Source organism: Mus caroli, unplaced genomic scaffold, assembly GCF_978045245.1.
Source record: "Mus caroli unplaced genomic scaffold, Mus_caroli_1 scaffold_14, whole genome shotgun sequence".
Lineage (NCBI taxonomy): Eukaryota > Metazoa > Chordata > Mammalia > Rodentia > Muridae > Mus > Mus caroli.
Window position 1 is genome coordinate 47,703,960 of NW_028227269.1, and position 72,089 is coordinate 47,776,048.

The 72,089-nt window shown below is 37.6% G+C and overlaps 2 long non-coding RNA genes across 3 annotated transcripts; one reads left to right on the forward strand and one right to left on the reverse strand.

Annotated features, from left to right (window-relative positions):
- The first annotated feature begins 23,073 nt into the window (after positions 1 to 23,073).
- LOC147001227 (uncharacterized) lies at positions 23,074 to 36,079 on the forward strand. 2 transcript variants are annotated; one of them, XR_015045120.1, is made up of 3 exons: positions 23,074 to 23,148; positions 35,165 to 35,266; positions 35,663 to 36,079. It is a non-coding gene; the product is annotated as an uncharacterized LOC147001227 (long non-coding RNA). The 2 variants fall into 2 exon arrangements; XR_015045119.1 differs by having other exon boundaries at positions 23,106 to 23,148; positions 35,149 to 35,266.
- Positions 36,080 to 37,666: 1,587 nt separating this feature from the next.
- LOC147001228 (uncharacterized) lies at positions 37,667 to 41,927 on the reverse strand. Its single transcript, XR_015045121.1, has 3 exons — positions 40,929 to 41,927; positions 38,735 to 38,795; positions 37,667 to 37,908 (listed from the first exon to the last, which is right to left on the reverse strand). It is a non-coding gene; the product is annotated as an uncharacterized LOC147001228 (long non-coding RNA).
- Positions 41,928 to 72,089: the final 30,162 nt, after the last annotated feature.

The window sequence follows — 72,089 nt, forward strand, 5'->3', positions numbered from 1 at the left end:
TATGAATCAAATGGATCTGGCAGATATCTACAGAACATTCTATCCTAAAACAAAAGGATATACCTTCTTCTCAGCACCTCATGGTACCTTCTCCAAAATTGACCACATAATTGGTCACAAAACAGGCCTCAACAGATACAAAAATATTGAAATTGTCCCATGCATCCTATCAGATCACCATGGACTAAGGCTGATCTTCAATAACAAAATAAATAATAGAAAGCCAACCTTCACGTGGAAACTGAACAACACTCTTCTCAATGATACCTTGGTCAAGGAAGGAATAAAGAAAGAAATTAAGGACTTTTTAGAGTTCAATGAAAATGAAGCCACAACGTACCCAAACTTATGGGACGCAATGAAAGCATTTTTAAGAGGAAAACTCATAGCTCTGAGTGCCTCCAAAAGGAAACTAGAGAGAGCACACATTAGCAGCTTGACAACACACCTAAAAGCACTAGAACAAAAGGAAGCAAATTCACCCAAGAGGAGTAGACGGCAGGAAATAATCAAACTCAGGGGTGAAATCAACCAAGTGGAAACAAGAAAAACTATTCAAAGAATCAACCAATCAAGGAGCTGGTTCTTTGAGAAAATCAACAAGATAGATAAACCCTTAGCCAGACTCACTAGAGGGCACAGGGAAAGCATCCTAATTAACAAAATCAGAAATGAAAAAGGAGACATAACAACAGATCCTGAAGACATCCAAAACACCATCAGATCCTTCTACCAAAGGCTATACTCAACAAAACTGGAGAACCTGGATGAAATGGACAAGTTCCTAGACAGATACCAGGTACCAGAGCTGAATCAAGATCAGGTTAATGATCTAAACAGCCCTATATCCCCCAAAGAAATAGAAGCAGTCATTAATAGTCTCCCAACTAAAAAAAGCCCAGGACCAGATGGGTTTAGTGCAGAGTTCTATCAGACCTTCAAAGAAGATCTAATCCCAGTTCTTCACAAACTACTCCACAAAATAGAAACAGAAGGTACTCTACCCAACTCATTCTATGAAGCCACAATTACTCTGATACCTAAACCACAAAAAGACCCAACAAAGATAGAAAACTTCAGACCAATATCCCTTATGAATATTGATGCAAAAATACTCAATAAAGTTCTTGCTAACCGAATCCAAGAACACATCAAAACAATCATCCATCCTGACCAAGTAGGTTTCATCCCAGGGATGCAGGGATGGTTCAATATACGGAAATCCATCAACGTACTCCAGTATATAAACAAACTCAAAGACAAAAACCACATGGTCATCTCCTTAGATGCGGAAAAAGCATTTGACAAGATCCAACACCCATTCATGATAAAAGTCTTGGAAAGATCAGGAATTCAAGGCCCATACCTAAACATGATAAAAGCAATCTACAGCAAACCAGTAGCCAACATCAAAGTAAATGGTGAGAAGCTTGAAGCAATCCCTCTAAAATCAGGGACTAGACAAGGCTGTCCACTTTCTCCATACCTATTCAACATTGTACTTGAAGTCCTAGCCAGAGCAATTCGACAACAAAAGGAGATCAAAGGGATACAAATTGGAAAAGATGAAGTCAAAATATCACTTTTTGCAGATGATATGATAGTATATATAAGTGACCCTAAAAATTCCACCAGAGAACTCCTAAGCCTGATAAACAGCTTCGGTGAAGTAGCTGGATATAAAATTAACTCAAACAAATCAATGGCCTTTCTCTACACAAAGAATAAACAGGCTGAGAAAGAAATTAGGGAAACAACACCCTTCTCAATAGTCACAAATAATATAAAATATCTTGGCGTGACTCTGACTAAGGAAGTGAAAGATCTGTATAATAAAAACTTCAAGTCTCTGAAGAAAGAAATTATAGAAGATCTCAGAAGATGGAAAGATCTCCCATGCTCATGGATTGGCAGGATCAACATTATAAAAATGGCTATCTTGCCAAAAGCAATCTACAGATTCAATGCAATCCCCATCAAAATTCCAAATCAATTCTTCAACGAATTAGAAAGTGCAATCTGCAAATTCATCTGGAATAACAAAAAACCTAGGATAGCAAAAACTCTCCTCAAGGATAAAAGAACCTCTGGTGGAATCACCATGCCGGACCTAAAGCTCTACTACAGAGCAATTGTGATAAAAACTGCATGGTACTGGTATAGTGACAGACAAATAGACCAATGGAATAGAATTGAAGACCCAGAAATGAATCCACACACCTATGGTCACTTGATCTTCGACAAGGGAGCTAAAAACATCCAGTGGAAGAAAGACAGCATTTTCAACAAATGGTGCTGGCACAACTGGTTGTTAACATGTAGAAGAATGGGAATCGATCCATTCCTATCTCCTTGTACTAAGGTCAAGTCTAAGTGGATCAAGGAACTTCACATAAAACCAGAGACACTGAAACTTATAGAGGAGAAAGTGGGGAAAAGCCTTGAAGATATGGGCACAGGGGAAAAATTCCTGAATAGAACAGTAATGGCTTGTGCTGTAAGATCGAGAATTGACAAGTGGGACCTCATGAAACTACAAAGCTTCTGCAAGGCTAAAGACACCATCAATAAGACAAAAAAAACCACCAACAGATTGGGAAAGGATCTTCACCTCTCCTAAATCAGATAAGGGACTAATATCCAATATATATAAAGAACTCAGGAAGGTGGACTCCAGAAAGTCAAATAACCCCATTAAAAAATGGGGCTCAGAACTGAACAAAGAATTCTCACCTGAGGAATACCGAATGGCAGAGAAGCACCTGAAAAAATGTTCAACATCCTTAATCATCAGGGAAATGCAAATCAAAACAACCCTGAGATTCCACCTCACACCAGTCAGAATGGCTAAGATCAAAAATTCAGGTGACAGCAGATGCTGGCGAGGATGTGGAGAAAGTGGAACACTCCTCCATTGTTGGTGGGATTGCAAGCTTGTACAACCAGTCTGGAAATCAGTCTGGCGGTTCCTCAGAAAATTGGACATAGTACTACCGGAGGATCCAGCAATACCTCTCCTGGGCATATATCCAGAAGATGTCCCAACCGGTAAAAAGGACACATGCTCCACTATGTTCATAGCAGCCCTATTTATAATAGCCAGAAGCTGGAAAGAACCCAGATGTCCCTCAACAGAGGAATGGATACAGAAATTATGGTACATTTACACAATGGAGTACTACTCAGCTATTAAAAAGAATGAATTTATGAAATTCCTAGCCAAATGGATGGATCTGGAGGGCATCATCTTGAGTGAAGTAACACAATCACAAAAGATCTCACACAATATGTATTCATTGATAAGTGGATATTAGCCCAAACTTAGGATACCCACGATATAAGATACAATTTGATAAATGCATGAAACTCAAGAAGAATGAAGACCAAAGTGTGGACATTGTGCACCTTCTTAGAATTGGGAACAAAACACCCAGGGAAGGAGTTACAGAGACAAAGTTCGTAGCTGTGATGAAAGGATGGACCATTTAGAGACTGCTGTATCCAGGGATCCGTCCCATAATCAGCTTCTAAACGCTGACACCATTGCATACACTAGTAAGATCTTGCTGAAAGGACCCAAATATAGCTGTCTCTTGTGAGACGATGCCGGGGCCTAGCAAACACAGGAGTGGATGTTCACAGTCAGCTATTGGATGTATCACAGGGCTCCCAATGGAGAAGCTAGAGAAAGTACCCAAGGAGCTAAAGGGATCTGCAACCCTATTGTTGGAACAACATGATGTACTAACCAGAACCCTGGAGCTCTTGTCTCTAGCTGCATATGTATCGAAAGATGGCCTAGTCGGCCATCAATGGAAAGAGAGCCCCATTGGACTTGCAAACTTTATATGCCCCAATATAGGGGAATGCCAGGGCCAAAAGAATGGGAATGGGTGGGTAGGGAAGTGGGGGGCGCTATGGGGGACTTTTGGGATAGTATTGGAAATGTAATTGAGGAAAATATGTAATAAAAATATTAAAAAAAAAAATAAATCAAGTTGGCCTCGAACTTGCAGAGATCTGTCTTCCCATCTTTTGATAGCCCAAATTAAAGTTGTGCACTAACACACTCAGCAGCCGCATTATATTTTGGAACACATTTTAATCACAATACGGTTTTTGGACTTATTTTGTACATTTTTTTGATCCTCTCTTGGTTTCTACTTTAGCAAATAATACTTAGAAATCAAGACCTGGGTTGCAGTAATATTCTTTACTAATATGTAATAACTTCTAGACCCTTTCCATCAGCTGAGCTTTGATAAGTGTGTAAGAAATTATGTGTATAAGATATCATATTTACATATTTACATTAAGTTTTAAATTCTTTTCCCTTGTTGTAAAATGTTTATTTAAAGTATTGAATATGTGGAATATTTCTATAATAAAACAACTTGGATAAACTTTGTGGACAATGCTGCTTTGACTCACATTCCATTTGATCCCTTCTACAATGCACATAGATGGCTGATCTTAGTATTATCTGGTTTGAATTTCCTCTCCCTTTAAAAGCACAGCAAAATTTAATACCCTTTGTGCATATTATGTGTACTCTGTTAATCTCTGAAATATTACTTTCACCGGTGTGTGGGTTTTTTTTTTTCCTGACTGGCCCTGAGGATGTTTGTCATTCTTGGAAGGTACAGAGCTGGCTACTATTTGTTCCATTTATATATATATATATATATATATATATATATATATATATATATATATATATATATATATATATGTTTTTTTTTCCCGAGACAGGGTTTCTCTGTGTAGCCCTGGCTGTCCTGGAACTCACTTTGTAGACCAGGCTGGCCTCAAACTCAGAAATCCGCCTGCCTCTGCCTCCCGAGCTGGGATTAAAGGAGTGCACCACCATGCCCAGCTCCCATTAATATTTTCTGATGATAGTGTCTCCTCGTTTTTTTTCTTTCTTTTCCATTTTTTTATTAGATACTGTTGTCCTACAGACCACAGAGGATCTGTTCTTTACTGTTTTTTAGACCTCTTTGTTTCTAATCTGATGTTTGAGTAGATTTTACTCCTGTCGTTGGTTTTATTGATATTCTTTCTACTGGATCTAGTATAGTATTAGTTTCATCTAATTCATCCATTCATATTTAATAATTTCTCTTTATATTATCTACTTTCCTTTTACATTTTTACATCATAGTTATGTTACTCTTTAAAGTCTTGGTCATTGCTAATAGCTTTTTTTCCCCCAAATTTTTATTAGGTATTTTCTTCATATACATTTCAAATGCTATCCTGAAAGTCCCCTATACCCTCCTCATACCCTGCTCCACTACCCACTCACTCCCACTTCTTGGCCCTAGCATTCCCCTGTACTGGGGCATATAAAGTTTGCAAGACCGACGGGCCTCTCTTCCCAGTGATGGCTGACTAGGCCATCTTCTGCTACATGTGCAGCTAGAGACACAAGCTCTGGGGGTACTGGTTATATTGTAGTTCCACCTACAGCTCCTTGGGTACTTTCTCTAGCTCCTCTATTGGGGGCCCTGTGTGCTAATAGCTTTTAAAAAAGAATTTTAGATTTTTAGGACGCGTTAATCTCCTTACTGTTGACATTGGAAGTCTGTTTGAAGTGACATTTTGCTCCTAGAAAATTTAGTATTTGATTGAGGGCTAGGAACTATACATTTTATACTGCTTAGAGTTGAAAAATTTCTCCTTCCTTGAAAATGTGTTGGAATTGTTCATACAAATGGTTAAGTTATTTGTAATTCAGTTTTGTCTACGAATAGCATTTCTTGATGATAGGGTAGATATACAATATCTTCGTTTCAGTTCTGGGTTTGTCCATTCGCTGTTTCCACAGACAATACAGAGTGCAGTGAGGAATCTGCTCTCTGGCTTTTGGAATCGGAACTTCTTAAAGGCCTATGTGAGGACTCAATAGTGCTTAGTGTATAGCTTTCTTTGCTTTTGACTGCATACTCTACAGCATGACATAATGCCAACAACCATCTGAGAGACAGGTTTGAATGTTTATGGGTATGTGGTCTGTTTTTCTTTAGTTTTCCTTACAAGATATCATATAGCTGAGTTGTTAAAAGTGCTTGCCTAATTGCAGAAAACTGGGTGTGATCTCATATACCTTTAATCCTAGCTCCCAGGAAGTGGAGACATTAGGATACAAAGTTTCAAGGTCACTTTGGTTACATTTTAAGTTCAAGACTAGCCCGAGATACAATTCTCTAATGAACAAAAAAAGAAAAACTCACAATTGCAATATTGACATTCTGAGCCTCTGTCTCTATTTTAAAGTTCTGAGGTGTATTTTATCCAACTCTCATGCAAATCGGGCTCAGTGCTTTTCCAAACAGAAATTCAGCTTAAATCTGAACCCTCCTATTTCTTCCTCTTCTCTTAGTGATTGATCATGGTGACATAGAAATTGTTAGAACATGTCTGAAAATATTTTATATTATTCTTCTTGGCTTTTATGAGTGGACAAGTCTTGATTCAGCCTCCATCATACACCCCTTAATTTGTCTGATTTGCCTTGACTGTCCTGCAATTTGTTCTGTAGACCAGGCTGGCCTCAAACTCAAAGATGCACCTAACTTTCCCTCTCATATGCTGGAATTAGAAGTGTGTACAGCCAACAGACAGTTTACCATTTAAAGAATTCAAGCTGAAAATTTTCATTATTTTATTTCTACTGCAATAATAATTTGTTTTAAATTATCTTTCTCTTTAAGTGTCTACATTTTAGTAATTTCCCTTTTAGTTTCTGTTATTTATAATAACCCAAAATGAATAGTATACTATTTAGAGGCTTATTTTCAAGAGATTTTTTTATGAAAGATAAAAAGTCACACGAGTACTGTTAGGTTTGCTGGTCTTTACAGTAGAACTCTTTGTTTAAGTGCCACAGAAAGGCAATATAGGACGTGAGTGGATTATGTTACCTTCCGTATGTTCTTGGCCACTCTGTTCATGTACTCGGTGAGCTTACTTCAGTTTTTGTACTGACAGTAAAATCAGAATTGTTGACCTCAAATTTGATGTATCTATTCCATTTGGAAGTTGTTACACACACTGGAACATTGTTAGATTCAGTGTTTCCTATTCTCTGTCTTCCCCTCTTTGCTGAAACTCTCCATTGCTTTTAGTTTTGCATTGTCAAATTTATTGATATTTAATCTACTTGGAAGCTATATATTTGAACTTTTGTTTTTGCACAAATTGAAGTTCTGAGGTCCCCCCCCTTCTTATTGATATTCAATTATTTTCAAGGAGAGGTGTGCAAAATATTGACTTCTGAAGCCATGCTAGTACTGCAGTGATAAGTGCAGTCTGGGACTCACTGGAACACATATCTCAGATACACTATCTAGATCAGTGATATGAGATTAAAATGATGGGCTCAGAGATTCCAGATGGAGGCCCATAATCATCTCCACAGCCAGTGTGAGCACAGTCTCAAAAATAGGATGAATGTAAGTGGTGATGCTTGAAGGGAAACAGAAGTGTCAGAATTCAGTGATTGCTCGCTCAGAAACTGAGACACCTCAGAGGGCAGTTTTCCAGATCAGGCAATGAAGCTCTGCTGGGCAAGAATCATGGAGCTATGCCAGCAAAAAGGAGATCTTGGAGCTGAGAGACATCTGCAATGGTCTTTTACTATTTTGTGGGTTCTTCTTTATTCCCCACCCCTTATTCTCCCAGTTTCACCCCATATTACTAGATAGGAAAGAAAGAAGGGGGAGAGAGAGAGAGAGAGAGAGAGAGAGAGAGAGAGAGAGAGAGAGAGAGAGAGAGAGAGAGAGAGAGATCTGAATCTAATTTCTCCTTGTTTTTTCTTTGAGTATGACTACTAACAAATTGGAACCCATCTCCCATCCACCACCCAATCCCCAACAATCACCTATGCTGGCTAGCTCTGAGGGCTCTAGCATTTACATTACCTCTGAAACATTCCCAGAATTCCAAATATCACACAATCATAGAAAGAAACTACCTGAAGATGGCAAAACTATGCCTCTGCTAGATCACAAAGAAAATCATTGTCAGCTGCTTTGAAACAGTCCCTTGTCCCCACAACTGGGATTAAAACAAAAATATAATCTTATGATGCTACTGTTTTTTTGTTTTTCTTTTTAAATTTTTATTAGTTATTTTATTTATTTATATTTCAAATGTTATCCCTCTTCCAGGTTTCCCTCTGTAAACCCCCATCCCACTCCTTCCCCTGCTTCTGTGAGGATGCTCCCCCAACCCACCCTTGAAGTTCCCCCTCATAGCCCTAGCATCACCCTACACTTGGGCATCAAGTCTTCACAGGACCAAAGGCCTCCCCTCCCATTGATGCCAGAAAAGGCCATCCTCTGGTACATATGCAGCTTGAGCCATGGGTCTCTCCATGTGTATTCTTTGGCTGGTGGTTTAGTCACTGGGGCCTCTGGGAGGTCTGGTTGTTTGATATTGTTGTTCTTATGGGGTTGCAAATCCCTTCAGCTCCTTCAGTCCTTTCCCTAACTCCTACATTGGGGTCCCTGTATTCAGTCCAATGTTTGGTTGCAAGCATCTGCATCTGTATTTATCAGGCTCTGACAGAGCAGGAAACAGCTATAGCAGGCTCCTGTCAGCAAATACTTCTTAGCATCAGCAGTAGTGTCTGAGTTTGGTGAATGCCTATGGAATGGATCCCCAGGTGGGGCAGTCTCTGGATGGCCTTTCCTTTAGTCTTTGCTCCACTCTATGTCCCTGTATTTCGTTTAAACAGGGACAATTCTGTGTTAATATTTCTGAGATAGGTGGGTGGCCCCATCCCTCAAACTGGGGCCGTGCTTAACCATTGGATATGGTCTCTACAAGTTCCATCTCCTCTTTGTTGGGTAGTTTAGTTAATGCCATCCATGTTGGGTCCTGGGAACCTTTTGCTTTCCTAACATGTTGTGTCTTTCTAGTGTCTATCCCCAGTTTTCCATTCTCCACTGCTACACACCTATGTTCAATTTCCTGACCCTCTGTACTTCTCCCCGTCTCCTCCCACACCTAATCCTGCCCCTCCCCTTTCCCTCTCCTTCCTCTCTCCCTCCTAGGTCTATCAGTCCCTCCCTCTCCCCTGATTATTTTGTTCCCTCTTCTAAGTAGGACTGAAGTATCCACATTTTGATTTCTTCTTGAGCTTCGTTTGGTTTGAGTTGTATATGAAACCAAAATTCCGGAATTGTCACTACAGAAATCTTCTCTTGCTCTCCAAGAGTGAGATCTAGCAGGCAGTCTATTAGTGGGAAGCTATCATAGGCCCATTTGAATTAATACAGAGCTGATGCTCCGAGGAACTATATTTTGTTAAGAGTGAGCCATGGAGACTTCAAAAAGCTGATCTATGCCTGTGTCCATAATGAGTAAAATTTTTACTTTTAAATTTATCCCTCTAAGATACCAATCCTGCTCTGTGGTATCAAAATGTTCTATAGGCAAACATCAATGTAACTGCTTGATGGTGCAACTTCCAAATTTTTATTATTATGTAAAATTTTTAACTTTATGAAACTGTTCAGGAAGATTATTTGAAGTGAAAGACAAGAGCAACTTAAGCAGGACAGATGTTTTAAGATTTTTATTTCAAAAGCCAAAGGAACACCAACCAACTCAAGTATAAAATTCTAAAAGGTGTGTGCCAATTATTTAAGAGACCAAAACACTCCTAAAAAACAAAGCACTATAACATAAGATTTAGAAGGTTCTAGAAGAAGGTCTGTAATTTCAATGTGACTCCTTAATAATAGTACTTTACAGGACAAGTTTACAGCTCCCTTTAGCGATGTGAAGGGAGTTCACAAGCAGTCTTCTAAGAGATGACATTGAATAGATTCATTTTAAGGAGTTTGAGCTCTTTATTTTTATTCATATGTAACGTGTCTCTTTTCATAAAGAAATATAGTTGAAACAAAACATCATGGGGATGTAGGGACCATTATAGCCGTGCAACAAAGCAGGGCGCCTAATGCAAAATGGTGGGAGAGACAGTGTGAGGCTGTGCAAATATACAGTATGAGCTCACATACCATGAGAAGCTAACAGGCGGGGAAAGAAAAGTGGTGGTGGGGTCAGAGCATTTATTCCTGCTTGATAGTGGCATTCCCGCACTGAGAAAGTGAAAGAGCAGCCCCCACACTTCCAGCATGAGTCAGTTTTATGTCTCAAGCTGATTATAAACCATTCAAAGGAGACAGCCTCCCACAGCTGACTTTAGCTGTGATTAGAATAGAGAAAGGATGGTGGTTTACTTGGGCATGCCATATGGCCTTGAAAGCCTCAAAGCCTGATCATCAGGTAAACCTGAAGTTTCTCCAGGACACCCCTCCCACCCCCCAAAATAAGGTAGTTGCCAAGGAAGTTTTCACATATATATTGTGGAAATGAGCTCACTAGTCAAGCCAGCTACATGGAAGTTAGCCATACTTAACAAGAGGCACACATGCAAACATTTTATAAGCTAGGAGGCTTCATATTAATTTAATACCTCCAGGGATCAACTTTTTCTCCTTTGTAAGAGAAATGAATAACAGGTACTGAACTTCAGTTGTGGTTTTCTATATGAATTCCCAGTTTACTCAAATAATTAGACTTTTTATCAAATAATGTAAATTCAGGACTTCTTATCTATAAGGGGAGATTCTTTCCAATTAATGACATAGTCCTTGATGACCACATTCTAAGCAGAGATGCTTTGTAATGGTTGTAATGGAAGGTTTGGGAAGAAAATCCTTTCTCCACTCACACTTGTCAATGTGGAAACCAAATCAAAAGAGCACACAATCCAAAAGTTATAGAGTGACATCTAAAAGAAGATTAAAAAATTTGGAGATGTGGCTCATGTATAGGAGTTGTGTGGCGTAATTTTTCACAGCATCTTCGCAGTGTGGCTTGCAATGGCACACATTTTTAAAGTAAGCAGAATTATTAAGGCTCCAGAGAGGCTTAAGATCCCATACACACCACTAACTTCACAATTCTGACATCTACACAAATATAGCATCACTGTCCATTTTTCCTAACCTTGGAGGTTATGGCAAAATTAAGCTTATTTTCCATGCAAAGTAAAATGCAACAATGGCCACTACTCCATTCCACCTCCCACCTAATGTAAACCAAATAAAGCATATAATTAATACAGGAAGGTAATCCAGGATCCACGTAAGTGGCACTACACATTTCTTAAATGTCCTTCAAACCAAAGGTTTATAATGAGTGAGACAAGAAATTATAATTCACTCTATCAAAAAATCTGAAGAGGGAGGGAATATTTTTGCTATGCACAAGCTGAATCAAGTTAATGAGGCATCTAACATTGCAAAAAGAACGTTGTCTATAAATAAATTCAGTCTGATTGGGATGTATTAGTTGTCTGATAATATTCTGTAGCCTACAGACGCTTTGGGTGGAATGTAGATTTCTCAGAGGAGGCCAGTGAAATTATTCTGGCAAAGTGTCAGGACATTTCCTATAAATGGCATCAAAATAAAATTTCTTTTTAAAATAAGATTTTTAAATTCACTATAATATTTTAAAAATAGCAGTTAGTTTAACACAAAATATGTTCTTCAAACACAAAGCAACCGACCTCAGAATGTATTTTCCTTTGTACAGGTTTTGCCATTGATCCCTCTCTCTTCAAGTACTGCTGAGGGGTATTTCACCTAGATTCTAGGGGTTTAGAAGATGTTATGTCTAGAAATGAGCTGTTCTTATTCTTGAACTAGATCCTATGCGGATGCTATGGCTAATGTTGATGAAAGGGCTGGAATGTTATTAATTTATTACTTAACACTTGATGTTTTTCACCAGCTACCAGATACTTCTGTATAGTGATATGAATGTAAATTTTCCAGCAGATTAAAAGTTCATGTTAACAGAGCTTGTTTTTATCTTTGTTTTTGTTTTTAAATAAAGCCTAGGAATCTAGATGCAGAATATATTTTAACTTGGCTATTTCTCCTGGCACTCTTATATTTACATAATTACCCACCTTATAACTTAGAAGATATGTCTCTTTGAAAATGTTTTGCATATATTTAGTATATATTTACTTTGATTATTTTTATCATAAGCATGGGATGTATGCATCTTCATTGAAAAATAAAAACCTTGAAGAATAAACTATTAAAGGTAAAGTATGACTCCCCTCTTCTGATGCATCATCCTAAAATTTTCCACTAGTAACACATTTTCTTTCTGTGTGTGTGTTCCAAAAATATATCAAAAACTTTTGAAGCAAGAAATATTTTAAGAGTAATAAATTTAGCAGAAAATAAAATATGATCTTTATCTAAAATTTCTTCTTACTCATTTGGGTCGAAAAGTGTGAGTACTCTGAAAAGGGAGTTTGCATTCTAGTTACGACTGTCTCATGTCTTGCTTTTCCTGATTTAGTTCCGTCGCTTCATGTTCTTTCTTTGGCTTCCTTTTGCTGTAGTAATAGTCTTTCTGAATAAAAGTTAATTTATGAGATCTTTCTCCGTCAACACGAAATTAGGAGAAAAATGTGATGACCTATAAATCATTTAATTTTACTGATTGATTTTACACATTTGATTTAAAATTCAAGGAGTCACTGAGAGCAGAGTATGATCTAGTCTAGTCATTCCTATGAAATACAGTGCTAAGCTTACTGTCAATGAGAACTGGAGGGTGACACCTCTTGGTCGGAAGAGTGATCACAGCTAAGCTTCCTTGATGATTAAATAAGATAGCATCTTTGAAATTTCTCGTAGAAGTCAATGTGTTAAAAGCTTGGTCCCTGCTCTGTATTGTAGATTGTAGTGTACTTAGCAATTCTACTTGAAACCAGAAGTGACACCATCCTGCCATTGTACAATTAAAAATAAAGCTCCAAAAATTGTCAAATATCATCCAGTGCCAAAGTCAGTGGCACTTTATGAGCTAGAATCAAAGCCTATGGATCAAAAGAATCACAAGACTTTGTAAGCATGTCAGCAGATTTTAGGGAATCGATAATTATGAATGGCTTTTCATGTATTAAGAAAGAGAATGTATTAGAGAAGACTCAAGACAATTTCACATCTTTGAAGAGATTTGAAGTGTAGTGTGGTACCTTGTAGAGCTATCTCTAATAGCTGACTTGAGAGGCTGATGTAGTAGGACTTACTTTCAGGATGAAGAAGAAATTTGAAATTATGAAGACTGGAAATTTGAGGCGGCTATGTCATGTACAATCTATATTCTCATTTCCTAATATGTAACACAAGAAGCAACAAGCTTTCCTTCCACCCAGGGATTGATGTGAATAAAAGGAGGACTTACATATTAGAAAATACCTATCTTTGATTTCCTTTATAAGCTAGGTGAAAAAGGAAGGCTGGACAATACTTTGATGGCCTTTATAATCTACAGGGGTCATTGATAGTGGCTCATTAATTACGTACCCTAACGAACTCTGAAAATAAAAGAGATAGGTAGTCTACTAGATTGTTTCTTGATTTATGGTAAAAACTAAATATAGTATTATAAATCCTGACTTGAGTGATCATGAACTTTCTCATACCTTCAAATGTTAGGCCCAGAGACCCTTGATGGGAAAAAAAGCAGGACTTGTTGAACAAGATGTCAAACACTGCTGCAATGATACATATCACATCTTCCTGAAAGCCTCCTCCTGAAGAACAGAGCAGTAAATAAATAAATATGTACATGTATGTGTGTGTACGTGTGTGTACGTGTGTGTGTGCATGTTTATGTGTGTGTATGCTTGTCTATACTTTATGAAACTTTGTCCCTTGTGTTTGTAGCACTGAAGTAGCATTTCTTTTCTGGTTGTTGGTTGAGTCACTCCTCCAGGCCATCTACATTTGTCATTCTATTTCTCTCTCAGTCCCAAGCCCTGGCAAATACAGTTGATGATTCTCACACTGTCTTCTTCTTCAATGACAGGAAGTCTTGTACAATTTAGAGTTCAAGTCATTATGTTCTACTCACTTAAATAAGGTTCTGCTTTCTTATTTGAAGGTCTTTAATGTTAATCACATCTGAAAAAAATCTGCACATTATAAGTAGCGCAGTCACAGGTGATGGACATTAAGCTGATGCTGTCTCACTGAGGTCAAACTTACCTTTCTCTTTTGGATATATATTTTTTCAAGTGATTCTAAGATAACATACAAGTTATAGCAGATGAGCGATTTTCTGAACTCACATGTTTTTGCTCTTTGCTGAGCATACGGCAAAGGAGTAAAGCCAAACTCCTAGTCAGGTGGCGGAGCAGATATTTACAGCAGGTGATGCCTCAGAATGCTAATGTTACACAGACCTTTGATTTCAAGTTCTTCTAGAAGTGTGACATTAGAGATTAAAAACCTGAATGAAAAACAGAATGTGGAAGACATAATTGGCCTATCTCAAGAATGCAAAGAAGAAACATTGTATTTTGGCAACTATGTATTTAGTCTACAAACAGTGAGTCCAAACTGGAATGGAAGTCAGTGAAATGAAAAGAATACTTTTCAAAAGGACACATTTATACCAAATCATATGACTGAAAAACTGTGGATGTCCTTAGGAATGGTGTGAAGGCATAGGATTCTGTTGACAATGAAAAAGAATGAATCAGAAGCTCCTGGAAAAAAAATGCGTTGAAAAGTAATTGCTTGAATATGCAATGAAATAGAACGTATTGTAACTTGAGCAATTAGTGTTATTGTATCCCTTCATTACATACACAGGATACCTTGAATTGCTGAGCATTTATTTGAGGACAGCATCCTATTCAGCATAGAAAAGCAACATAAATGTCTTTAAATTTTCTTTCTATACTACTCGACTTTCCTAAAATGACTTTATCAACTGAAGTGTTAATCTATTAAAATGTTAAGTATAGGGTTAAAGAGATGGATTATTGAATAACAAATTTGCCACACAAGTGGTGAACCTTGGTTTGGATTGTAAGAACACACATTGTGCTGGATGTCCTAGCATCCATCTGTAACCCCGGTGCTTTTATGGAAGGCAAAGACAGGAAGATCCCCAGAAGCTTGTGTCATACCTATGGGCTAGCATGAGACCTTGCCTCAAAGAAGGTGGAAACCAAGAGATGACGCCCTTCTGAGGTTATCTTTGCACTTACACACATGCATGTATACCTTCACATGCATCACATAACATGCAGACACATATACAATGCATACAAAGAGGTTTAATGAAAAACCTTAAAAATTTAATGAAGTTAAAAAAAGTTCATGTTCCATATATTTACTCCTAAATAATTTGATATTTAAAGTATCTTTCAGTTAAGATATTGGAAGGTATGTATAAAATGGTTACAATTTAAATTTGTTCAGATTTAAGGTATACCATTTTAAATACATATCCATGATTTAGATTCTGATTATTCTTTTTAAAAGAGTGTGATGTTTTTTCTTTGAACATGACTACTTGTATTAGGTCAACTAAATAGAATGATGTCATGGGTACGTGGTTTATTGCATGAGTAGTGGTGCCCATGGCTTACAAGCCCCGCAGACTCAAGCTGTGCTGTGTGGATCTGGTGACTTCTACAACACTCTCCATTTTAAACCCTTGCACCCCCAAGGACAACTGCTTATTGACAAAAAAAAAAAAAATGTCTTTTGTTTAATTCTTGTTCTAACATTTGTCATTACATCTTTAGTGTCTCAAAGATGATAATGATCTGTCATTTTGCCAGTGTTCCTGGAAGCTTCCTCCATGGTTGCAATGTGAATGAGTTCGGGAATATATTTCTGCCCCTTCAGCGTCAGCAGACCTGATGCTGTGGAGGTGGGGCTGAAAAATGAAGGGGAGAACCCAACCCCTAGTCATTCGGATGTCTGCCTTCCTCTCATCAGGAATTGAGTCCGAGAGCAGGATGAGTTGTGTTTCAGAGCTTTGTGACTTTATCACAGCTTTGCACAGCTGATTGGTTCACAGAGCTGCACTGACTAGACCTTCAGATTCATTTTTCTTTCTTGAGTTACACAAATTTCTTCTCCATTAAAAAAATTAAGTAGGTTTAGGGTTTTTTCTTACATTTTTAAAAGTTGCTTGATGTGCTCCTGTCTCAAATAAATGGTCCATATGTCCTATAGACATTCTGGTTGGATAGTCTGGATGGAAAATCATTGCAGGTCATGTTATATGTCCCTCCATTATTCTCCATGGTGACTATCAAAGCCTAGATTAGGAGAAGTCATTAAAGTAGATTCTGGATATAACTGGTGAGGAGAAAATGGACTGAAACAGTGAGAGGAAATGGATGACATTAGTCCATGACTATACAATACCACAGTCAAGGCATGCTTTAAAGAAGATTTACTTTGCTTATGATTTTGAAGTTCCAATGCAGAGAGCCTGAATCTGCTGTTTGCCCTTTTTGTGCCAAGGCCCTGAATGATATAACATATTGAGACATGAGAAGGGCAAGGGGAGAGGGAAAGAGAAGAGGAGATGGGGAGGGAGAGGGAGAGGGAGAGGGAGAGGGAGAGGGAGAGGGAGAGGGAGAGGGAGAGGGAGAGGGAGAGGGAGAGGGAGAGGGAGAGGGAGAGGGAGAGGGAGAGGGAGAGGGAGAGGGAGAGGGAGAGGGAGAGGGAGAGGGAGAGGGAGAGAGGGAGAGAACATGAATGAACGCGTATGACTCTGATATCTGTCACCTGTCTCTCCTTTGGTCTCTCTCCCTCCTCTTATAAAGATTTGACCCTTAGCTATCCCACCCTAATAAATTTATCTAATTCTACCTACCCCCAAAAGCCTCACCTATAAACAATGTAGCTAAATTTCCACCTTCTTTTTTAAAAATTATTTTATTTGTTTGATGTATGAATGCTCTGCTGTTTGCACACATGCATGCCAGAAAAGGGCATGGAGATCCCTCTATAGATGGTTGTGAGCCACCATGTTGGTGCTAAGAATTGAACTAAGTACCCCTAGAAGAGCAACCAGTGTTCTTAATTGCTGAGCCATGCCTCCAACCCAATTCCCATCTTCTTAATATCTCACAATTGAGATGGATATGTTTTGGGGGAGCAAACTATATAAATCATAATTTATGGAGAAATTTTGACAGAAAGGATGGAAGAATGTAGATGAGGATATCCTAGGTTTTTGATTGTAGCATTAACATTCGTCCACAATGATATCAGGTACACAATGTTCATCTTTACTCCTGTAAGACTGGCTTCTTCAAAATAGGCAGTATACAAGGTACAGTGACACATTCTTGTAATCTGCAACACCCAGGAAGCTGAAACAGGAGGATAATAGGTCAAAAGTCAATCTAGATTACATAGTGAGACTGTCTCAGCAAGTAAAACAAATAAAAACAAGAAGAAAAAAAGAAAGCAACAAGATAATGTGTGACTCTGAATGTTTATACCACTTCCTGATAATTTCTGCTATTGTCAGGGTGAGCTTCACTCATGAGCTTCAGAGGTTTTGGGTTTGTTTGTTTGTTTGTTTTGTTTTTGTTTTTCAACTGGTCCCTGAATTATTTCAGTTTCCTTCTACTTTCTTTTTTTCTGTCTTCTGCTCAAGAAAGAATATACATTATAGGACAATATTTTCAGAGGTATCTCCATCATTGTTTTCTTCTCCCCCTTTTCCTCCATGCTCATGTAGTTTTTCACAGAGTATGGTATGTTAGAAAGATTCTAACCAGAGCGATGGTTTGAGCATCATCACACTTGAGGATAAACTTCTATTAATGTCAGAATCTGCATTTTTAGTTAATCCAGACCAGTTTTTGTTTAATATTGTTTTCCCTTGTCAAGGCCTGCTTTCTTTTATTCCCTACACTTTTTTATTAGATATTATCTTCATTTACATTTCAAATGCTATCCCAAAATTCCCCTATTCCCTGCCCCCGCCCTGCTCGACTACCCACTCACTCCTACTTCTTGGCCCTGGCCTTCTCCTGTACTGGGGCATATAAAGTTTGCTAGACCAAGGGGCCTCTCTTCCCAATGATGGCCGACTAGGCCATCTTCTGCTACATATGCAGCTAGAGACACAAATTCTGGAGGTACTGATTAGTTCATATTGTTGTTCCACCTATAGGGTTGCAGACCCCTTCAGCTCTTGGGTACTTTTTCTAGCTCCTATATTGGGGGCTCTGTGTTCCATCCTATAAATGACTGTGAGCATCCACTTCTGTATTTGCCAGGCACTGAAATTCTTGGGCAAATGGATGTATTTGAAGGCCTGCTTTCTAGTGATTGCACAAACCCCTCCATGGAGCCCAGGATCAACATGGAGAGGAAATACATTTGGAAAAAGAAGGTCATCCAAAGAGAAGTGATCCTAGTGTGGGCCTGAGGATAGTGAGGCACTCAGTATTTAACTCAAGATGTAGGGACTCTTAATAGAGTAATTTGCAAACTACTGAAACTTCTAACTATAACTTCTCCAGGAAAGTTTTTTTTTTCTTCAGTTTATATGGTGCACAGATTGTAACATTAAGTTTTGGTAGTTCTGTTGATTTGATCAACATTAATTAATCTATACCAAGCACATGAGTTTGTACAACAGCTAATAGCATAGGTAAGAGGTGATTTTAAAAAGAATTTTATTAGTTATTTTACTTATTTACATTTCAAATGTTATCCCCCTACCAAGTTTCCCCTCTGCAAACCCCCTATGCCATCCTTTCCCAATCCCCCTGATTCTATTAGGGTGATAGCCACCCACTCACTCCCACCTCAACTACCTAGCATTCCCCTACACTGAGACATCAGGCCTCCACAAGACCAATGGGTTCCTCTCCCAGTGATGTCAGATGAGGCCATGTGCTCTTTATTGATTTTATTTATTTATTTATTGGTTGGTGTTTGGTTGGTGGTTTAGATCCTGAGAGCTCTGGGTGGGAGTCTGATTGGTTGATATTGTTGTTCTTCCTATGGGGTTAGAGAGATGGGTCAGCCATTAAAGGCTAGGCTCACAACCAAGAATATAAGAGGAGATATTTTTAAAAAACTATTTTCAATGTTAATAGATTATTTTCTCATACAATACATGCCAACCACATTTTTCACTCTCTCCATTTCTTCTAGTTCCCTCCCACTTCTCCTCTCCCCCAGATCAAGTGCTCCTCAGTCTCCTTTCAGGAAAGAGCAAGCCTCCAAGACAACAGCCAAATAGTACAATGCAAAATACAAGACAAGGTGACAGCCTTCACAAGGCTGGACAAGGAAACCCAACACAGGTAAACAGTCTCAAAAATCAGGCAAAAGAGTCAGAGATACACATGCTCATACTGTTAGGAGTCTCACAAAACACCAAGCTGACAACCATAGCCTATATGCAGAGGATCTGATGCAGGCCTCATGCTTGCTATTTCAGTCTCCTAGAAGACTGTGAGCCTAGAAGAGTCGTGCTTAGTTGATTTAGTGGACAATATTCTCCTGGTTTTCTACATCTCTTCTTATTCCTACAATCTTTCCACATCATCTTTGTCAGGGGTCCCTGAACCCTGATGAAAGGGATTGAATGGAGGCCTCCAATTTAGACTTTCTTTGTATAATGTCTGGCTGTGGGTCTCTTCTGCACTAGCTGTCATCTGTTGCCAGAGAAAGTGTCTCTGATGACTACTGGAAAAGGTACCAATCTATGAGGATAGCAGAATATAATTAGGGATCATTTCAATGATTAAAAAATATTTTAAGACTAATTTTGTTCTACCATAGGTATCTGTGCTATTCAGTCTCTGATTCCTGGTCATTCAAACAGTAATGGACACAGGCTTCTCATTGAGTAAGCCTTAAAGTAAATTGGATATTGGTTGGCTACTCTTGGAAGTTCTGCATCACTGTTTCTCCAGGACATCTTGTAGGCAGGATAGATTGTAGGTTGAATATTTTGTGGCTAGGTTATTGTCCATGTTTCTCTTTTTGTACCCTGCAGAGTGCCTTCCCCACTAGAGTGTGGGGAGAAGGCTCCAAGCAGGCACCTGCCCAACCTTTATACATTCAATGGACTGTGTGGATGTTATTCTGCAATGGGGTCTCAGTTATCACTTTGTGGAGAGCAACCGTTTGTACCAGCATCAGCCTGGATTCTTTGGGTATCTCAATGGAACCCCTTGGACAACAACTCAACCGAATGCAGCCCAGTCCTAACACTGGAAGACTTGCCTGGCTGTAAAATATTGTCAGCTCAGACTCCATAACTCTCATTATTAGAAGTCATCAATAGGATACCCACCTAGAATCTAGAAAGTTTCCACTGCACTACATTTCCACACCACCAATCCATAAGCCCCTCATTTCAGCCATCTCTCTCTGCATTCTCTACCTCCTTTCTATCTTTTCTACTTCAACTCCCCTATCTCCACCCCTTCCACTTAATCCCTCCTGCTACACTCCCTACTTCACCTGAGTCCCCCAGAAAAATATATTATATTTCAACTTCCCTGGGAGATCCATGCATCTCTGTCAGTCCCTTCTCTTTACTTAACCTCTCTAGATCTACAGATTGTAACTTGGTTATCATTTACTTAATGGCTAATATTCACTTATAAGTAAATATATACCCTATTTCTCTTTCTGGGTCTAGGTTGCTTCATGCAGGGATGGCTTTCTCTTGTTTGTTTATTTGCCTGCAAACTTCCTGAAGCCATTTTTTTTAAAGAGCTGAGTAATACTCTGCTGTGTAAATGTACCACATTTTCTGTATCCATTCTTCAGTGGGGTACATGTGGGTTCTTTTCCAGTTTTTGGCTATTATGAATAAAGACACAGTGAATAGGATTGAGAAATTGTCCTTGTGGTAGGATGGAGTGTGCCTTTCGGTATATGCCCATGAATCATGTAGCTGGGTTTTGGGATAGATCGACTTTCTGAGGAACCATCATATTGATTTTCATAGTGGCTGTACTAGTTTGCACACTCACCATCAATGGAGGAGTGTTCCCCTTCTCTACATCATGACAGCATGAGCTGTTACTTGTGTTATTGATCTTAGACATTCTGACAAACATAAGATGGAATCTTAGAGAAGTTTTGATTTCCCTGGTGGCTAAAGATGTTGAACATTTTAAGTGCTTCTCAGCTATTTGAGATTTCTCCTTTGACAGTTCTCTGTTTAGTTCGGTATCCCATTTTAAAAATTGGATTATTTGCTTTTTTGATACCTAGTTTCTTGAGTTCTTTACATATTTTGAGTATTAGTGTATTTCTGGCTTCCTTACCAAAATGTAAGTGTCCATAGGTGTGGATTTATTGGGTCTTCAATCTGATCCCATTGATCAGCATGTCTATTTTGATACCAATGCCATGAGTTTTTTTTCCCACTGTAGTACAACTTGAAATCATATTTTGAGATACCCCCAGTAGTTCTCTTATTGTTCAGGATTGTTTTGGCTATTTGTGTGTGTGTGTGTGTTTTCTGTATGAAGTTGAGATGTCCTTTCAAGATCTATAAAGAATTGTGTTGGAATTTTGATGGAATGTGTTGAACCTGTAGATTGCTTTTTGGAGGATGACCATTTTTACTGTTATTTCTACCAATACATGAACATGATTTGGGAGATCTTTCCATATTCTGATAACTTTGTCAGTCTCTTTCTTGGATTAATCTTTTATCTAGCCACTTTGCTGAAAATGTTTATCAACTGTAGGAGTTTCTTGGTGGAATTTTTTGGGTCACATGCATGCTATCATATCATCTACAAATAAAACTTTTACTTCTTTCTTTCCAATTTATATCACCTTGATCTTCTTAAGTTGTCTTATTTAACTAGCCAGAACCTCAAGTACTATATTGAATAATAATTCCATATCTATGGAGACAGTGGAAAACCTTGTCTTCTCCCTGATCCCCATGGAATTGGTTTGCTTTAGTGGAATCCTTGCCCTTTTATTTGATTTTCTTTAGGCTTGTTATATATTGCCTTTAGTGTGTGAAGTTATTATGTTTTCAGGGAATAGTTAACCTTCTTAGGTTAGAGTATTTCTTGTAGCACTTTCTGTAGGTAGACACTGTTTAGATTTGATTTTTTTCATGGAGTATCTTATTTTCTCTGTCTCTGGTGATTGTAAGTTTTGCTGGATATAGCAGTCTGGGTTGGGATCTGTGGTCTGTTAGAGTCTGCAGCTCTTCTGTCAAGGCTCTTCTCCATTTTGTGTCTCCATTGAGAAGTTAGGTATAATTTTAAGAGTTCTGTCTTAATATATTACTTGGTCTTCTGTCCTGCAATTTTAAAGTTCTTTGTTCTGTATGTTAATGTTTTGATTATTCTATGATGAGGTGACTTTGTTTTTTAGTCCAATCTATTTGGTGTTCTTTATGTTTCTGGTAACTTTCTAGGCATTTTGTTTTATAGGTTAGAAAATTTGTCTTCTATGATTTTGTTGAAAATATTTTCTGCACCTTTAACGTGGAATTCTTCTCCTTCCTCTATGCGTAGTATTTTCAGGTTTGGTCTTTTCATTGTGTCCTATATTTCTTCAATATTATGTGACAGGAGAGTTTTAGATTTAGCAGTTTCTGGGACTGATGTATGCAATTCTATTATATCATCAATGGCAGAAACTGTCCTACAACTTTTGTAGTCTGTTGGTGAAGCTTGCAAATGTAGTTCTTGTTTGAGTTACTAACTGTTCATTTCCAGCATTCCCTCAGTTTATGTTTTTTTCATTACTTCTATTTCTATTTTTCTTGTCTTAAACAGTTTTATTAATTTTCTCTAACTTTTTCTTGGTTTTCTTCAAGGGATTTGTTTTTCTTTTATCTAATTGTTCATGTTTTCTTGGCTTTCTTTGAGGGATTTATTCATTTTTCCCCAGTTGTTTCTGTTTTCCTGGATTATGTTAAGGATTTATTAATTTCCTCTTTAAGTAACTTAATCATCTTCATATAGTTGGGTTTACCGTCATTTTCTTGAACTTCAGCTATTTTGGAATATTCAGGACTTTCTGTGATAGGATATTTGAGCTCTCGTGGAGTCATATTATCCTGGCTACTATTGATTTTGTTTATATGCTTGCATCTAGGCATCTGTAATTGGGTTGATTATAGGTTTAGCTGCTGATTTCTAAGATGTCAAGAGAGGATAGTCTCTGGGATCCACAGTAGGCATTGATGGGTCAAAGAGACTGAAGCTAGGATGAGTATGAGGAATTCTGTCTACTCAGGGAACAGAGCGCACAGAGATTTGAGGTAGGTTAGCTGGTTTTCTAGCATGTGGGACCTGGGATTGAACAGTGGTGTCCACCTTATCTTGGAGCTGGAACAGCGTAGCAACTGGAGAGATGGAGGCCAGGAGGGATGGCATATGAGGTTCACAGAGTTGTGAACTGGAGGGGGAGAGGAATGCATCTGGTGTTGTGTGCAGCACTTGGGATGAGCCTAAGAGACTGAATTTTCTGGGAGGATAAATAGAAGAAGGAGATATTTTTCCATGACTTTCGAAACATTTACTGAGCAGTAATTGATATGCAATAAAGTGCTTATATTTACTGTGATTGTTTCTAATAAATTTTAACATAGATAATTACCCATGAAGGCGTTATCACCAAACAAAACCGATCATGCCCACAAGTGATCATCAAGTGATGCAGAAATATCACACCAATCCTTCAATCACTTCCTTGTGCCTCTTGTAAAAGTTACCTCTTTAGGTCTGGGCACAGTAGTGCAACCTTTTAATTAAGTTTTTGGGAGTCATAGGCAGGTGTACCTCTGTGAGTTCAGGGCTAGCCTAATCTACATAGCAATTTGAGACCACATAGAGCTTGACGATATGACAATGTATCAGAACAAGTTAACTCTTTAACAGTTTTCATAAATTCCTATGCAAGTCTACTTTATTCTAGATAATTTTGATGTGTGCGCAGAGCCGCCTGACTTGTGTCTTGGACTGTATCTTCTGCTTTGCTTGTTCTGTTTTCTTAAATCTTTTTTCTTTATTTCCCCCTCCTCTTTCTCTTCTTTTCTTTCTCTTCTTATCCTTTTCCATCTTTTTACTTGGTGATCTTCCTTATTGGCCTTTCCCCTGCCCACTCCTACATACCTTAGTTTTGACAAGTTAAGTCTGCTTTATTAGTTTATATCGTGTGAACATCTGATACTCAAATATATTTGAAAAATCAAAGAAGCCCCTTCCTTCTTTGAAACAGTACTTGTAATACTATTTTGAACAAATGATCTCATTCTCTCTATATATACATCTGCAATAAGCTCTGCTTTCCATACTATGTCTACTGTGATGAATATATTCTATGCCAGGAAAAATATAACCATGTTAGCTATAATTTTTAGATAGTCAAAGACCATTTCATCAATCTTCTGTTAAATAGCATATATAGTATCAAACAAATCTGATACAAATGCACGTAAGCATCCCTGCATCTTGATTCACCATGTCCATTTCAATTGTACTGAAGCAAAAGTGTTACAAATACGGTTTTTATAAGTATATGTAACTATATTCAGAAATGGAAATCTTGATATTCTGACAAAAATATTTTTGAATAATATAACATATCTTGTTTTTTGAAAATAATAAATAATGAAATATCTATGGTGGCTATACCATAAAATTTCAGTTAGTATAAAATATTTTAAATAATAGAAAATACTTAAAAGATTTGCAAAATTATGTTGTCTTTCATTGCCACTTCAATAAGGGTTATGGTTTTGAAAATATAGATGAAACATGGGCAAATACTTTTCAATATAGGCTTATATTGAAGAGGGATCAGTGTGTGTGTGTGTGTGTGTGAGAGAGAGAGAGAGAGAGAGAGAGAGAAGAGACATCCATAAAGGCATTTTTTCCAATGATTATTTTTGTAGAAATAGAAGGTTTTGTTGGTAGAACTTAAGACTTGAGTTTGGGAACAGCTTAAATAGCATGCTTTCTTAACATGCTCAAGGCCTTGGGTTTCGTTCTCAGTTCTGTGCATGCTCCCCAAAGGGTTATAGTGGATAATAATAGCTGAATGAAAACTTAAAAATGAGAATTTGTTTCATTAGCAAGCACAATACCCTTCACATATCTTTGTAGGTAGGTTTCTATTTTTCTACACCCCCCCTCTTTGCAAATGTTTATAAATTCATATACAGAACAAAAAGAAGTTGAAAGGCCTGTAGTTTCCTAAGAGAGGGAATGAAGTTATCCAAACAGCACTTACAGAAGATTACACCAGCAGCTGTGTTAGGCTTCTGTAGTTGCCTTGCTGTTTATTCCCTGATTGCAAGTGGCATTTGAAACCATGGCAGAAGAAACATTTCGTGAGCTGTTCCAAGTATCTCTACTGTCATAAGCCATAGAATACATTATATACATTCAAATGAATTAATAATACACTTTCAGATAATGTAAGCTAATCAAAAGATCCATGTCCCACAAAACAGAAGAATATCCTAGGCAGGATTTACACAAGATTTTTAAAATTTTATTTCTTTAATAATGAAAACAAGCTTTGCTATTAAATACGGTTCATACATTGAACAGGTTCTCAGTGTGTAAATTTTCAACGAAGTTTAAATTTCTTTTAATGAATTAAAGAAAAACAACTATAAGAGTATTGTTTTCCTTCACTGAGTTTGCAATTTATGGGATGATATTTGATTAAATGTATTCCCATTTTAAAAATACTCATGCCAGGCAGTGGTGTCAGATGCCTTTGATCCCAGCACTTGGAAGGCAGAGGCAGGCAGATTTCTGAGTTCAAGGCCATCCTGGTCTACAGAGTGAGTTCCAGGACAGCTAGGGCTATACAGAGAAACCCTGGAAAATTCCTGAAGAGGTGCTGTTTTTAGTCAGCATTGGGAAGTGGGAAAACTACATTCTGACCACTACCACCACAACCAGCAGGAATTGCATAGACACACCAGCCAGAAGCATAAGTAGGTGGCAGGCAGGCAGGTAGGCAAGCAGAACAGCTTTATCCTCTGATTTCTTTATTTGGTATGGGCCTTTTCACTTCAGATACACATTCCTGAAAATGACCTCACAGTCCCACCCAGAAGCTCGCCTCTTAGCTGATTTCAGATCCAGTCAAGATGACTATCACTATTTAGTATCTCACTCTCCAAAATTGTACATGTTGAAATTATAAAACAGAACTTTAGGAATAGGAAAACATTGCCTGGGTATTGAAAACCTATGAAGTTTTTATGTGAAGGTAATAGAGTTATATCATAAGACTTACATCCAGAAGACTAAGAATAGAAATCATAGCCATATTCTCCGTACTCATATAATACTCTGGGTTTGGAAATTCGTGTCAAAGTGAACAATCACCAGGACCTTCACAGTGCTCACTGGAGTGAAGACACTGAGGACAAGAACTATGCAGACCTTGACAGTCTCTTCCCTCTTGGCTTGCTAAGAGTATTTCTGGGGTTGGGACCTTAGTGTTTCTGGACCACTTGACTTGGACTCAAAAGTGAGTAGGTTCATCAGACTCCAGTTACAGAATGGTTACTACTTGACACTTTTATTTGATACTCATTGCCAAACATGGCAAAATGTTAGTCAAGACACTGGAAGAATAGGGAGAAATTACTCTGCCCACCCTTGCACTCAGCATGTAGGCATTAGAAGGACTAGACCTGTTAGATGGATCTGCTACTTACAATGGGTCTAATATGCAACATATTTAGACCATGAGAGAGAATATGGAGTTTGGCAATGAGGTATATGTAAACTAAGCTCAGTAGGCCAGCATCTCACTAATGACCTCTCTTAGCATGGTGAAGCAGGACATCAGGCTAGTAAGGCCTTCTGTGCCCATAAGAATTCGGAGATAGAAAAACTCTTGGAACAGGGTCTGAGCCATGTGATTAATCTGTATAGTGTGCTCTGGATCACCAGAAACTCCCAGACAACCTTGAGATCTCTTGTGTTGCCACTTTCTTTCCCCCATTTTATTAGTAAGGCTGCTTATAGTGTTGGGTGTGGCTGATCTGATGTGGTGTTCTGGTGTTGCTGGAGATGCCTCTGATTTCAGATGCCATACAGCTGCCACTGAACAAGAGGAAACTAACTTGCAGTGGCCTATTCAGATCATGTGACTGTTAGGGGTTAGATCTTCAATGAGGAGGCAATCTCTGTTTCACTTTGTGCTTTATCAAGTATGTATGCTCTTTTTTCTTTTTAATATCACCATAAGACTTGCAATAATCAAATAATTAATGTACATTATCTTCTGCTACTCCAGAACTCCTTGAAACTATTCCACCAGTCAAAGAAAACATATGGTGGAACTTGTGGCTCTAGCTATAAATGTAGTAGAGGATGGCCTAGTTGGTCATCATTGAGAGGAGAGGCCCTTGGTTCAGTGAACGCTCTATGCCCCAGTATAGGGGAATGCCAGGGCCGGGAATGGGGGTATGTAGGTTGAGAAGCAGGCGGAGGGAGGGAATAGGGGATTTTCAGAGGGGAAATTAGGAAAGGGGATAACATTTGAAATGTAAATAAAGAAAATATCTAAAAAAATTTTTTAAATATGTACTGGCAAAAATCAACTGATTTGTATAGCTGTTAATTAAATTTTTACTGCTCTATATCACCAGAACAGTATTTATACATTTCTCTTAATCTACTTGTGCATACCAAAGTACTAGTCAGAGGTATTAGCCATAGGAGTAACTGATGTTCCCAAAGGTGGATGTTCTATTCTGTGTACCACAGGCTAGCACCATAAATGATTGAGGTTTATATTGTGAATGTACTAGTTTAGAAACCATAGGCTAGCCATAAAAATGAGTGAAGTTTCCATACGTAAATGTTCCAACTACAGTCCTAATGACAGGCCAGGAAAATGAGTAACTTGATATATGAATGCTGCTGCCCAAGTGTCACCATGCAAGATAGGATGTGTTCTGGAAAGTTTGATCAACTTCAGAGCTTTCAAATTTTTAAAATATAATTATATAGCTCCGATGAGGTTCCTCCTGCATACAAGCTGAAAGTACTACCAGAACTCCTCATGACTCTATCTTGGTTTGTCTAGTCCTAGTAGTACTATTCCCTGGGCAAACCAAGCCACACTTCAGCTTTTGCCAGTACTATGGAATATCTCCAACTCCACATCCCATCTGTTCTTAGTCTGTGGCAGTAACACCAAAGCCTGTAGTTGTCTAAGAAGCTCTTCAGTTAACCTCCTTCTCCCCAACTCCCCAATGTTACGGGGCATTTTCCATGCCATGAAGAAGCTGAGAATGATTGATGTCACTTCTTTTTTTCTATTAAGTGCCACAAAGATGTTTTCTTCCTTAATTCGTTTGTTCTTTCTTTCTTCCTTCCTTCCTTCCTTCCTTCCTTCCTTTCTTTCTTTCTTTCTTTCTTTCTTTCTTTCTTTCTTTCTTTCTTTCTTTCTTTCTTTCTTTCTTTTGGTGGGCACTTCAATATTGGCATAGTGCCATTTATTCTCAAACTGGATGCTGGGTACAAGCTCTAAGTAGTTCAAGTTATTAATAATGTCCATCCAATCCATAACTCAATATTTCAATTAATAATAGTACAGGATCTAATAGTCTTAAATGTCATAATATGATTTTCTCAGTTCATATTGTTATTGGATTATTCCCCAAAACAAGAAAGAAAATGAATGTCAGAATATGTTTGCTCCTGCTCTGTTTTCGTTATCCTACAATTTGCTTGTGGTAGAAGAGGCTAATCTATCCATAGTTATTCTATGGAAACTTCCTTTGTATTAAATTCTTTGACCCAGCTTATATTTCTAACAGTCAAAATAGAAAAAATGGAAAAAAAATCATTGTAATCACATCTTAAAACTTGAATATATTTTTCAAACCTATTTTGGAATTAACATTTTATTTAAGAACTCAGAATTTAGCTTAGTGGTAGAGTGTCTGTTTAGATCCTATATAGTCTACACATCATGTATTAAAACAATATCTTTGTATTTTTATTTTTGCTAATTCAAATTCTTATTTATGGACCTGGAGACTTGGCTTGATGGTTAAGCATTCTTTCTTCTCTCACAGAGGTCTAGAATTCAGTTTTCTGCATGAAACCAGAGTGGTTGGCTCAGTAACTCAGTATGCACAGAATCCAATGCCATCCTTTGTCCTTCTTTAAGGTCCTTACACTCATCTCTCTCTCTCTCTCTCTCTCTCTCTCTCTCTCTCTCTCTCTCTCTCTCTCTCTCTGTCACACACACACACACACACACACACACATACACACAGACACAAGTAATAACAATAATAAATAATATAGCCATTAACAATTAAAGTTATTGTTTCTTAGTCTTCCTTTCCATTAACTCACCTCTTCTTCTTCCTGGAGGTAGATATCTTTATTATATTGAAAAGAGATCATTTCTAGAAATGATCAAAAGAGGGATGCTAATGTATTTTTAATGCACCCTTTCTGTAAATTATTTAGAAAAAATGTGAAAATTTTATTTCCCATAGATATTTTTAGCTACTACTCACAGTCTATGTAGCTAATGTTAGATAAAGTGAACTGTGGTCACAGAATCACATAGTCCTACATTATTGGTGAATGAATGCTTTTATTCTCCTAAATAGGCATAGATCACCTTGTCATGTCTCAGTGCAGAATGAAACAAATCACAGGCTTTATAAAAAGGATTTTTCTAACTGCAGGAGGAAGCTTCTATGATGATTGCTAAGCAATGTACAGATCTATGAGCATAGAGGAATATTGATGGGAATCATTTTATTGCTATGTTCCTTTAGCATAAGAGTAGCCTTGGATTTTTTTCTAGATCCCTGTGCTATTTAGTTACAGGTCCTTGGCTACCAAAGCCTTGTTGAGGATGGGCCTTAAATCCAATCAGATCTTGGTTTGTTACTACTACAAACTTTGTGCCACTGTAGCCCTAGTGCATCTTGTAGGGAGGTCATCATTGTAGACTGATGAGTTTATAGCCACAGCTGGACAATGTGATGAGAGAGAGGGAGAGACACAGAGAGAGAGAGAGAGAGAGAGAGAGAGAGAGAGAGAGGCAAAGAGAGAGAGAGATAGAGAGAGAGAGAGGCAGAGAGAGAGAGAGGCGGAGAGAGAGAGAGAGGCAGAGAGAGAGAGAGAGAGAGAGAGAGAGAGAGAGAGAGAGAGAGAGAGAGAGAGAGAAAGAGAGAGAGAGAGACCTTGGAATATTCAGTTCTGAATAGGATGTCTACATCAAATACCTCACAGACATGGGGAGGAGCACGCAAAAGCCTTCTCAGATCTGTTCTAGATGAGGTCCCATTGCTGAGAGGAGAGGAAGACAACAAGCTCTTATCACCTAGAAGATATCTTCAAGTGATGACCACTTCAAATGAAAAATTAGTTTTACTCAATAAAATCTCATCATGGATCCAGATCACTCTTAAGGGTAGGCCTTATGCCCAGCAGCAGATGGCCAATACAAAACTAAACCAGTAGTATCTTTGGAGGTTTGTTGTCTCATAATGTTTTGTTAGAACATTTACTCTTTTTTTTTAACCTACCAGTTATTTGTACATATATTAGGTCTTCCAATTTGGCATTTTGTGGGATTCCTGTGTGCATGATCATGTGAGTCTCTGTGTCTATATGCTTTTTCTTTGGCGTTTTCTTTGTGTTTTTGTTTTGTTTTGTTTGTTTGTTGTTTTATTTGTTTGTTTTGCTCTATTCCAGTTGTTTTTGTTCTTGTTGTTTTATTTTATTTTATTTTATCATTTTTCTTTAGATGCATGATTGTTTTTTAAGGAGAGATTGAAAGCCGGGCGTGATGGCACACGCCTTTAATCCCAGCACTCAGGAGGCAGAGGCAGGCGGATTTCTGAGTTCGAGGCCAGCCTGGGCTACAGAGTGAGTTCCAGGACAGCCACGACTACACAGAGAAACCCTGTCTTGAAAAACCAAAAAAAAAAAAAAAAGGAGAGATTGAAAATGTGTGTACTTGGTTGGGCAGGAAAATGGGGAGGATCTTGGAGGAGTTGAGGGAAGGAGATACAATAATCAGAATGTATTGGATGAAATGAAATCTATTTTAAATTTTAAAGAGATAGAAAATTTTTTAAGTAAACATTATTTTCAACAAAACAATCCATAAAGTGGGAGAAAGTCATCATTCTCCAAGTTTTGCCAAATAGGAAGCAGAAATAGAAATAGAAATTAATACATTATGGAGGCAAAATTATGTGGGGATAATTCCTAACATTGACTAGTTTAGACTTCTCTTGACCTTTGATTTATCATGTGAAAAAATGAGAATAATTTGAAAGAATTATGAGATTGTATTAGAGCTACTCTATTCAGTGGTGGCTTGTGTCTGTAATATCATCATTTGGGAGGTTGAGGCATAGCTGGAATTTCAAGACCTACCTGAGCACAGGGTAAGATCTTGTCTCAGTTAGGGACCAGAGAATAATCTTTATAATCTTATTACTTCCATTCACTTTGGAACTAGTATTACTATTAGACTTGAGAAAATATTGTCAACAATGAAAATATGCCCAAAAGAGCACGATAGATTTTAAGGTGTTTCTATTAAAAATTATAAAGTGTTTCTTTAACTTCTAATATACTAATATATCTAATTTTAATTAATATAAAATTAGATTATTCAACTCTTAGCTGTAGGTTTTAGACATTTTTTTTTTTTCATTTTCAAGACAGGGTTTCTCTGTGTAGCCCTAGCTGTCCTGGAACTAGCTCTGTAGACCAGGCTGGCCTTGAACTCAGAAATCTGCCTGCCTCTGCCTCTCTAGTGCTGAGATTAAAGGCATGCGCCACCATTGCCCAGCTAGACATTCTTTACTTCCTGTTTAGTCACATCCATGGGTACTAAGTAACAACAAATTCAGGGCACAACACTGTGACTAAGTACTGGTCTGTGACTGGCAGAGCTACGTTCAACTTAAGTTCCTGTTTAGGTAATTTTGAAGAAGGTGATTAACCTTCCTGAGTCTAACATTTGTTACTCACACGACAGAAATAACTATGAACCTCACTTCTCAAAAATGGTGTATAAAATCGTTGTTTATTAAAGCCTAACTCTTAAGGCAGATACTTCTGTTGAATACTACATTAACTCTAGCAACAAAATAATAAAATTTCACCAAAGACAAGAAGTGAAAAGCTATATTTTAGTTCCACAGCTGGAACAAATCCATATTAAGCTGATGGAGAACTACTAGATCCATGTATATAACCGTAGTCGCAAAGCTGTCATACAGTAACACAGTTTGGTTCATTCATGTGATATACTCATGTGGCCGATTTTACCTGCATAGTAAGACTGGGCTCCCAGACATAAGATTCAGTTTTTATTTAGCTTCCTGAAGCAGGAGCCTAGCCCAGCTGGCGTTCTGGGACTCCTTCCATCTTTGGTTTGACTAGATGATTCAGGGAAGTACGTGCTGTTCTTGCATCAGAAGTAGCACTGTTATTCCTTTATGCCAAATACTTTTGCAGGAACTCAGGCTGTGTTCCCTCGATGATTGCTTATTGCAAAGTCACTGGAGCAGCTGGTGGAAAAGTCCACATGAATCCCCTTGAGGCCTCCTGACTTTAGAAAACATCTGAGTTTTCCTGTTTTTCACAGGAGCAACTTAGGATGATACAAAACTATTAGAAAATCCACATTCATCTGGCTTGAGGAAAATCCATGGATGGTTCCTGAACATATAGTTTACTGTACAGTTGAGTATCCACTTTACCATATAAATTTTTTTGTCAAAGACTCCTTTTGAGATAGGAATCCTGATTAATAATGAGGTTGAAGTTATAATCTAAAACTATCCTGAGTACATTAGCTTGTTTTCTCTCCTAGAGTCTATAGTACCTGATTCCATGATTTCTTTCCAATTAGATTTCAAACCTTGAAAGCAGTGCTGAACTGGCTTTTGCTTTCTTGATCCAACACTGCTTTCACTACCATAAGAGTGTTAGAACGATTAGTTCATCATGTTGTTCCAACTATAGGGTTGCAGATCCCTTTAGGAGCTCTTGTCTCTAGCTGCATATGTATCGAAAGATGGCCTAGTCGGCCATCACTGGAAAGAGAGGCCCATTGGACTTGCAAACTTTATATGTCCCAATATAGGGGAATGCCAGGGCCAAAAGAATGGAAATGGGTGGGTAGGGAAGTGGGGGGCGGTATGGGGAACTTTTGGGATAGCATTGGAAATGTAATTGAGGAAAATATGTAATAAAAATATTAATATTAAAAATTAAAAAAAATGTTAGAACGAAGACCAAAGTGTGGACACTTTGCTCCTTCTTAGAATTGGGAACAAAACGCCCATGGAAGGATTTACAGTGACACAGTTTGGAGCTGAGATGAAAGGATGGACCATCTAGAGACTGCCATATCCCAGGATCCATCCCATAATCAGCCTCCAAACGCTGACACCATTGCATACACTAGCAAGATTTAGCTGAAAGGACCCAGATATAGCTGTCTTTTGTGAGACCTTGCTGGGGCCTAGCAAACACAGAAGTGGATGCTCACAGTCAGCTATTGGATGGATCACAGGGCGCCCAATGGAGGAGCTGGAGAAAGTACCCAAGGAGCTAAAGGGACCTGCAACCCTATAGGTGGAACAATATGAACTACCCAGTATCCCCCAGAGCTCGTGTCTCTAGCTGCATATGTATCAGAAGATGGCCTAGTGGGCCATCAGTGGAAAGAGAGGCCCATTGGACATGCAAACTTTATCTGCCTCAGTACAGAGGAATGTGAGGGACAAGAAGTAGGAGTAGGTGGGTGGGGGAGCGGGTGGGAGCGCACTTTTGGGATAGCATTGGAAATGCAAATGAAATAAATACCTGAAATGAAAAAAAAGCGTGTTAAAAGATAACGTGGGTTCTCATCAGCTTGTCCAAAAGGGGTGCCTTAGTTAAAAAAAAAAAACAAAAAAACAAAACTGTGTTATCAACACCTTTAGCATCTATTCTTATGAATTTCCCCTCTAGTATTGACTGAGTTCTTTATTGAGCAAGAGGTTGTTTTGTGGCAGGGAAATTAGAATGCAAAGGGCTAATAATGTACAGACACAGGGTGCTTATTTTCTTCTGGACAGGTGTGTTACTACAAGGGCTGGTCGCTGAAGGCCTGAGATAAGGAGACAGCTTTATGGGTGCAGCTTTTTAGGGGAGGGCAAAGAGAGAATCCATAGGCACTCAGACAGGAGTGATCTCAAACCATTTCCAAAATAGCAGTGCCAATATGAGATAAAGTGAAGAGTACTGGCTTCAATTATCCAACAGTTTTAGCACACAAATAGCACACTTTGATTTCCAGTCTCTAAAAAGATATTCTGGTTGTCAGGAAAAGACGACATTATGAGGAAAACAGTGAAGGATACTACTGTAGTGGCTCTGCTGGCAGGTCTCACAGGTCTAGGCTGCAGGACAGTAATGGAGAGATAACAAAGAGTTATCTTCAAGGTAGTCTGCAAGAAGAGATAACTTCAAGAAATGTATCAGAAGACATGCTTTAATAAAATGCTGCCCAGAGGAAAAGAGTGGCTACAAAAGTAATAAATGATGAATTTTCTAATAATTTAATTTGGGTAAATGGAGTTCCTATTAGTTAAGATATGGAAAGTTGGTTGTGTGTGTGTGTGTGTGTGTGTGTGTGTGTACTGACTAGAGGGATGTTCAATGAACTGCAATGTTTATATTTTTCTAGCCATCTTTTCAGAGCAGGCTATCCTAGTCACTTACAAAAGTTACCAAATATGAAACCAAAGAGTCAAACAATTGCCTTCTTATTCAAAAGTTTTCACATATACAGCAAGCTCCTGGTTGACAGTTAAATAAATGCAAATCTAGATTTCTCTCTCTCTCCCCCCCCCCCCCCGTCCCTCCCTCCAACCCCTTTCTTTCCCCTCCTCCTCTGCCTCAAGCACATGCACTTGAGCCACACATTTTCATTCATAATAAAGTTTGTGAAAGCTCCTTCAGGCGATCTCTTATGTTTACCACTGCAAAAACCTACACACGGTTATTTGAACTGAAGTGTCTCTGCAGTTTAATTCCAAGTCTCATGTCCAAGCAAGCATATTTTACAAACATATCTGAGTAGATTGACCCTGCTACAACGGGTAAGGCAGTCCCTGTTAGTTATTGCATTTGCACCACCACAGAGCTTCAGAAGCGCTTGCTTACACGCGTTGAGTGCTTGTTGAATAAGAAAGTACTTTTCCTATTTTACCCACTGTGTGTCCTACATTCATCTCCAGCTTTCCCCCTACACAGATTTGATTGGTTGGTGTTGGCAAAGAAACCGAAAAACTGTAAGAGCTTCTCTTGAAGTCATGGCCCAGAATGGACCAAAGTGGTGTCACAGGATGTTCCAGGGTGAGTTTCCCATAGACGCTTTTCAGAAAGTCCAGGTTCATCTTACTACTTTCTTGTCTGTCTTGTGGCCTGGAATATAGTTTCAATGCTGTACTGTGCACTGAAGACTCTGATTGACTTCTTTTTTTTTTTTTTTTTTGCTCTGTACTTCATTTTTAAATGGGATATTTTCTTTTTTTTCTTTCTTTCTTTCTTTTTTTTTTTTTAGATATTTATTTCATTTACATTTCCAATGCTATCCCAAAAGTTCCCCACACTCCCCAACCCACTTCCCCACCCACCCACTCCTACTTCTTGGCCCTGGCATACCCCTGTACTGAGGCATATAAAGTTTGCATGACCAATGGTCCTCTCTTCCCAATGATGGCCGACTAGGCCACTCTGATTGACTTCTAGATCTTCACAGTATGATTCATGGAGAAGAAAGAGAGAACCAGAACACCGGTGGTATTTGGAGTTCCTGATTCATAGCTTCAGAACACAGACTGTTTCTAGCTGATGTGTATGCTCTGAAGATCATCTGGCACCTGATTTTTATATTCTACTTTTTCTTATAAAAATTAATTACCAGTCTTCTACATGGAGTCTTAGTATGAATAAATAAAAACCTTTTCATTATATTACAATAATGAATATCTCTTAAATATTTCAAAACTCAGCTTAAAATAATTTAAAAAATATTTGAGTGGTCTCACTTGTATTTGTTTGTGTCCCCAATTAGTGGTTTTTTTTTTGGGCTTTTTTGTTTGTTTTTTGTTTTGTATGTTTCCAAATCTGGTTAATGAATGTATTCCTCTATGTGCTCTTGATATATGATCCAGATCTCCAATAAAGTATGATGCTTTGGAAATAGAAATCCTAAAATCTCTATACCAATTATTATACTATTTGTATATATTATCTATAATCATAGAATAACTCAGTATTCTATTATAATTTATAAGCCTATTTAATATTGTTGACCAAATTGGGTAGACACTAGTACATCTGTCCTTTCATAATTTCCTCCCTTAAGAAAGAGCTCCCTCTAAAAATCAACTAGTAAAGCCGGGCGTGGTGGTGCACGCCTTTAATCCCAGCACTCGGGAGGCAGAGGCAGGAGGATTTCTGAGTTTGAGGCCAGCCTGGTCAACAAAGTGAGTTCCAGGAGAGCCAGGGCTATTCAGAGAAACCCTGTCTCGAAAAACCAAAAGAGAAAAAAAAAAAAAAAAAAAGAAAAGAAAAGAAAAAAAAAAGAATCAACTAGTCAGATAATCATATTTTTCAATTCCAAGTTAGTCTTCAAAAAAGACAATCTGTGATTGGTGAACAAAGAGATAGTTTCAATTTAAGTACCTTATCTATGGCATTATGCTTGGCCATGAGATACACATAAGTATACCACATGTAAATATTTATTCTTCTCTTGTTATTGTAATTATCAAATTTCCCTGGATACATCACCTGCACTAATGACACCTTTGCTAATTGGATGCATATCCTTTGTATAAATGTTAAAAAAAAAAAACAGCCTGAATAGAGTCATGTGTTTAGTATGCAGGAATAAAGGAACTTAAAAAAAAGCAGGAGAAGCTTGAGAATGAGATGAAAAAGCACAGATCATTCACTTTATTCAGTGTCTTCACAAAACACTGTGATCAGCAACATTCTTTATTCATAGACAATCAATCATTAACTTATTTTTAACTTTCAGAGGTTGTTTGAACTCAGGGCAGCTCCTCCTCAGTACCTTACAGCGTGTATCCTACTCACTGGTTTGAATGTGTTTGGGAGAAAAGGTGCAGTGTGATTTAGAATAAAGGAAAGTGAGGGAACAAAGCATCATTTCCACTTAGGAAAGGGTAAAGGTTCCATGGATGAAACTTAGTCCTGGATTGGTTTCCCAGGACAGTGTCTTATTCATCAACATAAATTTGGAGCCACCACTTAACGGCAGAGAAGTTAACAAAGATGTCACTCATTAATTATTCTAAAGAAACAGCACTTTTTAAAGGGTCTGATTGACACTGCTAGCATAAATTTTGTTATCTTAGGAATTTGCTTCATTCTTTTTATACAGCTATGAATCATTTTTTTTAATATTTTTTATTACATCTTTTCCTCAATTACATTTCCAATGCTATCCCAAAAGTCCCCCATACCCTCCCCCCCACTTCCCTACCCACCCATTCCCATATTTTTGGCCCTGGCATTCCCCTGGACTGGGGCATATAAAGTTTGCAAGTCCAATGGGCCTCTCTTTCCAGTGATGGCCGACTAGGCCATCTTTTGATACATATGCAGCTAGAGTCAAGAGCTCTGGGGTACTGGTTAGTTCATAATGTTGTTCCACCCATAGGGTTGAGGATCCCTTCAGCTCCTTGGGTTTCTCCAGCTCCTCCATTGGGGGCCCTGTGATCCATCCACTAGCTGACTGTGACCATCCACTTCTGTGTTTGCCAGGCCCCGGCATAGTCTCACAAGAGACAGCTATATTTGGGTCCTTTCAGCAAAATCTTGCTCTTGTATGCAATGGTGTCAGCGTTTGGAAGCTGATTATGGGGTGGATCCCTGGATACGGCAGTCTCTAGATGGTCCATCCTTTCGTCACAGCTCCAAACTTTGTCTCTGTAACTCCTTCCATGGGTGTTCTGTTCCCAATTCTAAGGAGGGGCATGAATCATTTAATGCCCATTCTTTTAGTATTTAATATCTGAGAGCAGACACTGACAAGGAAATGACCAAAACTCCAAACCTGTGACTAGTACAAAGTAAACATGGGAAGATTTTTTGTGTGTTCATCTAGTCTAAATGTGAAAAATATTTGTTCTTTTGTCAACTAAGATGCTCTTTGCAAGTTGAAACATTTAGCTATTTTTAACTGGCTAACCTCTAGAGTAGTGTCAAGGTGTGTTTGAATAAGTCATATGTATCTCCATCTTCTCTTGGTCTAAATTTCTATGGCAAATATAAGGTCTCTATGTTTACCTACTCAAATCAAGCAGCTGCAAAATTTAAACATTATATTTTTATATGCAATTTCTAATGAACGATGTGGCTGATTAATGTTCTCATAAATCTATAGCAATCATTCCTTATAGAATTCTTCTTGTATTTATGCTCATGTTTATTAATATTTCATAGGGATCTATATTTTATAGACTTACCAAGACAACAAAAGAGGGTCACGCTTAGAATTTCCAACATTTTTCCCATTCTTATAATATTAAGCTCCTTTTACAAAATTATCATAGCATTTTAAAATGATATGGAGACAGTACTTTCTGGCTTTTAATTCCTATTGATATTATTTCCCTTTAGAAAATACAATAAATAAAATCAGTGATAATTTGCAATTATAATTGACACTTACCTGAAGAGGAACACCTTTACTACACAGGGAAAGAATTGATAAACACCTGTAAAGGCAGCATTGATCGACAACATATATCTTGAATGACTAAATAATTCAATTTAATGAGCACTTACTGAGTTGTCAACGTGTGCTGAGTGGTCAAAGGTTGATTGAAAGTCATACAACAGACTTATCCTGTGAACAAGAGTCAACAACTTAGCCAATAAAACTTTGATAAGCACATAAGTATTTAGAAGTCCTGGAATTAAAAAACTTTCAGTGTGAACTATTGATAGCAAAGAATACTGACTTTTAATTGTTGTTAAATTAATATTGTTGCTGTGAATTGTTTGTTCACTCATAAAATAACACTATTTTTTATTTAATGTGATAAGCATAGCAACTTAAAATTGATAACCAAGATATATGTGTCTCTTTGAAAATAAAAATGTGCAAAAGGGTTCATAGAGAGATGGCTCAGTGGCCAAGAGCACTTGGTGTTCTTGCAAGAAACACGATTGGGTTCCAAGTACCCACATGGAGGCTAATCATCTGTAATTCCAGTTCCAGGGGATCCATTACTTTTCTATGACCTTTGTAGGTATCAGGCATGCATATTGTACACATGTATACACATAGGCAAAACACCTACACAATTCAGTAAGAAGAACACATCTTTTAAAAATGTATGTGTTTATGTACTCAAAGAATTAAATTTAAAGATACAACATCAAATCATATGTTTTGAATTCATTTAAAATGATATCTATATACAAATTATCCATAGCACTATGCATGGAAATCATTATTATAAGCTTTAGGTCATAAGAAACACGTTATATGCAATAATGATGCAACCATCAGTGTTCACAACTGAAGGAAATACTGCCTAGCATGTGACCAAAATGTTTTTCACTGAGTCATGGTCGTAAGGGAAATCTTACAAAAACATTGAAAGAAATACTATAGATAGAAATAACTATGCTGCCATTAGGTATGGACGTGAAATATAATAGGACAACTCAAGGGATGAAACTCATCAGGGAATGATGCAGCTGTATCCACTGAACCATCCGTGGTGTGTTCATTCTAATTACTAACACTTGAGACACATTCTACTCTGAGAACAAATTTGCTTGCAGATTATGTGGCCCTTCAGTACAAAGCAGTGGCTGCCATTGTAACATGATGCATGGTCTCCTTGTGTATCTGTGCCTGATACACAGTACCACATGATGTCTGTTGGACATGTTGAAATACATGATCATACTAACGATTATTTTGTTATTGCTATTATGGACTCTGTTGATGGAAAACACAAAGCAAAAGATTCTGCTGGTAGAAACAGAAAGAAGTAGCACACGAGGGATAGAGTGTGTTTTTCTTGGCTGGTCTTTCACTGCTGTTTTGATTTTATTTTTAGTGTTTGAGGACAACAACAAGGTAGCTCTATTCCATATTTAGAATCAAATATGGGATAAATGTCTGTGGATATAGGAAACTAGACACACAACTTCTGTAAGCTTCTTCATTCCACTCAACTTTGACATCAGTGACACTACTAATAAAGTGTGGGTAGGGATTTTGACACAGGGAGCTGTGCATTTCAACCTTTACATTTGCATGTTCTGAATTCATACCATTTGAAACTATTTTAAATATGTGTTTTTGTGTTGAATATTTGAATTCTGCATTTGTCTTCACAATAGAAGAAAAGGGGAAGGAATAGACATTCCACAATGAGCATAAGAGATGGAGGAGGAGGCCAAAAAGTTCTCAGTTCCTAAGCATATTTGTCTTATTATAGATAATTGCACATTACTAAAACTTTCAGTTTTAAAAAATATCAAATAGATTTAATTTGTTATAAAACAAACATTTTGTTGTATACTTTACACTTTCCTAAAGTTTGCATATGTCACATGGTAAGTCCTGTTAGACATATAGCATCCACCAATTAAATTAATATGTCCAGTGTTACACAATTTGTCAGAACAGGAAGTATATATTCATGTCATTAATATTTTTAATAAGAAAATTACATTTTGATGTCTGTAAAATGTGACCTTTTCTTAAATTAAAATATGTAAACTGGATATTTTTCCAACACACTGGTTCATAGAACTTTTACTGAAACTCCCTGAAATTTAAACCACTGTGTCTCTATTTGCTCTATACAAACAAGGAGCTAAGACACTCTTGACTTTGAGGAAGAGTAGTAAATGACTATAAGGGTGAGATATGAAATAAATAATAAGTAAATTAGCAAATGTTTAATAAAACAATTAGCTTTGCCCCAGGGTTCTGCAGTAGCTTATGAATCCTTACCAGTAGTAGTTTACAGCTGTAACTTTCAGATATAATAGGAAGCTGAATCTTCTACAGGCAATGAAACAGATGATCAAATTCACAAGGGATTGTGTCAGGCTTTTTCCAGTACTAAAGAAACATATTAATCCTTGTCACTGTTTTCAGAAACGCTGTGACAGAAATAAACCTGTACTGTAACTTGGCCCTTTTAATGAGCTTCTGGAGTGTGGGCTTTCCACTCAGCACCTGAAAAACACAACAAAACACCTTTTATATTAAAGATGTGAGGTTTGCTGCTGGCTAAATTTGTACACAGAAGTCTATAAACCAGTGCTCAGCCAGCTGGGAAGCAAGAAAGCAAATTCAGATTCTGCCATGAACTTCACAGACCAATTATCTACTTGGAATCATGGGAGTTTAACAAACAAATACCAGCCCCCGCTGAGCCCTTTCAGGCCAGCAGCTTATGGGTGATTCAGTTGCATCTGAGGCTTTTAGACTGATCAATTCTTAATCACAAAGCGCAAAAATTATTCTCAGACTCATGTCAGTTTCTTTGGACACCTTTGTTAACAATCTGCTTCAAATCATTTTTTTTTTAAAGAAACTGCAGACACTGTTTTTATTGACTCCCCACTTGTAAAATGTTTATAGCTTGTTAATTTATATTTACCCCTTTACTTTTGCCTGCAAATCAACATCACTTAGCACAGTTTGGTTACACTTTGTCCAAAGGAAATTACAGAAGCCTGCTATGGGGCTAAAATGAAGGAAAGCTGCGGGAAAATCAATGCACTGCTGATTAAACAGATCGTAGCAAATTCACGGCTGTATGCTACAGCATGGAGACAGACAGTGTGATGCCTATCTAGCAGTTAATGCGCTCTGCGTCAGGTGAAGACAATTTCAGAACAAGGCAAAATCACCCAGAGAAGCAAGAACTGCCTCACCCAAGAACGCGAGTGTTTGGACGAAACTTACATTCCTTTTAAGCCAGTGCTTCACTGGGGAAATTAAAGTCACTTGGATGTTTGAAGAAATAAAACATTGTGGTGTGGTGTATCTTTAACTGTGATATTTTTACCATGAAAAGAATCATGTCATGGCAAAATACTCCCCCTGATCACAAGTCAGAGTGTTTTTTCCCTTTTCTCTTTTTATGCAATTTTAAGATTATTGACATTTTCTTTATAGACTATCAATTAAAATTTTGTTTTTAGCCAAAATGAGATTGTTTATAGAGCATATCTATATTAGTCATTGTATCTAATGAACATGTTCTAAAGAACTGAAATGCATGACTATTTTCTTATATTAAAATACAAGAATAAACAGAGAATCAGCCAGGTGTAAAAAGAAAATGCAGTTCATACATAATTAATTAAAACATATTGGGAATGCACAATATGAACGCAGGCTGGATACAAGGATAGCATATGTTTTCAAATCACTGTCAAGAGATAACCTTGGGCTGACAAAGAGCTGCATGCTGTTGTGGTTGTAGGTACGGAACTCTGAGTTGTAGAAGTCTGTTCCGGTTTCTGTGAGGCCAGGCTTTAGGTTTTGTAGAAAAGTATGTGTGTCCTAAGTCAAGATCAGAGGCAGTGCCCTGTTTTAATCCAGTATGAACTGCTCTGCGGCAAACTGAGTGTAAATGAAAGAAATTGGAAAAAATAATAAAAAACAACGTTAAATATAATTATATAATATAAATGTAAAATGTAAAATGAAAAATGTAATGAGAAGATATGATATCTCCACTCCTTTCCGTTTTATGTGAACATTTACATAGCAAACTGCCATCTCTTCTTTGCCACAATTTGGTCCCATATTTAATCTTGTGACACCAGGGTAAAGTCTGTGGCACTACTGGATGTTATTTATTTGCAATAACTAGGGCTTTGATAGGTTATGCTATTCTGGCAGATACATTTCACTAGTAAGTCTTCACATTAAAATTCATACTTGGGAAATTTTTGTTCTAGACATCGGAGCCAACTTATTCTCAATCGTTGATGTTTTTAATCTTCTTCTTTTCAAAATATCAAAGTCTTTCAAATGGTAGCATGGTTATGCTCGTTGCCAAATTCCATGTGTTAAAATGAAGGTGTTTTTGAGTCATCAAAGCTTATAAAAAGACCTTTAACAAGTAAACAGCTTTCCTCCTTAAAAAAAAAAAAATCCTGGAAGATGTGGTATAAGGAAACACATTCATGGACACCATATGTGAACCAAGTTTTATGTCAAGATTTTGAGATTTATTTTGAGGATTCCTAGAAAATTAGGGGCTTAACATTAGTGATTGAAGAGGTCTACTCTGTATCACTCTTTTCACTTGTGTGCATGTGTTGAGTGTCATGTGTGTGTTGTGTGTGTGTATTCATTGTGTATGTTGGGTATGTGTTGGTGTGTTGTATATGCTGTGTGTTGTATATGTATTGTGTTGTGGTTGTGTGTTGTGTGTGCATGTGTGCACGAGTGTGTGCAAACGTACAGGCACGTATAAAACTGAAGGCCTCTTGCTTTGATTATTCTATTGAAAATACCAATAGACAAACTTGTTTAGAAGGAAAAAGTGCAAACGGTGTTCAGTAGCTTCAGAATGTGAAGAGCAACCATCACTTCAGCATTTCCTTGTCAGCTCATCACTTTCTCGTGCTGCAGATCAACATTTTTTATGTGAAAAGTTCAAAATGAAGAGCTCATTCAATACACAGTAGAAAATGCCTTTGTTATACCACAATAACAAAGCAATGAGCATCAAAGTAAAAGAATGCATTGTAGATAATACCTAAAAATTCTTTTATTTGAAACTCATATTGGTTTAGTAGGTTGCATATTTTTAGATTATTTTGTTCTTTGTGGAAATCAAAAACTTAAATTGAAGAAATATTAGGACAAGAGGTAATGGGCAAAGTCTGAATACTATAACTATAAATGTCTTAATTGAAATAATTAACCAAGATTCAAAATTTCAGTAGATATTTTTAAGATTTTTACAGTTCCAGTAAGTTAACAACTGTTGTTTGTAAACACACTTTACTTTATTCAAAATCTATAGACTACATGAATCCGATAGTTGGCAGGGGTTTGAGTTCCCATTGGTAGAAACCTAAGTTTTCTTATTAATACATGGTAATTTATCACCATTAAGTATATGATCCCTCTGGAAAAAATTGATGCACATTGCTCTCTAGACTATAATTTCAGAGTTCATGATATCAATCTTTAATTAAATTATAGTTATTTTAGAAATATATGTCCTTAATTAAATTATAGCATGCATATGAAGAAGAAATGACTATGGTATGATTAAAACATGGTTTAAAATATACTACTGTAATTTGAATGCTGTCTGTCATCACTGAAGTATGACTAACAAGGCTTTAGAAATGACTAGAAAGTCAACTGAAAAGATGCCAAGTAAAACTATTGTGCTCTTTAAAACAGTGCATTAAAATTTTTGGACAGTTTCTTTATTAAATCTAAATATACTTCTTATAGGGCATACAGTATTACATTTCTAAATTAATTGCCATATTCTCATTTGTTAAAGAATTCACTCCATGTGAAAAGCAAAGTCTCACTAGATGTGAATTTTACACTGCGCTAGATCAATCCCAATACCAGTAAATGGATATTATTAAACAGCATGGGGTAGTGCAAACTGGGAAAGAAAACTTGTAGTGTGCTGCCTTTGAGCAGACCTGGCTTGCATGCTGTGACAGGGCAATTGTCGACATGCTTTTTCATGCCAATCTGCAGCTTTTTCAACTCTAGATGCTATGGCAACCAGGGTTTAACAGACTAAGCAGCTAACAAGCTTCCCTGATGGAATTGTCTGGTTGTGTGATTGCCTTGTCTTAGGGAAAATATAAAATAGAATGAAGACGTTTGTGGACATTTGTCAAACTGATTATAATTTGGACAGTTGAATCATAATTGTCTGTTGTGTGCTGTACAGTAGTGACATATGCTATTTTCCACGCTCCATGCAGAGCACACCAGTGCATTCCCAGATAGGCTTCATTTCCTTTGGGAACAATGGGTCTGGGATGCTGTTGGTTCCCTGAAACATGGCAGTCCACATCTCCCTCCAGATCACCTGCAAAACAAAGTACATAGAACAGTATATATATATATATATATATATATATGTGTGTATATGTGTATATATATGTATATATACACACATATATATACACATATACACACATATATATATATATATATATATATACACATACACACACACATATATATATGTACTATTTGAGAAGCTTATGTTTAATTTGAGCTATATTTGTATGAAATATAATGAATACAAGTTGATGAAAAAAGATATTTCTCTTCTAGCATAAGTTGTAGATCAAAATATGCAAGTGAATTAATTTTTATTTATGATTGGGCATAATTTTAGTTCTTTGGGAATATTGATTTTTTAAATTTGCAACCACTTAAACATGTATTTGTGTCACCCATCGTATGCATAATTTAAAACACTGAGAACATAATCAAGCTCCTTTGATGGAATGGTCTGGCTTTAATGTGGCCTTGTCCTGCTGAAAATGAAGCAGATATTCCTTTCTGCTTTAAATGATCAAAAGTCTACTAGTAGAATTGATTTCTTCAGTCAAAAGCATTGTACTTTCAAGATCATTTCAGGCTTAAGTTTTACTTTATTCTTAGGAGTTTTAAAAATTTGAATTATTAAAACATTTCAAAGTGAATTACCAAGACATAAGACCTGTGTTTCCATTTTACAAATATCCATCCCTTAGAATCTTTTTTGTTAAGACTTTAGTAATTATTTTAGAGAATATTATGAAATATATTTGTCTTGTTGTCGAAGATACATTGGGCTTGTGTATTGAAGAATAAAATCTTGAAGATAGTTTCAGAAGAATTCACTGAAGTTTTCTAAATAAAAGCTAAATGAGAAAAATAAAAAATAGCCACTGCTTGAATTTTAAGGGTGTCTGGTGCATCACCCCGAGTACATCCTACTGTCTATATTCTCTACTTACTTTTACTTCTTCTGTTTCTTTTTCAATTTTTCTTCCTTCCTTCCTTTCTTTTTTTCTTTTTTCTTTTTTGTGTATGAGTGTTTTCCTTGAATGTATGTCTGAAGCCATGTGTGTGTAGTGTGCTCAGAGCCTTAGAGTGCCTAGACTCTCTGGGACTAGAGTTACAGCTAGTTGTGTGCCACACATGGGTGTTGTAAATTTAATAATAGGTCTTCTGGAAGAACAATCAGTGTTCTTAACTACCAAGCCATCTCCCTAGTCCCTATCACTTACACTTTGCAAAATTTTGCCTTTATGCCCTTGATTTGAGTCAAGTACTCATGCAAAGCAGAAATTCCCCTGTCCTTTCTCTCAGAGGAGGGTCCACAGCTCAGGATCCTCAAATTGCCTGTGAAGAATTCTTCAGTCCTGTATGGTGACTATCAACTAGATGATGGGATTCTTAAATCAGGTCTTTGTAGTTTAGATGGCCTATACATTCTCTTTCTTTTTTATTTATTTATTTTATTATATTTTTTATTATTAGGTATTTATTTCATTTACATTTCCAATGCTATCCCAAAAGTTCCCCACACCCTCCCATACCCACTCCCTGACTCCCCCACTCCCAACTCTTGGCCCTGGAGTTCCCCTGTACTGAGGCATATAAGGTCTGCACGACCAATGGGCCTCTCTTTCCACTGATGGCCGACCAGGCCATCTTCTGATACATATGCAGCTAGAGACACGAGCTCTGGGGTGGTACTGGTTAGTTCATATTGCTGTTCCACCTATTGGGTTGCAAATCCCCCCAGCTCCCTGGGTACTTCCTCCAGCTCCTCCATTGGGGGTCCTGTAATCCATCCAATAGCTGACTGTGAGCATCCACTTCTATGTTTGCTAGGCCCTGGCATAGTCTCACAAGAGAAAGCTATATCAGGGTTCTTTCAGCAAAATCTTGCTAGTGTATGCAATGGTGTCAGCGTTTGGATGCTGATTATGGGATGGATCCCCGGCTATGGCAGTCTCTACATGGTCCATCCTTTCGTCTCAGCTCCAAACTCTGTCTCTGTAGCTCCTTCCATGGGAGCCTTGCTCCCAATTACAAGAAGGGGCAAAGTATCCACACCTTGGTCTTCGTTCTTCCCGAGCTTCATGTGTTTCGCAAAGTGTATCTTATATCTTGGGTATTCTAAGTTTCTGGGCTAATATCCACTTATCAGTGAGTACATATCATGTGAGTTCTTTTGTGATTGAGTTACCTCACTCAGGATGATGCCCTCCAGGTCCATCCATTTTGCCTAGGAATTTCATAAATTCATTGTTTTTAATAGCTGAGTAGTATTCTATTGTGTAAATGTACCACAATTTCTGTATCCATTCCTCTGTTGAGGGGCATCTGGGTTCTTTCCAGCTTCTGGCTATTATAAATAAGGCTGCTATGAACATAGTGGAGCATGTGTCCTTCTTACCGGTTGGGACATCTTCTGGATATATGCCCAGGAGAGGTATTGTGGGATCCTCCGATAGTACTATGTCCAATTTTCTGAGGAACTGCCAGACTGATTTCCAGAGTGGTTGTACAAGCTTGCAATCCCACCAACAATGGAGGAGTGTTCCTCTTTCTCCACATCCTTGCCAGCATCTGCTGTCACCTGAATTTTTGATCTTAGCCATTCTGACTGGTGTGAGGTGGAATCTCAGGGTTGTTTTGATTTGCATTTCCCTGATGATTAAGGATGCTGAACATTTTTTTCAGGTGCTTCTCAGCCATTCAGTATTCCTCAGGTGAGAATTCTTTGTTTAGCTCTGAGTCCCATTTTTTAATGGGGTTATTTGATTTTCTGGAGTCCACCTTCTTGAGTTCTTTATATATATTAGATATTAGTCCCCTATCTGATTTAGGATAGGTAAAGATTCTTTCCCAATCTGTTGGTGGCCTTTTTGTCTTATTGACGGTGTCTTTTGTCTTACAGAAATGTTCCCAAATGAGAATATCTTTGCTCAGTTGCACACATCAGAACAGTGAGAAATGAAAAGGGAACCTTTTGTTCATCACAAAGGGAACCTTCCCTAGACTAAACTGAAAAGAATCCTTAATGCAGAGATTTTAGTAAACTGATAAGGTAGGAGCTAATACTCCCAAACCTTTATTCTTTTACATCAACATGAATGAATTTTCAGTGCTGATTCCTGGACCATATTTTTGAATTCTTCTTTTGGAGTTGATTCCCTTGATACCGCCATTAAATCAGCTTTCTATTCCTCCAGTGATACCTTTATGCCTTTAATTCTCTTGAGGAGTGACAAGAGTGGCTTCCTCTCTCTCTGTCAGTGAATCTCAGATTCACTGAGTCACATTAGAAATCCTTCCTTCTGAAGTTAGCAAGTCACACTTCTGTGAGAATAAGAATACATACTTGGTTTACTCTTTTTAATCATCAAGCCTACACATTAGAGCAGGCAGATTTTCAGCATTCAATTAATTGAAAAAATATACTTTAATTAATAAACTCTAACTTAGAGCACACCAGCGTTTGAGTTTTAAGTATGATAGCTACACAAACCACAGAGCAGAGCAGGGTAGAGAACCAGGGTGCTTCATATTTGTTAAATGCAAGGAGACAATCATCCATGATGCAAAATTCTCCTTCCTATTTAGTAGCACATATCAAATAAAGCAACAATACTGATTCAATTACTTAAGTAAGTTCAGTGGAATAGAGAGGTTTTGTTTCTTTATTATCTTGAATCTAACAGGCAAACATTCATAATCCTATCTTCAAGCATGAGGTAAAATAAAAACTTTTAGTTTATGGTCTCCTTAATAAGATTTCCAAATATCATAAGTGTTTACTTGATATCCAGAATTTCCTGCCTTTATCTCCAAAGATTGGGACATAGGCATGTTGTTAACGGAGCCCAGGACATTGTACATGCTAGGCAAGCACTCTGCAACTGAGCTACATGTCATCTGCCTCTCTATAATTACTTTCCTTTGCCAAGGCATATAGCAGGACCTCGGTTCTGCAACATTGAGATTGATTATTCATTTTGAAAGGCACCATAATGTGACACCATGAACACAACCTTCTGAAGTGGCTTTTCAGAGAAAAATGTCACTATTTCTCAATGGGATTGACTTAAAGTACTGAATTGCTGCATTGACAATGACACTATTATATGGAAGCCATTAATGTTTTAGTGAAAATTAGTTTAAAGCATTAATACTTTGACAATATTACCAGAGTTCCACCTGGAATTGGGCAAAAGACTATTCCTAAGTCCCTATCCAGATACAGATGTCTGCAAAATGAAGATCATGAAGGATTGGTGAGGAGTGACAGATAAAGGCAACTGTAATGGTGTTGCCATCTCGTGGGAATGTTGTATGAGCACTTGATTGCTATGAGGCGAACAAAGATTATAAATGAAAGTCAAACTTCTCTCTTGAAAAGAATAGCCGGGTGGTGGTGGCACACGCCTTTAATCCCAGTACTTGGGAGGCAGAGGCAGGAGGATTTCTCAGTTTGAGGCCAGCCTGGTCTACAAAGTGGGTTCCAGGACAGCCAGGGCTATACAGAGAAACCCTGTCTTGAAAAAACAAAACACAAAACACAAAACAACAACAACAACAAAAAAAACCCAAAACAATAATAATAATAATATTTCTGAGATGGGTAGGTGGCCCCATATCTCAACTCAACCAGGGGCTGTGCCTAACCTTTGAATATGGTCTCTTCGAGTTCTCTTTCTCATTTGTTGCGTATTTCAGCAAATGTCATTCCAGTTGGCTCCTGGGAAGCTCTTGCTCCAATCAAACATCTCAAAAATATTAACCCAGAATTGTGCCTGTCTAGAGGAAATACAGGGACAAAGAGTGGAGCAGAGACTGAAGGAAATGCCATCCAGAGGCCCCACCTGGAGGTCCTCCCCATATGTAGCTGCCAAAACTAATTATTTAACTAATAAAAATTTTTTTTAAAAAAAGAACAATAAAACTCCTCAAAGCAGCACGGTTACAAGAGGGACAATACATGCACCATTGTATCCATGCTTTTCATGACCTGTGTCCTCTTGCCATTTCATGTCATCAAAGCAGTCAAACTACCATCTATGCCATGGCTATGTGCTAAAGAAAAGAAAAGGGCTCATCTTTCGTTCCTTTAACAACAAGAAAACTTCTCTCTGGGCCCACAAACTGAAGATGTTCGTCTTACTCTGGAACTGTGCCCCTAGTCACATAGGCAGGTTGGTGAACACCACTACTCAGTTTCTGGCTTGTTTTCCCATAAGGTGCTGTTGGATGGAGCAGATAAGCTCACCCTACCTCTCCATCCACTATTGCATTGTGTAATTTTAACTTCTAAATTTCTTACTTAAGTTTCCACATTTTCTCAGTAATAGTGGCAGCCCATATTTTAATCTGATTTTGTTTCCATGTAAAATTCTCAGTTGAGACAAGCTTTCTAAAAAATATTGTGTAGAGGAAAATCACTGTTCATTTTCTTGAGTTTGTAGTAATTACTTGCAGGGTGTCTGAGCTTCCCTGGCTGTGAATGGCTCTGCTTTTGCAAAGGTTGTCAGGTACAGAAACTTCAGAACATCGCTGCTAAGTTATTAGGTAATGAGCCGTGGAGGATGCAGGAGACATATTTGGAGTGATCTTGAGGGAGGTAGCAGAGGATGGGAAGCCTTGAAGATGGAGGCAGAGAGCCAAGCAATGTAACTGCTTCTGCAAGAAAACAAAATGCATTCTGAGCCTTTTAAATTTTATTTTATTTATTTACTTTTTTAATCTTCACCCTCAAGAGTTTTAATTCAGTGTAGACACAAAGTGATAAGCAATTACACATATTTTTCTAAGTTCAGAATAATGAAACATTTCTTTAAATGCCAGAATTCTCTTTATTTACATATATTTATACATTTAAAAGCACATTGTGTGTATAGTGTGTGTGTGTGTGTGTGCGTGCACGTTCGTGTGTGCACATATGTGCCCACATGCTTGCATTTATGGGCAGAGAAAGACAATGAGTCTCTTCTCTTACTACTTCCCATGTTAGTTTTTGAGACAAGCTGTCTTGCTGAACCTTAAGCTAGCCATTTCAGCTACAGCTATGTTGGATAACCAGTATTCTTTTGTGTTTTACCTGTTTCAGCCAGTTACTACTGGGGTTAGAGATATACGTAGGGATGTCTGGCTTTTAAGTAGATTTGAGGATTTGAACTCAGGTCCTTTTGCTTTCATTGCAAATGTTCTTAGTGTGGTATGCTCTATCTCCATGAAATAGATTTTGACATCTTTAGTTCTGAATTCACATACAAATTGATTCTTTTAAGATCTTCATTTGTTTAAGAGACTAAAGTTTGAAAAAGTCTTTTGATTACTTATAAAATATCACTCAAGTATCATAAAAATTAATTAGGATATCATCTGGAGTAAATTATACTATTGGAAAAATGTCAGTGTTCTCCAAACCCCCTTTGATTCTTACCAAGCACAAAAGCAAATATATTAACAGAATATCTAACAGAAATTACATGGTAGTATTAGTAATACTGATGTTGGTTTGTGTGTAGTAACTTTGATGTGTTAACTTACTCTCTCATCAACCCTAAGAAGTATTTACTGTTGCTTATTTTAGAAAAATGGTATAACTGAGGTACAGAGATGTAGCACAGTGTTAAGTTTCTAATGCATTGCAACATTAGATTTGTAAAGCTAATGTCTTTTCTTGGTGCTTTTAAAGCTGAAGTCTCTTGCCAGGTATTGATGGAGAGACCCCATTGTTTCTATTTATTCCAATACTATGTTTGGTTGCATCTTTTAGTATCTAAAAGCATGTCCTTGATACCTGTCCTTATATGTAACATCCTACATAAAGTAAACAAAGAATCCAGAAATGTTCCCTTATTAGCATCACTAGTACACAGGTGGTTCTGCAGCATGGAGAAGTGATAGACTCAGTAACACTTTGACCCTTTGGAGCTGAGTTTATTTAAACATCTGTTTTCTCCTATGAAGACTGCAGCATGAAGAAATGTAGAGAAATTTTAACCTAACAACATAGCTGCTCTGGCAAAGGATCACATCCAAAGACCTTCTAGTTCTATGTGATCCAGTTGGAATAACACATCTTTAATACCTCTGGCTAGAATACAGACACACCTTTAGTAATCACCTTTAATCCCCAAACAATGAATGTAAAATTAGATTGTAGAAGGTAGTAGTCATGTTTGAAAGTGACATCTAATTGTTTGGCAAACGAATTGTCAAATCAGAAAGATTTGACAGAATGAGTCAGAGATAGGATAGGCCCAACTCTTACCAGAGTAGACTGGAAAGGGATGACTTAAGAGAGTGGTGCAGAGAGAGATAGGGGGAGGAAAGAGAGAGAGAGAGAGAGAGAGAGAGAGAGAGAGAGAGAGAGAGAGAGAGAGAGAGAGAGTGAGAGAGAGAGAGATTCCCTAGAACAGTTTTACAGAGGAAAGTTGTAGGTGCAGACAGAACAAGCCAGAGAATAAGAAGGAGTCACAAGATTAGAACAGATTAATACAGTCAGTTGGAGGCCAGACAGAGCAACTCAGTGAGATGATGAGAAAAGCCAGTTTGAATCAGTCAGCTAGGAGAAGAATTTGAGCCAGCACAGCTGATTTAAACTAGCCAGCCAGAGTTCAGAAAGAACTAAAAAGGATGAGCTTACCCAGGAGGAGTAAGCCTCCAAGAAGACAATTACATCTGGTGAATAAAAGTTATTTTTACTAATCAAATCAAGGTAATAAGCAAAGTCAAATAAAATTATACACTAAATTTATAGTAAAAAATATTTTAGATCAAACTATAAAGTCAAAGAATGCTTAAATCAGAATACATTAGTAGACACTTTACGTGTAAATATTTTTTTGATAATAGGCTCAAATTAAACATAAAATTTTTATTGATTTAAAGTAAAACTTTTCATTGAATTGTTAGCATATAAGTACCTATATCTTATATGTAGTTTAGTAGACATTTCTGTATATTGCCTGAATATTATCTATTTATTTAAAAATAAATGTTTAAAATATGATTTGATATAATAGAACATTTAAAAATATAATTTGTGAAAAATAAAAAAAGGAGAGAGAATAGCCTTCCAACATTCCTTTTCAAACAAACAGGAGAAAAGAAAACCTTTTGTAATAAGAGGGTGACTCATTGATGGCTGTAAGCTTTCTTATGGGGCTTTTAACCTATCAAATGCTGGGACTGTGGCTCAGGATTACAGCTTTAGGTCTGTAATGGAAGATTTTACTGTGAGAGTCAAGAAGCTTTCTTTTGGGATCAGATACTGGTGGTGCAATGCCTGTGCCTGAGATAAGAACAGCTTACCTTTCTCCTTTTAGAAAAGGCTTTAGAGACCTTATGTATGGTATGGCATGAGCCAATCATTCATTCCTTACAACTGTGCTTGATTTGGAAAAGGCACAGCTCATTGGACTGAGATGAAGCACTAATAAAGACTGGCAGATTTGGAGCCATGACATAACTGTTGGCTGGAGACATGGACCGTGGAAAGTCTTCTATGAAAATCGAACATTTTTTTGATGAATTATTCTCATCTTTTTAATGGTATTATTAAGGTTGTAGTTATTTTCTGGGAAAGGTTGGTTGTTGCTATTCAATTTTACCAATATTTGTAATTGCAATTTAATAAATGATTGTAAGCTTTTGGAATCATTTAAAATAAAGTTACTTTTACAAGGAAACTTACACAGAACACTAGTGAGTAACTAGAAACTAGGGTGCAACCATGGTCTACCAGTGCCCATTGTTTTCTTCTAGGATTCTCACTCTTCTGAAGATTTAATTTTATTTTATGTGTGTGGATATTTTCCACGCATGTATGTCTGCATACCATGCCAATGCGTATGGAGACTAGAAGACAGTGTTAAATCTTCTGGTTTGGAGTTATAGGTGTTTGTGCACTACCATCTGGGTTCTGGGAACTGAACCTGGATCCTCTGCAAGAATAGTATATATGTTAAACAATACTTTCTTTCCCCTCCCCCAAATTAATTTCTACTCTGAAAACATTTTATACTGTGAAAATACAGGAAAATAGAAATAAGAACTGGAAACTTCCTTCAGAATTAATGGTGGTGATTGGAAAGGAATGTTATGCCAACAGTCACTTCACTGAGATGGTATAAATTTTATCTTTTAAAAAGTCATTGCAAGCGGGGCGGTGGTGGTGCACGCCTTTGATCCCAGCACTCAGGAGGCAGAGGCAGGAGGATTTCTGACTTCGAGGCCAGCCTGGTCTACAAAGTGAGTTCCAGGACAGCCAGGGCTATACAGAGAAACCCTGTCTCGAAAAAGAAAAAAAAAAGTCATTGCAAAATGTGTAATTATTTTTAGCATTTCAACTCACTGTTCTGCATTCCCCTTTCAATAGGGTCATGACCTACCTATAGCTTATGTTTAAAAAGTAATTTCCTTCTTTATGTATAGACCTTGTTCTGAAGTATAAACTGTACAGAGGAAAATTTCAAGAACAAGTAGTTTATTTTAAACTGGCACAATGATAGAAAGCATCTCCTGTATTGACTGATAATTCTTCCTTTAGAAATTGACAACTCTTCTGCACGTATTTAGCAGATCTTCAGCTTGGTGTTCATGTGGGTCCCAGACAAATGGAGTAGGGACTCTCCCAAAAACTGTTGCCTGTACATGGGATATATTCTAGCTGAGCTGCCTTGTCTGGACTCAGTCAGAGAAGTGCCTAGGCTTACAGAGACTTGAAAAGCTAAGGTGTTACTCTTAACTCTTTCAATTTTCTTACTATAATGGAGTGAAACTGTGAGCCAAAATCAACGCGCCTCTCTCAAGTTTCTCTTTCAAGTTTTTGGTCATTGCTTCAAGAAAGCTAATGTAAATCAGACATAGAAAGGCTACAGGGTACTTACAATCTTATGTGTGCTTTCTTGTCTCCAATGCTGTTACATGGCATATGAGTCCATGTGTCTTTTCAGTAGTGAAAATATTTGGAAGAAGAATAAAATAGAAACTAATGAATTTATTCCATGTGTAGGAGGGTGAGAAGGGGACTATGGAGGGAAGATGGACAGCAACTGCTGGGAAAATACATTTATTCAGCACCTTTTGTACAGATGGTTTCATGTAATTCCCAGATGAATAATTAAAATATATCAAGATGTGAGGAGAACCCAAATTAAGAACAAAAAGAAAATGAAATTAATTGTGAAAATAAATAATATAGCCCATGCCAGTGAGGGTGGGGATAGAGAGAAATGCAAATAACACAGACACCAGTTCTTTCTTTTCCTTTTTTGGTGCTGGGATAGAACAGGAACAAGGAAATTACAAGAGAAGATTGGAGCAAGAGTAGCTGAAAAGTTCTCAGGAAAGGAGGGTGGGAAGAGGGAAATTAACTGCACTAGGAATATGGCCTGACGATGAGGAAGAAGCGGTGCTCTGTAATTGTGAATCTTCATGCACTTTCTTCCTAGGCTGCGATGGTTAAGGGAATGTCACGGATCAGCTCACAGCTATTGGTTGGGTATGTTTCTGTTTTTTCCTCAGGACCACTTTTCCTTGACAGTGAGAAGCATGGTTATTGTTACTCATATTTATTTATTTATTTATTTATTTATTTATTTATTTATTTATTTAAGTGATAGGCTCATATTAGTGTTAAAAATATACAAGAAAAAAATTTGAAGAGATTTTGATGGCCTGAACTGGATTAATTTGGAACCATGGCAAAATGACATCGTTTTCAACATGATAATCATGAATTCATGTGGAAATAAAGTTGCAGACAAAAAGCAGATAAAACAAGAGAAAGTTTATCTAGGGTTAGAAAATATAGAAGTGTATATTATGAGTACTAGAGATGTTATGCCACCATATGCCTCAATGTGACAAAAGAAGGACACGGCAGCACCCGATTTGTTTTGCTTCCTCCTCATCCCTGGAAAAGAAGAGACACAGTAACAAAGTGTGATATAAGGTCTTAGAATAGACCTTGGGCCAGAAAAAAAGAGAGTTAATAGAAATCTGGGATGATTCTAATGTAGTGTATACAGCAGGTAATTATGTTCTCATTGTTGTATTCTCTGGCTTTAATAAGGGTGCTGTCTCTAAATGATACAAGAATTATGGGAAGTGAGAAAGGTAGTATTTTGTAGCTCGTGCATTTCCAAAAATATTAGTAGAAGTAAGACCCTAATGAACTTCCCTTACCTTAATCCAGTTGGTTTTTTGAGAAAATTCCCCTGTGCATCAAGGATAGCTCCAGTGGCTTGAAAGCCAATGTAAAGGGGGCTAGCTAGAGAGATGGCTCAGCTAGTTAGCGAATTAGTTGATCTCCTAGGGGACCTAGCACCCACATGGCAGCTCACACCTGTCTCTAGCTCCACTCCCAGAAGATCCAACAAAAGCACAGTATATAAACAGGCAGAACACACACACACACACACAGAGAGAGAGAGAGAGAGAGAGAGAGAGAGAGAGAGAGAGAGAGAGAGAGAGAGAGAGGGAGAGGGAGAGGGAGAGGGAGAGGGAGAGGGAGAGGGAGAGGGAGAGAGGGAGAGGGAGAGAGGGAGAGGGAGAGGGAGAGGGAGAGGGAGAGGGAGAGGGAGAGGGGGAGGGGGAGGGAGAGGGAGAGGGAGAGGGAGAGGGAGAGGGAGAGGGAGAGGGAGGGAGGGAGAGGGAGGGAGGGAGAGGGAGGGAGGGAGGGAGAGGGAGAGGGAGGGAGAGAGGGAGGGAGAGGGAGAGGGAGGGAGAGGGAGAGGGAGAGGGAGAGGGAGAGGGAGAGGGAGAGGGAGAGGGGGAGGGGGAGGGGGAGGGGTAGGGAGAGGGAGAGGGAGAGGGAGAGGGAGAGGGAGAGGGAGAGGGAGAGGGAGAGGGAGAGGGAGAGGGAGAGGGAGAGGGAGAGGGAGAGGGAGAGGGAGAGGGAGAGGGAGAGAACGAGAACTTAGGAAACACGAATAAAAAAAAAAAACAACCCAGACCCAGTATTAATGGAAGAGGCTGCTTTCAGAGGAACAGCAGAAGTGGTGGCGAGGACCAGACTCCCAAAGCTGCTTATGAATCGGAGCCCCAGGATTGCCGAATGGCCTGTACCCTGTACTTTCAGCTCAAAAGAGTACTGGACTATCCCTTAGGATCACCACTAACATCACCCTTGAAGACCTGGAACAGCTCAAGTCAGCCTGCAAGGAGGATATTCCCAGCAAAAACAGTGAGGCAATCACTACAGAGAGTGCCCAGTTTAACTTCCCGGAGAGTTAAAGCAAGCTAGACAAAGACAACCTCTCTTACATTGAGCACATCTTCAGATACCTCCCCGTTCTGACCTCCTCAGATAGTGGTTGACTACTGAGTCCGGGTGCTGAAGATCCCTAAGGAGAATAAGCTGCACACCAAGCTAACCAGAATCTTCAGAGCTAAGGAGTACAAAGACAGTATCTGTCAGCCCTCTGAGAAAGAGATCATCAAATTGGCTCCTCCACCAAAGAAGCCCTGAACAAGGGGGAGGAAGAGGAGGAAGGCTGGATTTTTATCAGACCACTTCTTTCTTTCAAAGGGAGGACCTAGGACAATGCCCGGCCCTGTACCTTCTTACTAATTCGGTCTTTGTCTTTCTGTCTGTCTGTCTTTCTGTTTGTCTGTCTAGCTCATCTAGTTCCTCCTCCTCATGAAAAGTGTGTGTGTGTGTGTGTGTGTGTGTGTGTAGGGGATTTAATTTGGGATGGTGGAGGCTTTTTTATGTAAATAGAAACTGGCACTTTCCTCCTCTTCCTGTGTTCCAGTCTTCCCCTATATCTTTAAAGTATGGAAGCAGAAAAGACCTGCATTTTTCCTACTCTGAGGATTATGAAGGTGAAATACGGAGTTAAGAAAAGTAGCGAGAAAGGAAAGTAAAAGAGCTACTCACCTTCATCTGGAAGGGAAATATAAACACCAGGATTCAGAGTTTGAACCTATACCAAACTGGCTAGAATCCAGTTTCCTGCTGTCCTTAGGTTGAATTCCTGAATAACAGGGTGCCTTCTTTTATGTACTTGTCAATAGTTTGGGATGGGTATGTGGGGAAAAAAATCTTAATGAGAAACTGCTAGATCCTTTCCTAGTTCTAACCTCAAAAATTATACCCCATGAAGAAGCCAGGATTTGCTATTCCTAACTTCTGCTCTGAAGAGATCATGCTGGGAACATGTACTGCCCTAAGAAAGAAATGTAAACAGACTGCCAGAGCCTGGCAAATACAGAAGTGGATGCTCACAATCATCCATTGGATGGAGCACACGGTCCCCAATGAAGGAGCTAGAGAAAGTACCCAAGGAGCTGAAGGGGTTTGAAGCCCCATAGGAGGAATATCAATATGATTTAACCTGTGCCCCCAGAGCTCCTTGGAACTAAAGCACCAATCAAAGAAAATACATGGTGGAACTTGTGGCTCTAGCTGTATATGTAGCAGAGGATGGCCTAGTCGGTTATCAATGAACCTCTCCTAGGAGGAGAGGCCCTAGGTCCTGTGAAGGTTCAATGCCCCAGTATAGGGGAATGCCAAGACAAGAAAGTGGGAGTGGGAGGGTTGGGGAGCAGGGGGAGGCGGGAGGGGATAGGGGACTTTTGGAGGGGAAACTAGGGAAGGGGATAACATTTGAAATGTAAATAAAGAAAATATCTAATAAAAAAAAAGAAAGAAAGAAATGCAAGTAGAGAGAAGCCAACTGTCTACTCCTCTGTTCTTAAATACGAATTGTTGAATAAACTGACCCTGAGCCTAGGGAGGTTGGAGAATGAGATTATTTGGTTTTAACCTGCCCACACTAAAGGATCCTAAAATGCATATTGTAAGTAACCTTCCCACTATCCAATTTCAAATATCCCAAGCAAGAAAGAGGTAATGTCAGTGGTTCTTTTTGCACTATTACACAACAGTTCAATCCAGGAAAGGACTCTGTAGCCTTTCTCACTTGGGTTTGTGTTTGACTCATAGCCAAGTCACTAGAATACAGTGAGTGAACTCAGTCTCCTATCTTCTTCATCTCAACTGTGCCATGTGTGTATGTGTCTGTGTGTGTGTTTATGTAATATATATGTGTGTGTGTATCTTACATATAGTATGTGTAATATGTACATACAATAATGTATATTAAATTTTAACTGTCATGTAAAATAATGAATATTAAGTCAGATGAATTTGTTTATAGCTTTAGACAAACTAATTAAAATGAATACTCAGTTTGACTCAACACAAACATATACTCAAGTAGGTGTGCTTACATATGCACGACTCAAGTCTACACCATACTCTTTGGAAATGAGAGACTGTTATCTTGGGAAAATCCAAGTGTGACCTTTGCTTTGGATCTAGATTTTCCTCCTAATATTTCTTACCAGGCCTGGATAGGATTTTTGTACCCCACCTGGAAGTGTTTTGTATAGTTTGTCTTCTATTTCCTTAAGCAAACATAACTTTACCTTCCATGGAACAACAGCAGAAGTGTTGTAGGTAAAGAAACTCATATAAGATGCCCCCAAGGTACATGGAGACATTAAAATATCACTCTTGATTTTACTTATTCCAGTGCCTGTCCTAGTTGGCCTTTTAATCTTTCAACACAAGCTAGCATTATCTTGGAAAAGGAAATCATAATTGAAAAAATGCCTTTATAAGATTGGAATATAGGAAAATATGTAGAGATCTATCTTTCTCTCTCTACCTCTTTCTCTCTCTCTCTTGCTTGCTTTCTCTCTCTCTCTCTTTCTTTCTTTCTTTCTTCCTTTCTTTCTTTCTTTCTTTCTTTCATTTTGTATTATTAAAAAATAATACAATATATATTCTGATCATATTCTTGCTCTCTCTTCAAGTTTTGTCATATCCTCCCACATCCTTACCCACCCAACTTTATGTCTTTTTTCTCCCTCAAAAACAAAACAGCTCCCCAAACAGCAGCAGCAATAACAGCAAAAATATAAGCAGACAAAAAAGAATGAAAACTTCAAATCACAAAAACAAACAAACAAAAAACCTCACAATTTGTATTAGTCAACTATCTCTGAGCATGAGGCCTATCCTACTTAGAGTGTAATTAATTTATGTAGTGTCTATTATAGAAAGCTAAATTTCCTCCTCCAGCAACTACCACTTGTAAAGCAGTGTCTTGATTGGGGTTGGTCCTTTGTGGCCAGTTTCCCTTCTCTGTGCCGGGACTTTTGTTTTCATTGTCTTTGCTTTTTTAAAGGCATATGGTAGGAACCAAAGTTAATATATTTTTAATACACACAAGAAAGGAAACAAAGCTTGAGTCTGAGACCATAATACTTACAACTATTAATCCAATCTCATTTGTATATTTTGTGTACCCACAGGAGTTCCAGTAAAAGTTACTAGATCAATCTTTTCAGAGTGAGTTCTTTTTTCATTAATTAATTTATTTATTATTTCCCATTCATAGCCCTGCCTCCTCTCTTTCCAGCCCTACCCTTACACTCCCTTTTCCCATTCCCCTTCACCTTCTCCTGGGAGAATGTGAGATCCCCCATAGGTACCAACCCACCTTGGCACATCACACACATAGAGTTACAGCAGCACTAAGCACATTCTCTCCTGCTGAGGCCAGACAAGGATTCCTAGTTAGGGGAAAGGGATCCAAAGTCAGGCAACAGAGTAAGGACAATCTCTGCTTCAACTATTAGAAGACCCACATTAAGAACAAATTACACATCTACATAGGTGTAAGGGTTCTAGGTCCAGTTCATGCATGCTCTTTAGTGATGATTCAGTATTTGTGAGCCTCTGTGGGCCCAGGGTAGTTGATTTTGTAGGTTTTCTTGTGGTGTCCTTGACCACTTGGGCTTCCTCCATCCTTTCCCCACTACTCTTCCACAAGACTTCCCAAGATAAACTTAATGTGTGGCTGTGAGTCTCTGCATCTGTTTCCATCAGTTGATGGATGAAGACAGTTATGTTAGGCTCTTTTCTGCAAGCATACCAGAATATCATTAATATTGTCAGGGGTTGGTTCTCTCCCATGGAGTAAGTCTCAAATTGGGCCAGTTAGTGTTTGGCCATTCTCTCAGTCTCTGCTGCATCTTCATCTCTATGCATGTTGTAGACAGGACAAATTTTGGATGAAAGACTTTGTGGGTAGATTGATGTCCTCTTGCTTCCACTACAAGTGCTGACTGGCTACAGCAGGTGGTCACTTCAGGCTCCATACTTCCTAATGCTATGAGTCTTAGCTAGGATAACTCCCATAGACTTCCCAGAGTCTTCAGTCTCCCAATTCTTTGAATCATTCCAGAGATGACCCTACATTGATTGCCATTCTCTTTCCTATCTCTTCCCTACAAATGACCCCTTGCCTTCATGACACCTGATCCCCACTTTTGTTCCCCTCCCCACACCATCTCCCACCCAGTCTTCTCCCTTCATCCATCCCTAGTGTCTATTTTGTCTGGCTTGACTTTGTATAGGTTTTATGCATGCTGAATAGTCTTTGTCAGTTCAAATATGCATTAGACCTATTGTGCTTGGAATACGCTCTTTCCTTGGAGTCATCTACTACCTCCATCCTTGGCAATCTTTGTGCCTTCCCTTCTGTATAGATTTTTAAGTCTTCAGGTATTGGAGTTGATATAGATACTACATTTAGAGCTGAATGCTCAAAAGTCTCTCATGGTTTGCACATTTTTCACTTGTGGACTCAGAGTTATATACCATCTACCCAAAGAGGAAACTTCTCTGATGACAGTTAATCAATGCATGGGCCTATAGGTATAGAAATATGTCATTAGGAGTTGTTACATTGCTATTTTCATTTAGCAGAATAATAGTAGTAAGGTATGCCCATGGTCTATCTTGTATCAGTTTCTTGATCTCATTATCAGGGTTAGGTATTTGTTCCATCTCATGGAGTAGGCCTTAAGTCTAATTTAAATAGTTGTTGGTTACTCCCATAATATTTTGTGATACTGTTGCCCCAGTATATTGACATTGTAGGTCACAGGGATCAGGGTCATAGGTAGGTATGGTTAAGGCTTACTTTTCTCTTCTGGTGCCACCTTCCAGGCACTATGTATATTAGTTAGTAGGGATGGAACTTCTAGTTGGATCTCAGCTTGATCTTTCCATATTCAGTGGCAGAAATTAATTTTGGCTTCAGCTATAGGGCCTTACCATCAGGTTGTGAAGGGCAATGGATAGCATTGGCAATTATCTATATTGTTTGGAAGGGAGTGTATGTAGCTTTTGACATCTTGTTGATTGATGATTTATATGGAAGGAAGGACCCAGCTTGCTGGGGATGGTGACACTCCTGCATAGGTGGGTTTAGCTGGTATAAAAATGAAAAGGGTTCTTCTGCTTCTGCTTCCTTTCTTCCTCCAGGTTTCTGCCTTGAGTCCTTGCTTCAACTTCTCTTTCTTTATGGTGGAGCTGGAAGGGTAAGTTAAAATAAACTCTGCTCACAATGTAGCTTTGCCTCATAGTGTTTTATCACAGCAATAGGAATCTAACTAAGCCTAAAGCTTTACAACCGTTTCCCCAGTAGTTAATATTCTGAGTTACACTGAGATAAACTATCACTTGGGTGAGTTCAAAATGAAGACCTTAGTGCCCTAGCTGGGATGCTAGGATAGCATACATGTATCACTAGTCCTATCTGTGAGATTGATAGCCCAGGAACTGTTTGTATCTCTGTAGCAAATAGAAGTAAACACCTATGAGTTGATGTATATCATGTGATGTGTGGAGTGAATTAAATGGAATTCACATTGAATACTGTATTTTTAGAAGTGAGCAAAATAACCTCTGAAAAACTCAGGCCATGGCTTTCTTTTGTATTTGTTTTTGAAAGACTTTCAATTTTAGGGAACACTGCCCATTGGCAAACTGAAGTTTGCTACTTGGCCTTTTATTACCATAAAATTTTGCACTTACACAAAATAATTTTATCTATCCACTACTTGAAAATTAATGCACATTATAAAGAATTTTGAAGATCTGCTGTGGAAGATATCAACATAACTTGGACCCTTGGGAGCTTCCAGAGATTAAGCCATCAACCAAAGAGCATACATGGGCTGGTCTGAGGTACCCAGGAACATATATACGGGAGGGCTGACCTGTTTGGCTGCAGTGGAGAAAGATGTACCTAAGATGTTCCTGTAGAATCTTGATATCCCAGTGAAGGGAGATGCTCAGGAATGGGTGCACCCTCTCAGAGGCAAAGGGGAGGGAGCATGGAGTAAAGCACTCTGGGAGGGGTGACTGGGAGGGGGCAAAATTCGTGATGTAAATAATAAAATAATTAATTAAAAATTAATAAAAACAAACAAAAGTGAGATGTGATCAATAGGTGAGTTTGAATAAGTAGGGCCATATATACAATGATTTGATAGTGGAATATAAGTCATACAATGGTGAGGTTGCTGAGAAATTAAAAACAATCTAGACTATCAATCACATCTATATGTACATTTTAGTAATGATTACTATAGTAGTTACATCCTTTATAATTTTGAAACTTCTTTAATTTTATGTGTTTACTCATAAAGCCTTGAACTTAAAGGATTTGAATGTTGTCTTTAGTTGTACTTTTAATATTTTTTTCTACTAGATTAATGTCATACTATTTATTTTGTAGTATGTATTATTATAAATGTTTATAATTATCTAATAATTATCTTGAAATTTTCTGAAGTAAAATATACTCTTGAATAATGATTTGAAATATAACACTTGTAATTTGAACATCATTTTATAATATTGCAAAATATTTTACTTTCAAATAATATTATGTTCCCTTATTATCTTCTCAGCTGGATGTATTTTCTGCTGATTTTGTGAGCAGTACCAAAAATGTACTGAGTTGAGTTTTGAGTTTCTGTAATAAACACTGACTTAAAAAGGAGGATCTGAACTACTTACCATAACATAAATATAATAACCAGCTTTCCTGGATCTGGGAGCAATACTTGAGGGTATTTATTTAATATGTGTAAGGAAGGCATTATTCAGAACATTTAATATGAATGAGACCTACCAAATTTAGTATTTTACCCACGGCAATTGAGAGCTTAAGCATTTTTTTTTTCCAAGGCCACACATAGCAGAAATACCACAGAAGGATTCAAACACAGGCATTCAGGCTCCATGGTATATTCGTCTGGATAAGTTTACAGTTATTCTAGGGTTTTAAAGATATGACAGTCTTGGCTTGTATTACTTGATGGGAGAGGTGAAATAAAGGTATGGGTAGATCCTAACATGAACTAATTTTGAACAAAATACGGTGTCTCAGAAATCAAATCAAGTCAAATTAACCAGCTTCTTTGGAAGACTTGAGCCACCTGCAATAGATCAGCAATGGTCAATCTTTGGAAAAAACTTTACATACCTTAATTCAGGGTTAATCTACTGACATTATGGTTGTTTCTCCTCTGAACTGTTTTATTTTGTTCTTCAGATTTCCTTGCCTAAAACTGGTTGATGTGTGTCTTGGTAACACAAACAACTTAAAATTATAATTTGTTTATATTAATAATTCATGACATGCAGGTGTGTATGGCACATTAGCAAAGAAACTAAGATCCCAACATATTTTTAGATGTAGTGACTCAACAATGGAATAGAAAATGTAACTAAATTTCTGGTTGCATGCTTAAATCCTAAGTAGGATTGGGGTAGTTTTATTTCTAGGAGCTGACTTTAGTGTGATTGAGACTAGAGACTCTGGTTTATTTCTCTGAAGGCCAGTGTGATCTTTCCTTTTGATGAGCAGGAAGTATATTCTCACTTGGCTAACTCTAGAGAGCTGAGAGGGTATATAGACATATCATAGTTTGAAGAGGTTTGGCATCTCAACTCAAGGCCTATGTAGGAAGGAGGTATTTAAAACACTGCAGTGTGCTAGAACCTGAAAGATGATGTGGTCTTTGTTTAGTTCTCTGTGAACACAAGGGCCTGGCAGTATTTGGTAGAAAATAACTTCTTACATAGAACAAATTCACTATTGTTGTTAATATTAAATTCATTATCACTGCCACTAAATACATTTTTGCTAAAGGATACCATGAATTTTGAAATTGAGATTAAGAGAAGAAGAAATGGAAAAGACATTATCAAATCAAATGACATTTTAAAATTACAACTTTAAGGAAAACACTTCTGTCTTTTTGCCAAGAGTATTTTTTCTAAACAATGTAGATATCTAATCCAGGCCCTTCTATACTTTATACATATCATTAGCAATCATCTTTGTTAATATTGTTAGATATATTTTGATATCTTAAATCTGTTAAAAATTTGAGAATGAATAAAGGCAAAGAAAGAACTACTTGAAATTAATCTAGGTTTCTACATTATCATTAGAAATATATCAGTTTTATATTAACACAGATTATTCTTGTAAATATACTTTGAAATTTTAGTCACATCAATGTTTTTAATACAAAGTTAAAAGCTTTTCAATTACTTTTGTCAAGAAGTATATCCTTGATTTTCTAAGTGAGATTCATGTGAGGTCTTTTTTTTCCCCTCTTTTTGAGATCAATTCTCTACATACAAACTATGGAAAAAGGATTTGAAACTTCCAATATCTAGGGATGAGTTAATTATTTCAGATTGAATCAGCATGATTCAATCAACATTCATTTAACAAACTTTTTTGTTCACCCAGTACTTTCTACACTTTGTGAGTGTTGCCTAGAGTAGAACAAACTGAGATTGGTCAAATCCAGTTTCCTTGTACTCATGTAAGAAAGCTATAGAATATATGGCTGTTTGGTGTATTTTGCCACATATATTCAGGTTGTGTCCATGTACTAGGTTCTATAACTAGTAAATATAATATATTTTAATATATTATATTTTTATATTGTAATACATATTATAAAGGCGTATTGTAAAAGTACTTAAGGCCTTTAGAGTTATAATTTTCTTTACTATTTTGGTATCATTAAAAGTGCTGAAACTAAACTAGTCTCACAAAAAATTGTGTATGTTTGAGACAATAATAGCAGTAAATATGACAGACAGAATTAAATGTGGGAATTTGACTTACATAATTTGGAAAATTGCTCCTGGAGGAGCATCGTTTGTTATGTGGTAGCACAGCATACATTGAGCCCACACCATGTCAGTGACTCGGTGATAGAGAAGATGATAGTTGTATACTAGGGGAGGGCGGGGGTTGGACATCTGATATGGTCAATTGGCCTTAGTGAATATTGACAATCATTTGTTTTATTTAATGTACAATAGTTTTTAATCAAAAGATTTTTGTATCTTTGAGGATGTTAAACAACAATTTATCAAATCCACAATTAATAAAGTTTGTTGACAGGTATTTTTCTTTCTGCACTATCAAAGCATTAACTATCCAAGGTGAGTAGTAACATATCCAGCTGAAAATGAGTAGTGTAACTATCCCACCAACTTTAACAAAGGGAGCAAGAGAGATCACACATGATACATTTACCCAGATTTCCCCTTTAGCTGAAGCTTTTAAACTAAGATTGATAGAAAACAGTGTTTAGGAAGAAATAATGCATACTGATTTATATAAAATGCTGTTCATTGTATTTTTCTTTTTTGTATTAGCTTTAATGAATAGATATGCCTTTTTATTTTGTGGTACCCTACCATTAAATGATACCATCTTTTTTTTCTACCTAAATAAATTCGAATTCTTGTCACCTACTATCTGAACAGGAAGATTTGAGACATTATTCCTAATTGAGATTTTTACTGAATATCTTTAAAGATAAATTTGTTTTATTCTTTCACCCACTATTTAAAAGGGTTTTCACACTTTTATCTTCTAAAGGAATTGTCAATGAGAAACTAAAACTACATAGACTATACATTAAAATCACTTTAGTTTTTAAGCTGTCATGAACTGTTTCGAAAAATGCTAAGTTGCTATTGTTTAATGTCTGTCATTTTATAATGCTTTAGAAGTTATCTATCCTGTAAAATTATTAACTGATGCTAAAATTGCCTTGTAAGTATTAGGACAATAGCAATTTTGTAACAGCTGGGACACTGCCAATGTAAGATAAGTACATTTTGCTCTGTAGATTCATAAAGTGCTTTGAAATGGTTTGTAACTGATGGATGGATGCATTTTCTAAGTGTAGAAAGCAATATTTTGTAGAAGGAAATGGCTTGAAAGCTGACACACATGCATGCAAATGCCATTCTCTTCAGTAAGTAATTTGCTTTTTCTTTCAAAAGCATAAATGGCATAGTTAGACACATTATTTTGTATATTGCACATAACAATACAAGATGCACAAAAACAGCAAGTACAAAACATTTCATATTGATAGAAGAACCCATGGCTGTGGTATATGATTAGCATAAATGTATACACACTGAAGTAATGCCTCAGGATTAAAAAGTGAAACTGAAAAAAAAGGGAAAGTTCTACTCAACTTCAGTAAATGACAACAGTTATTCTTTTGCTGTTTTAAAATTTATTTCTGCCACATGATTACAATGTTCCAGATCTCCTTTTAAGTGGACATCTTTGCTTTAAGGTGCAATGCATTAACCACAGTACCAATGCAAGGTTACAAAGTCTTAGTATAGCTGTCCCTTTTAAGCTGGTTATTTTCTTTAAAAGGCAGCAATATTTCTTCCTATTTGAGAAGTATTTATAAAGTACAAGCTTTGTGGGTAACTTGAACTGATCTTTCAAGTTTCTGCCATTCAGGTAATAAAGACTGCCCAAGGGTTATTGACCAATGGGTATGTATATTATGAATTTCTGGAATGACTTATAAGAAAAACCAAGTCTGTGATAAATTGTTTCCCAGAGACCCTGATTTAAACATCTTTGTGTCTCTCTTGTCCACTCATAGCAGCTTTAGATTTGGGCCAGTTAATTTTCACTACTACTGAGTCTAACATTCCTTAGTTGAAGAAAGACCTATAGTTTGGCTCAGCTTCAGTTTTCCACCATAAAAAATAAGCAAAATGGAATTTGCTTTTGAGGGTTTTATGAAAAGTAAATCATATAAAGCACTTGTATACACTATGTGGCACACAGCTTTGCCAGCAACATTAATATATTAATATAGTATAATATAGATACTTCCATTATTATTCCTGTTATTATTGTGTTCAATTCCTAGTGTAGAGATATCTCAGCTCTTTGTAAAGATAATTACTTGGTTTTGAAAGTTTCTATGAGAATTTCATAATGTCTACTTACTAAAGAGAGCTAAGTGTAGTGAGGAAGGAAATGATTACACATAGCAAATTATTACATAGATGGACCCATGTTTTGGAAAGTAGTAAGACAAAATTTCCAGATTATATTTGGGGATGTATCAGAAACTGGGTATTTGTTAAGAGATGACACTTGACCATCCTAAGATGCAGAATTCAGCAGACTGTCTTTTATAGTAATTAACTTATCAACTAATGAATTTCCTTACCTTCTCGAATGTCACATTTATCTGCTCATGTGGGATAATATTTCCACAACACAAAGGGACATACCAAAGGGTGTGTGCATATGACTTACTTTGATTGAAGCAGACCTCTGATATGACTGAATGGAAATATTCCTGTGAGATACAAGGAAAGAAATGTTTCTGTTTTGATAAAAAAGTAATCTCATCCTGTTACAAATAATTCTAACATTATTTTGTGAAAATGAGATTAATTACATAGTTGCATCATTTCATGCTAACAAACTTTGCCTTGTATTTACTCATATCATTTGGCTAAACTGTTAAATATAGGTGGAAAAAAATCTGTGCTGAAAGTTTAGCTAGAACTTTGCTATGTGGCCAAATTCTTCAGCAAAAACCAAAGGAAGTGACAGTCCTAAAAAGCAGCACAGACATGGACTTGTTGGAGAAGAGTGCTGCTGTCCATTTTCTTCATGTTTAAGCAAACTTACTCAATAAAGATTGCATTCCTTTTACAGTAGTTTTTTGAACCTTTTAGCATCATAACCTACCATTCACTCCCAGCCAGGTCTCTTACACTATTGCCATCTATAGATATAAGCTGTTTGGCACAGGTAGGTTATTTTATTATTGATATTTTCACATTCCATTCATCACTGTAGGCAAATTACTAGAACAATTCAAATTTACCTCCCATCTCTTTCCTGCCTTTTGTATCTATGTAAACTTAATAAGAAATGAGCTGTAGGAACCTGGTATAAATCTTGAACTATTGGAGCTTTTATGAGACCTTAGCCCCAGGTGAGTAAGCATTGGTAAAATTAGTAATGGCAGTTTTCCTGGGTGAAAAACTCACCCCAGGGTTACACCATTCCTTGTCATCAGTTGAATCATCTGTCTATCATTGCTCTACAAATTAGATAAATGCTTCTTTCAGGAACAGCAGGCAAATTCTTTTCTGTGTTGTTCATGCAATTTAGTTGAGTCATCATTTAGAGAGCATAGCTTACAAACTTATCATGCACAGTATTAACTTGGAAAAAAAACTCTAATGTATAAGAAACATGGTACCACCTTTCATCATCTATAGACAATACATTCATAATTTATTTTTTCCTAAAAATGGATTTTTCTCAAATGATATATTCTTTTTGGTTGTTTTTGTTTTTTCATGACAGGGTTTCTCTATAAAGCACTGGCTGTCCTGGAACTCACTCTGTAGACCAGGCTGGCCTCAAACTCAGAAATCTGCCTGCCTCTGCCTCCCAAGTGCTGGGATTAAAGATGTGCGCCACCACTGTCTGGCTGATAATATATTCTGATTGTGGTTTCTTCTCCATCCATTCCTCCAGTTCCTCCTCACTTCACTTTCTATCCAGATCCACCCTTTTCTGTCTCGCATTAGAAAACAAACAGACTTCTAAGGGATAATTGTCCCGAGCTATGGTTCTCGCTGGCAAGAACACACTCCGACAACCGGATTCTTCTGCAGCAAAAAGCTTTATTGCTTCTTCAAAAGGGAAGACCCCGACCCCGGAAAATGGCGTTGCTTATATAGCCTTCAGCCATGGCGTTTCAGCACCTGATGTGGAGTGTCAGCTCCTGATTTGTTGCTCGCCCATCACCCCATTACTACGCCCCAAGATAGGCAGTGACTAGGCGTGAGTTCACTCTTGCACCTGCGTACAAGGCTTGTTTACTAGTTAGGCACAGCGGAGGCCGGTGCTGTCTTATAATGGCGATTGCTCACGGCACGGCTCTCCACAGATAATGATTAAAAATATATAATGAGATGAAACAAAAAATAACATATCACAATGGGACAAAAACAACCAAACAGAAGGAAAAGATCTCCAGAAAATGCTACTAAACAAACATAGGTGTAGAATCCCACTTGTTTGCACAATAAGGAATCCTATAAAAACACTAATCAGGAAGCCATCAAAAATAAACAAAGGTTAACAAGAGAGGAGAAAAATATAAATTAAATTAAAATTAAAAAATAAAAGGGTAATATTTAAAAAAACAAAATCTGTGACAAACTTAATGGGACCATATACCTCCAAAGAAGCCACTGAGTTTGTTTTCTTTTCGTCATCCACTGTTGAACATTCAGCCTACCATAGGAACAGCTTGTTTTCCCAGTGAGCCTCCCTTGGAGGAAACTATATTTCCATTTAAAAGTGGTTATCATTGGACATTCGTTGTTTCTGGGTTAAGAATGGGGCATGCGATCCCTTCCTCTTTCAATTCTAGGACCTCATCTGGTTCACACCAGTTCAGGTCCTGTGCATGCTGCCCCACTCTCTGAGGTTCATATGTGCCTTGATTCTGTTGACAGAGTTTTCTTGGTTCTCTTCATTTCTTCTTGCTTTTATACTCTTCCCACCTACTTTTCCATAGGATTGCCCACATTTTCTTTAGGGCTCATTGTTCTAAGATCTCCTGCTCTCTGAATAATGCCTCGCTGTGCATCTCTGTATTTGGTCTCATGCGTGATAGGAAACCACTCCATTGATGGATGAGCAAGGCACTGACCTGTGAGTATAGCCAAATGTCATTACAAGTCATTTTATTGCTACTTTTTGAATGTTACTTTTAGAACAGTAGTATTTGGCTTCCTCCTAGTTCCCTGAGATATCTAGTTTCAGATTCCTGGAACTGGAGTGTTCCACCAAGCATGACTTCCATCTCATGGAGTGGGCCTTCAGTACAATCAGATAGTGGTTGTTTATTGCCACAAGCTTTGAACTAGCTGATGCTGCAGGGAGGACACTGGTGTAAATCAAAGAGTTTGTAGTTGAGCTGCTGTTTACATTTCTCTCTTGGTACCCTGCAGAATACTTTCCTGCGACAAGGATCCTAGTATGTAGTGGTGTGAACTTTATGTAGGCACCAGCTTCAGACTTCCTTCATGTTCAAAGAGTTATGCAGGTGCTGTCTTAAGCAGTAGGACATTTCTGTCAGTCTGTGTTGTGGCAATATCTATGTTGTTTGGGCCTCCCAAAGGACACCTTTTGCTAACAACATAATTAGATGTAACCATTTCCTAGTACTGGAAGCTTCATTTGGTGACAAGAGGTATCCAGGAAGGGCTCTGTCTCCTCCATTATTTGGAGATTTCAATTAGCTCACCTTCATATATATATATATATATATATATATATATATATGTGTGTGTGTGTGTGTGTGTGTGTGTGTGTGTGTGTGTGTGGTGTTTGAATAAAAGTGGACTCAATCTCAATAGGTTCATATATTTGAATACTTAATCACAAGGAAGTGGCACTGTTTGAGAAGGGTTAGGAAATGTGACCTTATCAGAGTAGGCACAGCTTTAGTGGAATAAGTGTCTCACTCAGGGTAGATTTTGAGGTTTCAAGTTTCCAAAGCCCATGCCAGGCCCAGTCTCTGTCTCTCTGTCTGTTTTTGTCTATCTTTCTCTGTGTCTCTGTCTCTCTGTCTCTCTTTCTCTCTCTCCCCCTCGTGACATGCATGCAACCACATTGCTTGCCATGGTGAAAATGGACTGACCCTCTGGAAACAAGCTATAAGCAAGCCTCCGGTTAAATGCTCTCTTTTGTAAGAGTTGTCTTATTCATTATGTGTTTTCACACCAATAGGACAGTGACTAAGACAAGCAGCTTCTAGTTTATTAGATTATCTCTCAAACTTTAGCTGCCCCTCCTTATTCGCTCCCCACTTCCTCTCTTCTCTCCCATTCTC